Raw genomic sequence first — 72089 nt, forward strand, 5'->3', positions numbered from 1 at the left:
AGAGCATTTTCCTTCCTTTTCTTCTTTACGCAATCGATTTTATAATTGGGCTGACCATGTGATCTTCCTCTACACAATTGGCCTAAAATCGGCTTGAGTCGAAGCAGTTTTAACCATGGTCCTTCAATGAAACAAGGTGGGGGTGTACCTGCAAGACACTTCGACGCTCAAGTCAGATTTGGTTCAAACAGGTTTTATCATGTAAAAGAAGTAGTCACTTGGCTTCATGCATGTAAAGGAGATAGCCACCATGTTCAAAGCCTAAAAAAATAAAGTCAGCGAGGAGCGCACTCAACTTACATGAGGAAATCATCTTACAACCAAATATGTAAATCAGATTGCAGGCGAGACACAGGAACCTCGTTTAACCTGCCAACAATATCTAAAGCTCTTAAGCTTAGGCCTGAAGACAAAAAAGAAGGTAAAACCTTAATTGGTTAAAACTTTCCGTGCACGAAGAAGAAAAGGAAGGTAAAATCTTGACTGATTAAACCTTCCAATGCGCAAAGAAGAAAAGGAAGGTAAAACCTTGACTAGTTAAAACTTTCAATGCGCAAAGAAGAAAAGGAAGGAAAATGCTCTTGTCATGTGACATGACAAAAATCAAACCAAAAACTGCCACAACACGAAGGAAGTGTGAAAGCAAAAGTGACATCAAAACTCATAACAAGTGACATCAAAACAGAGAGCATGCAAAATAGAAAGGTACGCAAAAATATTAATTATGAACTGTATAGAATGCAGGATACAACTATGAAGCTCTCAAACACCCATGGAAAGTACAGACCACAGTGCCAAATAAAAGAACAGTGAAATGCATCTCCCGGGTTGATAAATGGATAAGTCATCTCGCGAGCTTATACATCTCGCTAGCTACTCATGCTCTCAGCATAAGCAGCGAGCTGGGGAGCTTCTGATCTGGATTTATATTATAATAACACAAGGACCAATTTGAAAGCCTTCATCCTTAAGCAAATATTTCAGTCAACAAAGGCTGCTATAGTTAAATACTCATCTTAGTAAGCTTCTCAACATTAAAGGCTACATGACATCAAGTTGCCCCTTCTACAAACTTCTGCAAACATTATATCCAAGCTTCCCACAAGAACCAATGAAGACAATTTACCGCCTCACAAGAGCTACCAACTTGGGAAGCATCTCCCCACCAAGCTGCTCATTCCCCTGCTATAAATACCAATGTGCCAAATCAAGATACGTATCTTCTTTTACATGCACGAAGCCAAGTGGCTTTGTCGTGGAAATCGCATAAGCACATGAGTTATACCAAGATATCATAATAGCAACGTGTTTGCAGAAGCTAGATGCCAAAATTTCTAATGAAGATTCATTGGTCCAAAAATTCATTTCCATGTAACGCCTCATTGTACACCTAGAAACGTTAACATTACTTATGATATCAAGCGCAATTACAATCACATTGATTAATTAAGACCACAGATAAAACTTTTTCCTAAAAACATTGTTCATTTACTTTTTAAAACAAAATCGTACTTAATATAACCAAAATCGTAATTGTAACCATGTAACATTCTCTAAACTGAGACCACTACACTTAACCATTAACTCTCACCTTTTAGTTATTATAAACTAGACATCTAGGGCTTTCCGGAAAGATATTACAATAACCATTTGGTTAAGTATATCCGGAGTTATTAAACTCGCAATGTGGCTGACATAACTGAACCTTCGAAATTGGAGTATCAACTTCAATCCTACACTGACATTGATATACTCATCCAATGGCTCTAATATTTTACAATTTTATAGCTATATGTGTTAGCTTCACATAGGTTCAAACTTCACTCAATTTGAAGCTTTGTAGCTCAAGTTATGCCAATTTTATAGCTCAAGTTAAGCGCTCTTCGAACATTTTTTTTCACCCGGAAGAGCGCTTAAGCGCGCTCTGACAGAGAAAAACAGGTTCAATCTACATAATGGCACCTAACTTGATGGAGCATTTGGTGAATTAGATACCTAATAAACTAGACATGGCCAACAATGATTCCACACATATTGTGGCACTCACATCCCACCATATTCATCAATTTATCATTCAAATCAAAATGAGAAAACATGTTTCACATTCAATCAATGTTACAATAAATCATTTACAACAATATTCTTCAAGATAACTACATGCCAAAGGACTTAGCTACAAAAGAGACATGATCAAAGCTATTAGCCATATACAACAAGACATTCACCACCACAATGATCATGCACTAAGTCCTCCAAAATATATCATGTGGCCTCGAAATATACATATACATGTGACAATATAACTGACTACTCATCTACAATCCTAAATAGCATGCAATCCAAAACATCAGGCTATCAACATATGACATCTAGTTCAAAAACGGCCACTTGTCACCAGATGCTCCTGCAACATCTGTATCTGAAAAGGGGTCCCCACAACACGGGATGAGATATACGAATATATCACAGTAAACTAGGGGTCCTTAGAGCATCTCTCCACCCTATAGTTCACTTATAGTGTAATAGAAATAACCATAAATAATGTAATAAATACATATCCATGCAGTGTGTAACAAACATCTCCATGAGACATCCCTCGAGCTCTCATGTTGTCCTAAGGATACTCAGATGCAAATAGTCCTACTGACCAGCTAAATTACAAAGTATGAATTACGCATCGTCATGCAACATACAAAACATAGAGAAACACATCCTATGTCACACCAAATGCATACACATACGTATAACAAAGCATTAAACTATTTTATTGCATTATATACGTTATCAACAACCACTACCCATTCCGGTCTTAGTGGAACAATAAAGGAATCAATTTTCAAGGTCCAAAGGCTTACCTCAATTTGCTTCTAACTCAACCTTTTTTCACCACCAATGTGCACAATCAAGCTTTACAATTATTAATACAATCCCACAAACAATCACCAATCCAAATGGGCTAATCAAGCTCCATAGCTTCCTCCGATGGTTGGTCTTTTAATGTTGGTCCACAAGGCTCAATCCTAGCACCACAATGGACACAATCAATCATCAAATTCTCTAGTTGCTCAAAATGCTAGAAATTCACAAACTCAATCATGAATTTCCCAATTTATTGAGCAATAACCAAATGACTACCTAAGTTCATTTTCACCGTTTAATTAACATTTCTAACAACTTTTACAAAGGAATTAAGCCTCAAAAAACCTCTAGGCTACCCCACCATACATGCACATTCATGAAATGGAACTCTAACATACTCAACATCATAAAACTCAAGGAAAATGATATTTCTTACCATGGTTAACCTTAGAATCACTTAGGGAGTATATTCCAAGCTTTATCCATGTCCACCAACCTCAAGTTAGGGCACCACCTCCCTCACCATTTTTCTCTCAATACAAGGCTCTTTGGTAGATTATGGACTAGGGGTTGTGTTTGCCTCTCAATTCTAAGCAAGATTGATCCAAGAATCAAGATATTTGGTTGAGAAATAGATGGGTTGGGTTTTGGAGTTCAATGGCTATGGCTTCTCTCCCTCTCTCTCGGTGGTGGCTGCACAAAGAAGAAGAAAGGAAATGAAGGAGGTATTGAGTTTTTTTACACTTACATAGTTTGAGTTATTTCCACCGGGTAAAAGCTTATCTATCTAGTTAGCTTCGTTCACTTCCAAACTTTACCCAATATACTAGAATATTTTTCTAGTAATATTTTTAGCCTTACTTTTACATTTTGGGTACTTTTGTCTACACACATTTTTACCCCATAATTTTCACTAACTGCATTTTTTACCTCAAAAGTGACCCTAATTCATTTAATTAGATATTTTACTCCTTTCAACCCACTAATACACACTTAATTACTTAATTACATGTAATTTACTAATTAATTAGGTTATGGCTATTATATTCCATAACATGCAAAAATTCATATGCATCTCGCATGTCCAAAAAGAAGTCATATATAAAGCTTACGATCTCAAATAATAGCAAGATATAAAAGTAAGAAAATGAGTGCTTCCCTGTTATTCTTCAGCGTTGGATTTGCACATGGTGGTGGGAGTAAAAATTTATATTGATTCCCACAGACGACGCCAATGATCAAAACCGATTTTACAATTGGACTGACCATGTGATCTTCCTCTACACAATTGGCCTGGAACCGGCTTACGTCGGAGCAGCTTTAACCCATGGGTCTTCAATGAAATAAGGTGGGGGGTACCTGCAAGACAGTCCGACGCTGAAGTCAGGTTTGGTTCAAACAGATTTTATCATGTAAAAGAAGATATGTACCTTGATTTGGCACATTGGTATTTATAGCAGGGGAATGAGCAGCTTGGTGAGGATATGCTACCCAAGTTGGTGGCTCTTGTAAGGCAGTAAATTGTCTTCATTGGTTCTTGTGGGAGGCTTGGAGATAATGTTTGCAGAAGTTTGTAGAAGGGGCAGCTTGATGTCATGTAGCCTTTAACGTTGAGAAGCTTACTGAGATGAGTATTTAACTATAGCAGCATTTGTTGACTGTAATATTTTCTTAAGGATGAAGGCTTTCAAAATGGACCTTGTGTTATTATAATATAAATCCAGATCATATACTAAAACCAGTTTCATCATAATTGATTTAATTAATTATGAAATATTTTTTAATAACTAATCCAAAGGAGAAATGAGGTTTATCATGTAGCAACTACGCTAGCAAGAGATGTTAGGGAAACTCTTATTCGAAATCTGGTCAAGGAGGTGAAAGATGCTGATAGTAATTTTCTCGGGAAGGCCTCGAAAAGAAGGACTATGTTTTCTGAGATTTCTTGGCAGTTATGGTTAAGGTGAACACGGATAGGGCTTCTCGGGAAAATCTTGGCCTTGCTGTGTGTGGGGGTGTAATACGGGATGATCAAGGTAGATGGTTGGGTGGTTTTGCTTTAAGGCTGGGGATCTGCTTCTCTTTTAAGTCTGAGTTATAGGGAGTTCTTAAAGGATTAGAGCTGGCTTGGAACGCAGGTTATAGGAACGTGATTACTGAAAGTGATTCCTCTAGTGTTATCATTATGCTCACCAAGCAAGGTGTAGCAGTCTGCGAATGTCAGATGATATCTTGTATATAGACATGGACTCAAAAAAATTGCCCGGTGTCCTTTATCCACACTTGTAGGGAGGCGAATACTTGTATAGATTGGAAGGCAAATTTTATATTAAATGATGTTGAGCACACGGATCAGAACTTTTGGTGGGAGCCTCCTCGGGTATAAATTCGTTACTTCTTGCGGACATGGAGGGTGGATAGGCTACGGGTTGTGGCTTGTAATAATTAGTCTTTTTCTGTTGCCTTTTTTTTCGGCGGGCTTAGGCCCTCTTGTCTACCCTAAAAAAATAATGTATGTTTGTTTATGCTTAATTATTTTGGAAAACAATTTTTTACTTAAATTAAACTTTTTTTCTTGAAAAGCAAACCTGTTCAGCTAGATGCATAAAAAGCTGTTAATTATTTTTTTTATGTTAAAAACCGCATTTTTCTAGAAGCTATAAGCATCGCGATTGCTTGATTTCTGATTAATTCAAAAGCTTTAGAAGACAAATACTGTCTTCAACCAAATAATTTCTTCAATCATTCAACGTCTTTTTTAGTTCAATATCAAAGTATTATTTGTATACATATACCAATTGATCATATCATAAGGATTTCGGCTTAAACTAACACGATGAGTCTAGTTTAGATAAGTATTTTGATGGGATGAGTGAGAGCAACATGATCTCAGCTTTGTTGTGCGGGTTGGGGTCTTCAATGTCGCAGCTATGCATTTTGGCTAAAATAGGAGGGGGTGAGTACCTACAAGGCATTCCCTCAAATCCGTGTTTGATTAATGAGTTTAAGTATAGTGAGGAAAGATAATTGTTCTTAGGTCTTTATCTCTCTATTTATAGTATAAGGCATGACATGTTTGTTAGCTCCACATTTCACCTTAGTATAGCAGTATAGTTGATATGTCTTTTTATTGGCTGGTTTAAGTGGTTTTTCTTGCTTATCATTCACGCGAGATGTCTTTTGCTGGGTTAAGTTTATCTTTATCATTTAGTCATTGTTGATCAGGAGGTTTATCAGTCATATGTCTTTGTGGGATTGTCTGTACAAATCAGTGTTATAAAAACTGGACCAGACCGGCCGGGTCGAATCGGAAACCGGTAAACCGGTCACGTGACCGGTCCGGGTAGAATAATAGATCGGACATGCAAACAAACCGGTGTGACCCGATGTGAACCGGAATAAACCGGCCGGTTTTACTAAAATCGGCAACTCGCCGAGTCAAAAAACAAACAACATAAGGGAAGAAAAAACGTTGGAAAAAATGGAACGGTTGCCGCCGGGAGATGACTTGGCCAACAATGGGGTCCACCAGGGCAGACCACACGGTGGTACATATGTCTAGCCAGAGATCTGGTCGGTGCAGAGGCGGCGGAGGCGATAAACACACGAAGAAGAAGAAGAAGTAGCACGTAAAGAGACGATAACTATTTTCAAAAAATAAAGAAAGAGAGACGATAATGGCGAAGAAGAAGTAGAAAATAAAGAGATGATAGCTATTTTCAAAAATTAAAGAAAGGGAGACGAAGAAGTAGCACATAAAGAGATGATAACTATTTTCAAAAAATAAAGAAAGAGAGACGATAATGGCAGTAGCAAATAAAGAGATGATAGCTATTTTCAAAAATTAAAGAAAGGGAGACGATAGCTGTTTTCAAAAAAGAGAAATGCTTTTGTACTTTGCATTTATTTAATTGTATTGGAAAATGAAATCTACAGAATTGCATTTATTGCATTGATAAAGTGAAAGGGATAGTTTCGGTGGAAGGACTATATACAGAGCCCCTAGCTATTATCCACCCTCAACCTAATCTAGTGAAAGGAGTAGTTAATCACTTAATTCAAATGGAACGACATTTTGCAAAGCTACGACCTTTTGAAAAGTTTATTATATTAAATTATATTTGAAATATGATATTTTTTCTTTTGGAATACAAAATGTAATATTCATTATTAATAAAGTTAGAATATTTATTTATCAAAAAAAGGAGAATATTTGAAATTGAAATTATTTTTATAAGTATTTAAATATATTTAAACTTTTTAATATAAATTATAAATTTATATATATTTACCGGGTCATGCAGTTGAACCAGTGACCCACTAGTTGAACTAGTGACCTACTAACTCAGTACATCGACCAGTTCAATAACCGAGTTGAGTTTAACAACATTGGTACAAATACTAACATGTTTCCTTATTGATTAAATCTTTAATTTGTTTTACACTTGTATTTCAATTAACATATCAAGTACGTCATGTTATGTATGTGTTTTAATTTGTTTTACACTTGTATTTCAATTAACATCTCCAAGTGCGTTGTGTGTTTTAATTTGTCTTATACTTGTATTTCAATTAGCATCTCCAAGTATGCCACATTGTGTGTTTTTTTTTAAATTAGCCACATTAGAAATGTGGATAAATAATCGTGGCTAAATTTTTGGATAAAATTTAATATTAAACTCCATCTAATTTTTTGTTGACTCTAGCTCTATGAATGAGCTGGCTCCACCACTCCAAGTACAATATTTTATTTTTTATAACAATATTTTTCATATCTAATCCACTTAAATTTTATTTTTTTTAAAAATCTTTAAGTAAAGTATTGATTACTGTAATCATATTCTTATAACTAAAATATCCTAAATAAATCAAATGAATGAATGTAGTCAGTTTTTGTTTTTTTTTACCAAGAAAAAAAAAAACAGTTTGTCAGGGGACCATAGTTTTTTGTAATGATGATAATTTATATAGTCCATAATTAGCCACACAAGAAACTTTCAGTGAAATATAAAAGCACTATTAAATTAAGGGATTGTCTTTTCTCATGTTGCATAGGAGAAGAGCTATCTCCTACACACACATAGAGAAGAGAGAGGAGAGAGAATAAGGAAGAAAAAAAAAATTTAAAATGGATTCCACGTTTACTTTGTGTCTTATGCATAAGATAACAATCTTATGTAACATAAGATTATTATTTCCCTTAAATTAAATGTTTCACAGTATAGCGACAAAGATTTTCATTTGGTTTTGTACTCGTAATTAAAATCCTGATCCACAGGTTGCCTGAAATCATGCAAAGATGGGTTTTACTGTCACTTGACTGTCTCCACTAGAGCAAGGTAAGCATGCACTTGCAGGCAAGAATTATGCTAATCTGGAACCTGCCTTGACCCACCACCCTTTTGTAATTAATAACTACATTGTTTTCTGATTTGATTGTAACCCTTGTAACCAATGAGTTCTGGCCTTACGTGGTAAGATATTACAAAAAGTACTACCCATATGATATGATTTCTATTATATATCTGAAATTACTTGGTTCTATTCAAAATTATTACTATCACTTTTACATAATAAGGTCTGTAGTTGTGCATTATTGTTGTCGTTACAATTCTGTGTCTGAATGTTGTCGGTTCTGTTTAAATTTTTATCATCAACTTTGTACAAAAAATGTGTGGAGTTGTGCATAGTTGAGAATTAATTATATAAGAGGCATTAATCACTGTATAAGGCAAAAATCTCCTATTGTTTTCGTCCTTTTAATTTCTTCATAATTTAAGTATGCAATATTTTTTCTGTTTAATTGATTTATATATCCATGTCCTGATAGCCCTTTTTCTCTGTTCAATAACTTTATATCTTTATCCATCTATCTAAGAAAAGGAACCGGTGATTAGGTAGGGAATCAACTATCAAATTACTTATGAGTTATGATGGCCTAATTCTAAGCTTCATCATTGTTTCAGGTGGAGTATCTCACACTCATCTCCTTTACGTGTTTCCATTCTCTCACACATTTACCTTCACTAAAACATGGATTAGATGGTTTTCTATGGTGTAAAGCTACGAAACACCGATACTCCTAAAAAAAAATTTCAACGTATTGGATACACGTATCGGAAACGTATCGGACATGTATTGTTTGATAATCGGCATCCTGTATTATCGAGAATGTATCGAAAACGCCGTATCGGTGCTTCATACTGTAAAGTATCAAAGATTAATTTTCTTGTTAGCTTGGAGTATTTACTTTTTACCCAAACATGGGTAGATGGGTGACTTTTTGGAAAGTTTTCTTTCCCATTGATTCTCAAATGGTACACATGTACTACCATATTTTTTTTGTCTTGGAAAAATGTTGATATTGCCTTCGTCGACATTTTGATCAAGAAGAATAATTGAGTTTTAAATTTTGGTGCAGGGTGTCAAAACAACTAAACAAGGTGGCGTTAATATTATAATTCGCATAGTAATATTGAAATTACTTTTTAGTTTAAATTTTTTTGGGTTAATGCTGATAGTAACAAGTCCTGTTATCTTATTAACTCAGGTGCAACAAATGAGAATAAGAGATATCTTGTTGCGTTTGATCTTCAAATGTCACTAAATGGTGTAAAATATTATAAAATGATATTAGATTATCATCGCAGTTTTATATGTACGAGGTATTTAAAAACGAAAAAAGCTTATGACTTGATGCAGTGAGAAATATAAACAACGAAGATTCAACCCAATATCAAACAAATCAATAAAATTCGGTGACCTAGTCATGTACAAGATATATATATATTTTTTTTTAAATAGAAGTTTAAGTGGGGTTAGACACCGGTATCCCACTAGGGTCAGGGAAGACCTCCCAACCTCTTTGAGGATTTCTGGGAGGGATTACATATCACCCACCAACAAAGTCCTCACATCGGTCAGCAGGGTTTGAACCCACGCCCTTGAGGAGTATGGACCAAACCCTTAGCCAACTGTGCCCACTTTTGTTGGCATGTACAAGATATTTTGTCTATAAGAAGATTCGCTACAGATATTCTAATTCCTTCCTACCATAATTACTTGAATTATGCCAGTGGCTATTTACATTTGACATACTGTTACGCAAAAAGTAAAAGCATTACTGTTTGTTTGTTTTAATGAAATTTAGCGTTTGTTTTGTTTGTTTTGATGAAACAAACAATTACAGTAACATAAAAAGTAAAAGAGAGAGAGAAAGGAATTAAGAAGCTGGGAGTAGGTTGACTGCTCCAATATCAGATTCAGTGAAAAATAGTGTTTGATTTAACTTGGGACTATGGAGTCGGACTCGGAGTCCTAGTTTTTTTTTTTAATGAAGTGGTAGTGGTAGTATAAAACCAAACCTGCTTCTATAGCCTCATGACATTGGAGAACATTGTTTAGGTGCTGCAGCCTCTCCCTCTTGGGTCATTGACCACGGTGACACGGTTTTAAAATTTTTTTACCGATGTGTCACGAGGTTCAAAAATTTTGCCAAAATATCACGGTGGCAAATTCACTATCAATGGTAGCAAGTTTCAATTGCCATGTGTTACGAATTGATAGGCCAGCAAATTCATTGCCATTGACAGTGAGTTTCTGACAACTTGACAAGTGTACCTTGTGGCTGGTGTAGAAAGTAGGTTGACCAATATGACCGCTCAAACTTGCTGTCACTGACAGCAGGTTTGGTGGCTTATCATTTCGTGCCACATGACAGTCCAAACCGACTGCCACCGACAACGGATTTGTCACCCTGACATTTTGGCTTTTTATTCGTTGTTCAGTGTCGGAACATTGATTGTATTGTCACACTTCTAAAAACTAATTTTCAGTATGCCACAATGGTTTATCTTTTTGCCAAAATACCACAGTGGCAAGCCCGCTATTAGTGGCAGCGAGTTTCAAGTGATCAAAACGATCAATATTCTAGTGCATGTGGGACATGTGGTAGGCTTACAAAAACTTGTTGTTAATTGCAGCGGGTTTCTCACATAGGTTTTTTTTTACCGTTCCAACCACATGTTCAATATGCAGGCTTTTTTTTACCGTTCCAACCACTCAAAACTTGTTGCCACTGACAACGGGTCTCGTGGCATCAGATTTCACGCCACGTGACAATTGAAATCTACTACCATTGACAACGGGTTACCATCGTGGTATTTTGGCAAAAAGTTAGACCACCATGGCAAACTAGAAATTAGTTTTTAAAAACGTGAACAATAATCAATGTCCAATACCCTGCATGAAAGAAAATGGGAAAGAGAGCATTTTTAATGCTCCAATACCATCATTTTTTGAGTGATCCCTTTATATAAATGAAAGGATGAAAATGGGAAATTGAAAAAATAATAAGGATAAAAAGAAAAAGAAAAAATTAGTGTTGTGAATAAAAAAGTTATTGGATTGGTTCAGGAACATAAAAATATTTCCCTGATCGCATGCTAATTAGACAGGAAAATGCCAATTCTTACTGATTTGACTCCTTTTCATTATGGTTAAATAAACTGATGATTAATCCCCCCTTCCCTTCTTTAGTCTCTTCTTTTTCCGGGGCCTCCTCCTTTATTTATTTTAGAAACTTACATTCTTATAGCATGCTCCAAAACACCAGAGTACAAACTTTAGCTTTCCGTATAACAGAGGAATTTGTTTTTGAATAATAAGCATATTTCATGTTCTGACAAATTCTACTCTCTCTCTCTCTCTCTCTCTCTCTTCCTCTCTCTCTTAGTAGATTTTGTATACTTTCTTTTTAGTATTATTAATAATTAAAATCTAGAAAATGAGTCTTGAGTTATTTAATAGAGTCTAACATGATATTTCACGAGTATTGAATGCAAAAGATATGTTAATAACATTCTTCTTCACGCCTTAGCTGTTGCTATGCTTCAGTTAATTGACGCCTTAGAAGTTTAAAGTTCTAGGTTTAAACTTCAGCAATTGGGTTCCCGGTCTTTGAAATATCCACTAGACTTTCTAAGGCTCGGTAGCTTTTGCAATCGTATACTAACCAATCAATTCTCATATTTCACACAAGGAATTTCCCAAGAATGCAGATATTTCAGTTTCAGTGGCCAATATGACGTAATTTCCCCTCAAGAACTGTAAATCCGTCAACAAAATAACTAGGAAGCTGATGAAAGCCCTCACGACGTGCGTAGTCAAGGGATTGCAAGACTAAATATAATTAAGTATAAGCATTACATTTAGAAGGGTGAAATATGCTGGGATAACAAAAAATGAGAAGAGAACTTCGTTTAAGTTATGAAAAAAGGTGTACATATATACACATAGAAAATGGATCTTTTAACTCCAATACATAATTAAGAAATCTTCCTCCCCATCTTAATCATTAATTTATGTTTATCTAATGGCTATTATTTATTAAATTATATTAATTAATTAATTATTAATTTCAAACAAATTACAGCCATTAAATAAATAAAAATCAACGGTTGCAATGGAAAACAACACTTCTTAATCTTATACTGAAAATATATATTACATATATATATATATATATAAGGTAATATATTCTTATTATCAATTTCTTCTACTATAATTCCATTACCACTCTAATCACCATTGAATTAGAGAAAAAATTGAATGTAAAGATAGAAAAAAAAAACAATTTTTGAATCCAATACTGATTAGAGTGATAAGAGAAAAAAAATTAATAATAAAAATATCCTACCTTATATAGTAATGCATAAACCGGATAAGTATAGCAAAAACGCACGTTTTCAAAAGCAGTAGCAAAACTGAAATCCGAGCTCTCTATATCTTTTCATCTTAGTAATCTTAGTACGGAATAAGAACTAGGCTGTGTGTCACACAAATACGCAGACATATAATAAGAATCATCGCACAAATGCCATAAATAAGAATCATCACACAAACGCCAAAAATAACAGCATAATAGAGATGAGGCTGGATAGTATGCGGTCTTACCATTTCTCCAAGATTCGCCCTCACAAAGGCCATAAATCAAGAAAGAAAAACAATACTAAGAAGATAGTAAGAAAAGACCAAATGAAGATTTCTACTGAAGCTTATTTGAGATATTATCATAATAATAATATAAACAGATGAGGTGAGCATAAAAGAGAATGACCTAGCATAGGCAATAGGCATTAGGCTCTAAACAGGATTGGATGATGAATTCTCAACATTGAAAAAGAAACTTTGAACAGTTGCCATTAAATAGTGAGGACTATAGACAGAAGCAATAGAGGCTTGTGAAGTCACATACAATAGACAATGTATCAAGTTATGCACTAGCCTGATCAGCGTATCTCAGCACTTTGTCTGGTGCTTCTGCTACTGCTTAGAGGGGCAGAAGTCTGACTTGAGAGTTGCACATCAGAGAGCGAGACAGACCCACCTTGTGAGAAGATTAAACCAACAGAAGTACCAGAAGAAGAAGGCATTCTAGCTGAAAAGGATTCCGTTTTGGACCCCGACATCAGTTCAGGCCGAAGCTCTGAAGATGTTGTTGGAGGAGCTAGGTTAGACAGCAAAGACCCAACAGGGTATGGAGTAACTGGCATCTCAATGAGAGAAGACGCTGATGGACTGTACCTCATAGTCCCCAGAGGATGGTCAAATTTGCACGTGGAGCCAAACTTGCAATGCCCATTTTGCAAATAAAATGCACAAGGTTGTACCCCCTGTTTTCTAGAAAACGAATTAATTAAGAAAAATTCCCAAAAGAGAACACATAAATTGCAATGCTACAACACAATATGAGAATGTGATCAAGAACAATTAACTATTTCATAGCTCATAAAATTAATACTTCAAACGAGTAATATAAGTCCTTTAATCAGTCACTTAACTCTGAACACTAGTATAAATGAGAGGAAAAACAAATATATGAATTGATAAGTTAAGCTATAATTAGGGTGGCTAACTCCATCATGAATAATGCCGCTTGCACAAAATTTGCAGTCACAACTCACAAGTGCGCACACTGCATCTAAAGTCTACGCAGGCCCCCTGAATTCAAACGGAGCAACTTGTGCTGTTGTGTATCCAAGTGCTGTTTAAATAGCATCTTTCCTCAATAAGAGGGACAAAAAAAGTTGACCACAACCAAAATTTACTCATAATGTAACGATGAATCCACATCCTTTATGCTGTAGTCCCCATCTCAGATCTTATATTTCCATATCATATCCCCCCAACCATGATGACACAAAACATGCAAGCAACTTGAGATAGAACGGAAACTACCATGCCACAACTTTTAACATTTAGTACATCACTTTATTGACGTCCTGAGTTGGAAAATGGAAAGCCTTAACCATCCATTCTGAACTAAGTTTCTCAACACCTTGGGTTTCCATATGCTGAAGAACCATTCAAAAATGATATCCATATAAAACAGTCACGAGCTAGTAAATTTATTGTTCAAACTTCAAATAATATTAAATGTCAGACACTTAGCATGCAACAAGCCACAGTAGTATGAAAAGCAGGTTTTACATTAGGACTTATATATATATATAAAAAATCATTTACGTGTTTTCACCCAATAACTTAAGGTTTTAGCGGAGTTGGTCCTTGACATGATATCAAGGCTTGAATGACAAAGTGATCATGATTTTAATCCTTGCCACCTCCATTCTTCTAATAGAAAGTCGAATTCCAGTTCTCAAGTCCAAAAAGGCTTTTGCTGAGGAGACATGTTAGATATACAAAACCAACCATGTGCCATCAAGGACCAACTCTGCAATTGTGCAAAACAAATGTTGAAAATTATCCTTGACTTCAGATCCACTGTTATCCGCTTTGACCTTAGCGCAACTGAAAGAGCAGTTTGTCTAAATTGCCTACAGATTTTGGTTTCTAATAAATAGGAAGTACTGGCGGTGTGCCCTGAGCAGAATAAATGTGTTATTTACACATTTGTATATGTACATTTACATGGATAATATCCAAAAATATAGCTTTAAAGTACCATACAACTTAATATTTAGCTAAATCTAAGAAAGTTAAACTGTCAATATAATTTATCAAATCCAACGAGTAACCATACTTACCGTACGTAAAGGAAGACCAATGGAGCTAAGAAGTGGCCGTGTCACGACCTGGTCCCGAGGATGATGATATCGACAAGCTAATCCAAATTTACAGTCCCCTGTTCTCAGATAGTATTGGCATTCAGGTTCACCAGGTCTTTCAGGAAATACTTGTTCCTTCTGGTTGCTTCCTGAAGGGCCAATAGAAGAGGCAAGAGGAGTATATGGTCCAGCAAAAGCTGATGTTGATGACGATAACTGGGTCACTCCATATAGAGAAGTAGCCCCAACAGAAGGTTGAGCGCCAGGAGATAACACTGGACTTACAGGTGCCTGCCCCAATTTAAAAAACATCACAATAGAGTAACTACTTAATCAAAGAAAAGATTCGACTTTTCACCAAGTTTTAGAGCATATATGTACATATACATATGTCTCTCTTACCGAATAAGGACTCCATCCAGTAAATGGAACAACCCCTGGGGAAAGAAGTACAGGACCATAAGCCCCTTGTACATATGAACCAGGCAATATAGGAGGCCTAGCCACTCTCAAGCTCGTGGAAGCTCCTCCATACTGTTCAGGCAGAGGAACCGTAGGAGACTGCACCTGTTGATAAAATTGAGGTGCAGATGCTGGCAATGATGTGCCGGAAGGTTGAGGATGATGGAATTTACAAGTTATACCAAATTTGCACTGCCCCGTTTTCAAATAGTAGGAGCATTCTTTCTCACCCTGTTTAAACAAAAGGCATGACTTAATCATTGCATAAATTGCTGTCAATTACATGAGGGAGAAGAAGAGCACAGAGAAGAGTCAAACCGGCCGTAACGGGCATCCATAAATATTTAGTGGAGCTTGGCTTAAATATCCACCTCCATGTCTGGGATGGTGGAATTTACAGGATGCACCAAATTTACAGGTTCCAGTTTTTAAATAATACTGCTCATCAGAAGAGATCCAGAATTAGTATAACCATTTTAAGTTGGAATTGGAAAGATAAGAAGAAATTTCAGGATTTTACATTGAGAAGATCATTTAAAAAATAAAGAAAAAAGAACCTATACCTGACACGCAGGTTCCCCCACCCGTTCTGGGTAATCGCCTGTAGCTCTTACTGCCGCAGCAACCTGAGCAATATATTCATACCCTTCAGCAATCATATGTTGCTTAATAAGATGGAATATAAAGTAAGTCACCTACATCCTTCTTACCCTTTTTTCCTAACTAACTTGGGTTTATGCAAAACACAACCAATTTACCCTCTAAAATGAATTTGCAATTGACAAGGTCAAAATTCAATTCCCTCTTTCTAGCTTAAAAAAAAAGAAAAAAAGAAAAAAGGATAAGTGAACAACCGAAGAAGATAACATTAACCATTTAGGAATGACACTAACACCACGAGCAAAAAGCAAGAATGATGTCTAGTACTAAAACCAAGAGCAACGAGACACTTCCATCGAATTCTAACCTAATGCAGATATCTGAAAATGATGGAAAGGGTTACCGCAGCACGATCACGGGGGTGATTGTAACGACACCTGCCACCATATCCACAGAACCCGGTTCGCATGTAATACACACAATTGGGTACACCGGGTCGCTCCGGGTAAGATTCGCCGCCACCCAGCGTTAAATGCCACATCGATTCTACATCACCACCCAAAATCGAGAGAGAGAAAAAACCCTAATTAGAAGCCAGAAACCAAACCCCTAACCTAACTTCCACTTTAAGGAAACCCTAAACAGAATGAGAACAAAAGCGAACACCTTCGAGACCAGTGTCGGCGCCCGGTGAGCGCCATTCGGGTTGATTTACCGGGTTAGATCCATTCCTCGCGGAGCTCCGACCGTAAAAGTCCATGAAAACGGGTTAGTCTTAGGTTGTTTGAGGTTCCTGTACAACAAGTTACAGAGTTTACAAGACAAAGGTAAGATCGGAGAGGTCGTGTTCCTTCCTTCCCCGTCGCGAAACCCAGAGACAGAGATAATAGGTTTTGTTCACACTTCTACTGTAACAAAAGCGTGTGTTCGTGTTCTTGTTCGTGTGTGTTGTCTCTCTCTCTCTCTCTCTCTCTCTCTCTAGGACTGTACGGTCTGCGGTGTGGTGTGTTGGCCTTACTGTGTTTTCTGTATTATTTTCGTTTTTCTTTTGTTTGGGGTTTGGTAACGAGTGCGTACCCGCCAAATAGCGCAAAATGTTATGTTTCGCGGAATATCATGGTTTAAAACGAAAAAGGTTGTTTTTCAAAAATAAAAAAAATAAAAATGAATAAGGTTGTGCTAATGAGTAACCGACACTCGTCCTTTATAAAATGACGCAAATGTCCTTCGCCTTCCAACATCTTGTGTTTGGTTGGTAGTTGTTGACTGGCATGGAGTCTGATCTTACACAATGATAAAATATATTGTATTGGAGGGATATTTTTTAAGGGATTTGCATCTATTATGTCGTTGCATGACATAATTTTTTTTTTTACACACATAATATTTTGTGGGGTTTGTACTTTTTAAAACAGAAAAAAAAAATAAGGCACGCAAAATAAATCTCTATAATATTACTTAATCACTTTTCCTACAACATAACTCTTATAAAACTTATTTTTTAATGTGAAAATTATTTGTCATTTTAAATGATATAAAGCTATGTCATTTTAGGAGAGAGATAGATACAAAAGAATTTTTTTATTTTAAATTTATATTTTAAAAAAACCACCCAATTTCTCTTCATGATTTTTATTTCTTGTGTCTATCTCTCTTCTAAAATGACATAATTTATGTTATTTAAAATGACAAACATCAAACATTTATTAATTTATAACAAATTAAAATACATTTAAAAGTATAAAATGTTTGTGAGTAAAATTAAGAAAAATTTTAAAAATGTGATTTGAAAATTAAAATATATAATTAGTTTAAAATAATTTGAATTCAAAATAAAAAATGATTTGACAAATTTAATTACTCTGAAAATAGTTTTCAATTTACTATAAAAGATAAATTAATTGGACAGATTTGTCATTCTAAGTTAGGGTCGTGGATATTTTGATCTGCTTAAATTCCAACTTGATTATTTTTCGACCTGGTTTTGTGTGTTCTGGGCTAAGGAAAAATTGGTGGAGCAGAGAGGTAAGAGAAAGAGAGAAAAGATCAAGGAGAGAAAAAAGAGAAAGACAAAAAAAATAGTCTACCTATTAATATTTTAAGGTTTTATAATTCTTAAGTTACATGAAAATCAAAATTTTATGTTGTAGAGACAAATAGATTAATATATTAAAAAAAATTATGTGTAAAACTCACATCAACACAGAAATCGAAAGGTGAGTAGGAAAGTTTCAATTCTCAGTTGAATCTCTAATTATAAAATCCAATTTTTTAATGGATGAATCACGATAATGCTGAGCCATATTAAAAAATTTCTTATTTTTTCTTTTCTTATGTGGGGATGAGGAAGGTTTTCAAACACTCAATAGATTATGTATTAATGTCACGTCATTCTCATTTTTATTTTTTACTTTTAGTAAAATATAATATTACATGACTTATACTTATTTTTATTTTTAGTAAAGAGTATCTACAGTAGAAAAATAGTGAAGATTTACTCCATTTGGAATTGTTTCCTGTGCTATTTTAAAAATGTGGTATAATTATGGAAGGAGACCTACCCTTTCAGACTTTCAATGCTGCTCTCTCGTGTATGAATGACATTTTTAATTTATTTTTTTAAAAAAAACTAAAATAATTTCATTTTTAAATATAATACCACCCGCATTTTATTAATGCGAAATTAATCTCGCACATCTCTCGTATGCGAAAGTTACATTTAAAAAAAAAAAAGTTCAAATACCCTCCGGTGATTTATCTTTGAATCATTTATTTTTCTATGTATTTTTTTATTATTTATTACCTATGTTTTTTTCCATTCAAATCATTTCTTAATAGCGTTTCTAATTAATTTGATTATTTTACCGATTTTATAAAAATATATTTCAACTACCTTTTGTCATATTCTTCCCCAAACTTTGTAAGGATTTTTTTACCATACAAAATTTCTCCAATTTTATACAAAATTTATAAAATCCGTTTACATTCTCTATTTCATGAAGTACCAAATTGTAGCCTCTAAATAAAAAATCCTACTTATTTTACACCACTTTGTTACCTTCCCATTTAGCAACGAAGCAATAAGCGAATGTCATAAGAACACGTATTTTTTAAGAGAGAGGATATTCTTACTACTAAAATTTTCTACTACCAATTTACTATTTATCTAATCACCATTTCGTGTCACGTGACCACATTACGTATCAAATTTGCTACTACAACTAGCGAATTTCGCCCAATCAACTTTTTTTCTGCAAAAAATATGCCATGTGTCACAAAATCATGGTGAATGTAATTTGCTACCAGTCGTAGTAAATTTCGTTTATTCGCGTGATATTTGAATAAAAAATGTATCAAAAAGTTACACTTTGATCGATGTTTGAGGTAGTTTATAGGAAAAGTAAAGCGGGGGGAAATTGAGAGAGGTAAGATTTATCCGAAGAGGAATTGGGGGATATGATTAATGTTGTCAAAATCAAATTTCTACTTAGAAATTGAAGGGAATGATAGAAATCTATATCGTAGAAACGAAACGAAACATAAAGTTTCTACTAACTAAGGTCAAGACACAAAATTATATATATATATATATATATATATCACGTAGGTTACTACTCAAAATTCAATGAACTATATTATATTTAAAAGATATAAATCACATTATTATATATGACATAAGTCCAAAAACACAAAAAAAAAAAATTAACAACTCTTAAATGAAAATACAGCAACCTCTAGTGAGAGTTTTTTTTTCCAGATAGCTAGAAGAAGATACTGTGCATTTGATTTGAGGAAATGAAAATAGGATTTTTTTTTTAATTTTATTTTACTAAAAAATAAAAATAAAATCAAGTCATGGGTTAAAAGTTGATCCCTTCAATTTTTTATTTGAGTAAAAACGTAAAAATTTATGTTTGTATCGATTTTACGCGTAGTTTTTACCAATTTTTATTATTTTTTGGGTTGATGTTATTTAAATTATTTATTTTGTTACATATATAAATATTAGGAAAAAGTTCATCAATACCTTTGTGATTTACTTTAGAATCACCTATGCCCATGTGATTTTTTGTTTATCACATATGCCTCTGTAGTTTGTAAAAAGTAAAAAACTATTTGCAAACAACAGCGGCATATGTGATATAAAAAAAATTACAGGGACATAAATGATTATGGAGTGAATCACAGGGACATTGGTGAATTTTTTCCTAAATATTAACAATCAATTTTAAATTTATTTTAAATTTTTTAACTCGAACAGTTAATTTATAATTTATCCAAATATGGTTCTAAGTATACTTTGATATGATTATTTGTTATTTCTACTACTAAATAAATTAAGGGTTTTATAAGTATAATGTTATAGGATATAAGAAAATTTTCTTACCCTCACAATAAAGAAGAGAGAGAAAGTGAAATGATGTAAGAGAAAAAAGAATATGTAGATCCCACCTCTTAATTGTGTGTGTAGAGAAATTTTATTGGGTCATGTAACATGATATTAATAAAATCCATAAATTAACTGAAGATATAATCTAATTGAATTATTATTTTGTATTGTGAAATATAAAATTTTTCGGGTTAATATTATTTAAAAATATATATCAAAACGAGCCCTTTGGGAATGTCGATGACACGTGTTTACTGCGCATGGTTGAGTTGGATTGAAATTGAATTGGAGTTCAAGTTGTACAGCATAGATACGATTCTTTCTGGGTGCAGTGCAGCTATGCTATCATCAACAATTACGCAGAAAAATTAAAAGTCAAGGGAGTGGAAGCCCTAGTTTATTACTATTGGAAGAAAAAAGAGAATGAGATTTAGATTAAGCAATCTGAATCCCATATACAAAACATGCATCACAACCCTTTCCTCTTCAAAATTTCTTCCCCCTGTTTTGGAATCACTGAATTTGTATTGTTTTGTTCCTTCTCAAAACTCCGCTTTCAAAATCCCAAGGAGATGGCATTTTGGTCATTCCCACCATGATCATGATCATGATCATGATCGTGATCACCACCTCCCTCACTCTCAGTTTGAGGGAGAGAACATTTTCCGGCTGGGTCTCGCCGCCGACATTGGTTTAGCCGCCGGAAAAGCCTTCACCGGCTATCTTACCGGTAGCACTGCCATTATCGCCGATGCTGCCCATTCCGTATCCGATGTGGTAAAACTCACTCACCGCTTCTTCTTCGATGGTTCATAAGTGGAACTTAACTTGTCTTTTCCTCATGTATCGTTTTGTGTCTTTTGTGTTGCAGGTTCTTAGTGGCATAGCTTTGTTGTCTTTTAAAGTTGCCAAGGCGCCTAGAGATAAAGAACACCCATATGGTCACTTCATTTGTATCTACACGCTACTCCATTTTTCTCTTATGCATCAAGTTACTGTTTATTATATATTATGTAGATGTAGTCTAGGGGTTATTTGGATATGATTGGGTTGCTTATCTGTTAGGTTACATGAAATATTGATCACATTATGCTCTTTTTCTCCCTTGTTATTTTGTTGTGATTACTGATTAGTCCGGTGCTTGCCATTCATATGTTATTTACTATGTTTTATGAGGACTTCTTCTTCCCCCTAAAAGGTTTCTATGTCTGGTATGGTCACATTTCTCTGTCATTGTATATCTCAGGACACGGTAAATTTGAGACTCTAGGAGCTCTTGGGATCTCTTGTATGCTTTTGGCAACTGGGGGTGGCATTGCATGGCACGCAGTGGACATTTTGATGGTATGGCTTGAATATTGAAATTCAAACTTCAATCTCGTTGTTGCTTGACTTATTCCCTTGAACAACACCATTTAAAGAAATATATCCCTAGGCGGCTGTTTGATACTTGGAAGTCATTGTTATGCACGTGCAGGGATTGTTCTCATCTGGTCCTGAAGTGGTTAGCCAGGCATTGGCGCACGGGCATGTGCGTAGCCACCAAGATGGTGGACATCACCATGGAATTGACATGGATCATCCTATCCTTGCTTTGAATATGGCTATTGTGTCAATATGTGTTAAAGAAGGGTACTGCTACTACTTAATACTAATATCTACCAGGGTGAGGAGGTTCTAGTACTCCTTATGCCTACTCTAGTCACCGATGTCCTGTGTCAATTTGACTAGTCCGTCATTGGGTGGTATCTGATGCTTTTCCACCTTGAGTATAACATATGAATCAATACAGTTTGATGTGATCTCAAGTCAATAAGGGAGATAGGAAAGGAAAATCACTAAATAGGAAAACTGGTATGTACAAGGGCTTCCTTGTCCTTTTCTACCTATTTTGACAACTTAACCATGGAAATGGTATTTGGCTTGATTGAGGAAGCCTGGCCTCACAACATAATTGCTTAGGGGATGAAATTCGCTGATGCTTTCATTCAATAGAACAATGATTTAAATATCAACTACAGAACTCAAAGAAAACTGTCCACTACCAACATGCTAATAACTACCCATATGCTACTCCCCAATAGCCACTACCTACGGTTACTAAGTGCAGTAGAATAAGTCAAATACAATAACTACCAAGACGAAGTCAGATTAACAGACAGAGAATACTATATCAGAGAATATAACAGCTGGTTTCCTGACAAAACCTTTGAGAATAACGTTTAATTGAATAAACCCCTGAAAAAATTAACTAAGCTATTGTTTTAGTTATGTTGGCCCAGCACTTACTTTCTTAGGGAATACATCATTGTGGCCTTTTTAACTCCTTGACCTTTCCTCATTTGATGAGGTCTAAATTGAATCTCTTAAATTTTGTTGGGCTTCCAACAACAGAGCCTAGTAATTTGAGCTCCTTTTCCTTTGTTCCTGTCCTTTATTGATGGCCTCTATGCTTTGATTAACATGTCCACTACTAGGTTTGTGTTTTATATTATTTTTGGGGAGGGAGCATATTATTTCTGCTCCAAGACTTCAGTATCTATAGTTGCTTTTGTAAATATGTAGGCTTTACTGGATAACAAAACGAGCTGGTGAGAAGCAAGGTAGTGGACTGATGAAAGCAAATGCATGGCATCATCGTGCAGATGCAATTTCATCAGTAGTTGCTCTCATTGGAGTTGGTAAGGAACTTGGCTCTTTGAAAATGTTACTCAGCTCAGTTATTTGGTATAATGTGCTATGATACTGGCTTCTAGTACAAGTTATGTCACCAGTCAAGTTTACTTGCTTACAATGCATCCATAGGTGTTTTGTTGGATTAATATTAATGATCAATTGTAAATCACGTATGCTATTAAAATAAATTGCTTTAAGTTTTTTATGGACTTCTTTCTAAAAGAAAAAGTGGTTATTTGTATATCTAACGTTAATGGTATAATTGATATTTGACATTTTTTTATGTGTTGAGATTTATGAAATCATGCACTGCTTTTGTTCATTTATTTATTGGTACCCTACCAGTGGATTTTCTGATATTTTTATTTTTATTGTTATTATTGTTACCTAAATTGACATAACTAAAAGAATGGTCACCCATCTTCCCGTGGCTCTGAGCTCAACTTTTTTTATTTAGGCACCTAAAAGGGGAAAACCCTGGTGAACAACGCTCCTCGACTTGTGAGGGTAGGGGTGAGGGACGAATGTACGCTGTCTTACGGTCTTACCCTTACATTTTTGTAAAGAGATTGTCTCTCTGATTTGAACCCATGACCTTCTAGTCTCAAGGAGCAACCTTACCGTTGCTCCAAGGCTCGCCCTCTTATTTAGTCAACTCATTTGATTTAATTGAAGTGATCAGATGCTGCAGTTTTGTTTAACGTTATAGCATATTAAAACAACATATAACAAGTACTGTGTTTACTGTCTACAATCCATCATTGATGTTTCTATTATTTAATTGCTCATTTTGAGTCTTTTTTGTCTACAATACATTATCATAGTATCTTCATCATTGACAACTATCTGATATTGCATCACATTTTACCATCCAATGTCTTATTGGGCTTTTTTTTTTGTTTTTGTTTTTGTTTGAGTAGAATGCATTTTTAGTCCTTAAAAGATATCCATTATCAATTTAGTCCTTTAAGAATTTATTTTATAAATTTGATCTCTCAAACTTCAAATCCCCTATAATTTAGTTCCTCGATCCATTTGAGTTTAACAATGTTAACATAAAATGCTGACATGTTACAGAAATGCTCGCATGGCTTCATAATACTTGAATATTGAGGGATAATATTCAAATATTTAAGTGAAAACTTCAAAATCTGTTAACGGTGTTAGATTGAAATGGATGGAGGGACTAAATTATTAGGGATTTGAAATTTTAGAGATCAAATTGATTAAAATTAATTCCTATGCAAATAAATTGATAATGGATGTTCTTTTAAGGGACTAAAAACGGGTTTACTCTTTTTTTTAGTCTTTTGTAAAGACTGCAGACTGTAAGATGCTATGCCTTTACATAAGTATACTCTGCATTGCACAGGATTTGTTTCAGGATACTTGATCCATTCATGTTTTGCATTTTTTCCATACATTCACAGATTCACTAACCATAGATTTTTATCTCCATGTTAGGAGGGTCTATTCTTGGAATGAAGTTTCTTGATCCACTTGCTGGACTTTTAGTCTCAGGCATGATTTTCAAAGCTGGAGCTGAAAGTGGTTACCAAAGGTACCTTATTCATTGTTTTCTGTTCCTCCTCAATTTATCACTGCTGGCAAGTTTAACTGGTTGTTTTATACGTTACTGAAACTGTTTTCTTTACCCTGGTACGTGTATCCATGTCAAACCCATTTTTGAACCGAAGTTAAACATATGGACACTTGGTGTAACCCTCATTCAAGGATAGAACAAAATATTTAACAAACCTATTGTGGACATAGATGTGTACTGGATACCTTTAAATTATATTATATTTATCTTGGAATTGAAAGGTTACATACATCAATATATTGAATATGGCATCTAAATGTAGTAAGTCTACTTGTTTTTCCTTATTGACGTGGAAAACATTCTCGTTTGATGAAAGCTTTGTCATTTTGGCCTGATCCCTTAATAACACACACATGACATGTGTAAATTGATGGGTTGTTTCTTTACTACTCACTGATGAGCCCAATTAAATATGATGCCTAATGTAATTATTTGATAATTTCAGACGTAGAGTTTACTACCTCTTTCTCAATGCTTAATAAAAATTGCAACTTGGGAAATTATTAGGATAATAGAGAATACAAATGGTTGAAAAGTAACCTAAAACGTCTAACCACTGGGGTTAAACTAATTCTGCCTAAAGCAAGGGGGATGGGAAAAAGTTTCTCCAGGCAATTTTGACCACGTCTAAACTTCTAGCACTAATTAGCTTGTTGCTTTTGATCAATCATCAGTATCTTGGAATTGGTGGATGCAGCAATTCCAGCACAACATTTGGATCCTATTAAACAAACAATTTTGCAAGTTGATGGCGTCAAGGTATTTTTTTGTGTGGCAATATTCTTTTTTAAATATAATTTTGGTATCCTTGGACTTTGCATATAGTTTCTTTTCTAATGCCATCCTATTACTTGAATAAATGTATCAATTTCTGCTTCAATTTTTCCCATGCACTTTAACCAGGTTTTCATTAATGCTGTTTTGCTTATGAACATATGTACTTAGATGATATTCTTTTCAGTTCAATGTTTGAAATGTTTTTTGAACTTTTATACAGGGTTGCCATCGCTTAAGGGGTAGGAGAGCTGGTTCATATCTGTATCTTGATGTAAATATTGAGGTTGGTTTTCCTGAAATTTATATCGTTCGTGTCACATGCACTATGTATCACGAGGATTTACTTGTTAGTTTTACCTTGCAGGTTAATCCTTTTTCTAGTGTTAGTGCTGCACATGACATTGGTGAAAATGTTAGACATCAAATTCACAAGTCTCATCCTACTGTGGCTGAAATTTTCATACACATAGGTCTGTTTTGTAGTTTTACAAATTTCTTACATTGGCCAAGGCAGAATCTTAGTTATTTGATATCACAGTTTTTTTTATATTGATATTATCAACATAATTTGCTTTGTACTTTTTTCGTTCAGCACATTTCTCCTTTATGTCCACATTCAGGTCCAAATAATGTGCTCACTTCTTAGTATCATATGTGTACATAGATTAATATACAGATATATTACTTTTGTATCTGCATGAGTAATACTAAGAACTCCACCACAGTATTAAATTGCGTAAGAGTTGTAGTTGTTTTGGTTTTACTACTACTATTCACTTTGCTGGCAGGTTAGTTTTGTTGCCTATTGAACATTAAATACAAGTTTTGAATGATGCAATTAAAAGCTGATATATGATGGACATTCCTGACAACTTCTGTGTTCTACTACATAACTGAGTCATCTGAAATTTATTCTGTCCGTACCAATAACCTTTATCATAATCACTGTTGAAATATTGCTTATGTAGAGTTAATGCTTAAGCTTGTTATGAGTGTCAAAAAGCAGAGTTAAATCTGTTTCCATCTAGGTCCGTCTCTGTCTCTATCTTTTTTCACAGACTATAGGTCTGTGCATTGCAAGATTGTGCCTTTTTTTAATAATCATGCTGCCTTTAGCTTCAAGTTGCAGCCTTATGACATCTATAATTCACTTATTGCCAATGATCATATTGTAATGAGGTTTTCTGAAACCTAAATCACTTTTTGTAGTGGATGTCATATGTTATACTATCTTGTATCTTTTATTCTAAATTTTTCCTATTCTTAATTCTCTTATAGATCCTGCAATGGCTCATGTTTCTCCCTGCACAACAAATGAGCAAGATAGTTGGGATGGAGACATGGACCAGAACAGTATTGTTCCTGCTGGGGATAGTAACGTTGAAGGAATTGTTTCTGATATCATCTCATCAAACTTTCCACAGGTAAATATCTTTATGTAAAAACCAGAAGACAGTCAAAATAAACATCAGTTTGGAATTTGATGTGGATGGATAGGTGGACTGCTGGCACATGACATAATTAGTTTGAATAAAATCAATTAGATTATATTTTTTAAATTTTTGTCTTTGGGGATTCTTTGGTTTTATTGGTTAGAACTTAGAAGTCAATGAATTATTTTGCGATTATACAAGTTCTCTTAGCCGTAAAATTTGGGAATTAAATGGTTGCTACTCTCTTACTGGTATCAGTGTCACGTCTGAGTTTTTCTGTTCCAATATTAATTGAAGGTGGCTGAAAGCTAGAGGATCAGGATTCCATTGTCAATGGAATTTGAGTTGATTTTTGAAGTTAGGTTAGAATAACTTGTATTTTCAATGTTTAATTGTCTGAAGCTGGTTTTCAGATATCAGTTGAGCACATAACACGCCACATGTTTCAAGGCAAGATTGTTCTTCAAATTGAGGTTTCCATGCCATCTGATATCCTAATTCGGTAAATTTTATTATCTAACCTTATTGAGTTTGATTTTGGATTTGGGTGAGTCTCTCATGGCAACATATGCTTATTCACGCACAGAGATGCAATTGAAATGGCAAAGCAAGCAGAAAAAGAGGTTTTGAAGGCTATATCAAATATAAGTCATGTTGGCATTCAGCTACGTCTGGGGCAACTATTTCCACAGATGAGTCATACATAGAACCATCCAAGAAGTTGGAAAGCAGATTTTTTGCAACTCCATGCATCCTCTGAGTATGACTGTAGTTAAATTGATTAATAACAATATTGCAGAGACTCATACCTAGTCTGATACAATTATATAGCCAATGGCTTTGAGGGTTCAACCGTGGCGGAAGGTTAAGGAGACCAGTTTTAAAACTTAATAATTAATTTGAGCCCATTGGAGGGGTTTTTTTTTTTTTTTTTTTAAATTTAAAATGAAAATAATTTACTTTACCAGACTGCTGAAAACACTGCTGAGTTCCCTCGGAACCTGTAAAATTAGTGAATATGGTTTAAGTAATGAACTCGCTGGAATTAACGGGTTTTTAACTGCAGATTTATGTCTTTGTTGGCACCTTGTAAGTTCAATGTTTCATCAAACCTAAAACATATTTCCCCTGCTGCATTGATTAGCGTTAGATGTTTTTGCTTACCCGCTCTACCCCAATGTTAGCATTAAAATTTTTTGCTACCTAACATGTGAATTAAGTAACTTAATCTATGTTTACCAAAAAAAAAAGGTAACTTAATCTATTCTATGATATTTTTGTAGTTGGTTAAAAGCATACTTGGAAAGAAATTATTTTGAAAAAAATATCTTTTTTTTTTTAAATAAAAAGTTTTGGTATATGTTATATTTATTATCATTTTTTCTTATTACCTTTTGTTATCAATTTTATTATCGTTTGATTAAAATCAAATATTATAAAATAACATCAAGTGAAAATCATTAATTTGATTTTAATCCAATGATAAGAGGATTTATAATAAGAAGTAAGGGAAAAAAAAAACATGGGAAGTATGACCTTCCCAAAAGTTTTTATAATTATTTTTATTGCAAAATAAGTTAATCCAAATACGTTATATGTACTTGATAGCATTGGAACATTGCTTTTTATGAGATATGCATAATGTGAAAAATATTGTCTTTCAAATAATGAGATGGCTTAAAAATTAGGGAAAACCTAAGAAACATGTCATTCACATTTCATTTAACCAAAATGATTTAGTCAATTAGTCACATTATTCATTGTAAATTTAATTACTTAATCATTTAGTTTAACTAAGTACAAATAATAATGTAATTAATTATTTTATCAGTTTTAATCACTATTTTATATCACTTTGTTTAGACTTTAGGCTTTAGGAATAACTCAGAATCCTCCTTTGTCAAACGAGGAGTAGGTAATAACTCATAAATAAGTCTTCTGAACTGATTCAACTATTAGTGCTTGATTTTTAAGATTTAGGTTTTAATTCTAAAAAAATAAATGCTGGTGCCTGGTAGAGTACTACAATAACATACTTCAGTCATTCGAGTTTAACCGTAGGTCAAAATTTAATAAATTAAAATAGCTTTTGAACTGAATTCGCTGTTTTAAAATAATATCTTCCATTCGCAATATTTTTTTATTTTGTTTGTTTGTTTGTTTACAAATCGAGTAAATTGTTCAATTTTTAATTTTTTTTATAGCTTATATAAAATTCGTAAGAGTATCTTCTTATGGCCGAACCAATGCAAACTTTACTAAATAAAAACCGGAAATTAAACTGTAACAAAGAAATTGAAAAAAATATTAAAATATCATACAGCGTGTTAAAAAACCATTTTTAAAAAAATATTAATAACGTTATCGAATAACTTAAAATTCGTTGCAAAATTATTATTAAAAAAACCTGATAAACAGAGAGAGAAATATAAAATCAAGTAATTCCTGTGAGAAATAAATAATGGATATATGAGAGATGAGAGCCATTGATCAGATAATTGTAGTCTGAATATATTAAGTCGACATTTAAAAAATTCAGAATAGGATATCATCACTTCAATGGCATTTTATTCATTCAATTCGCTCATCCATCGTAACAGACACAACCGATAATTAAAAAAGAAAAAACAAAAGAAGAAAAAAAGAAAGAGTTGAAGGCTCAGAAGGATCCATTGGTAGTTTTGTAATCATAAGGGAGAATTCTCTACTCCCTCATAAAATAGGTAGTTCTTACCATCATTGCCTCCAAAAACACTAACACAAATTTGATAGACAAAAAAGTTGTAAAAAAATGAACATCGAGAAAACGAAGAAAAAAAACGAAGGTGAAGTTTACACAAAATTATATTCTGAAGTTAAAATGGTGGATTCTGTTGTATAAATAGAAAGAAGCGATCTACTTAGGGTTAGGGTTAGGGACTTCGGGTTTTCGGCCTGTTGCTGAACTGTCCTTCGGGCTTCGTACACATGGGCCTTTCTTCAACATGCTGATCTGGGCCTCCTTTTTATAACTTAGACCCATCAAACATTATGCTGCATTTTTTACTTTTCAAGGATTATGGATTACATCAATGATAGGACTGGTCGGGTTTTGAAGAAAAATAAATAAATATATTCGAGCCAATTAACTATTCTTAGGTTTAGTTGGAATTATGTTCCACCGACACCAACATAGAATACGGGATATAATAACCTTCACTAGTAATTGTGGATTTAATATTGAAGAATGATTAGAAATAAAAGAAATAAAGTCTCCTTTGGTGAAAAATGAGTTAAAATGACAGTTAAGGGGTAAAAATGCGGGGGTAAAAATGCGGGTAAACAAAGTTACCCAAAAAGTGAAAGTAAAGTTAGAAATATAAATAGAAAAATATTATAGTCCATTGGGTAAAGTTTGGTAATAAATGGAGGTGTGTAGATAGATAAGCTTATAGCCAGTTAAAGTAACTTAACATTTTATAAAGTGTGACTCCTTATTTCTTCCAATTCCTGCGCGCGCCTTTGTCTCCTTCTTCTTCATTGTTTGTGAATAGTAAGCTCCAAAGGAAAAGCTTGATTCATCCAATTTTAGCCACCTAAACCCTTCATGCCTTACATGAAAATTTATGTAAACAACTCAAGGAATCCATTGGTGTTAGTATTTTGGAGTGGGGTTCACTATAGAGAGAGAGATTTCTCCTCCTCTTTCATACGGGTACTGTTCATTGTCCAAAAAAATAAGGTTTTTGGATGATCCAATGCTTGGAGGTTGATCCTTTGGTTGCCTAAGAGTGGTTTAAGGTAAGAAACTCTATTAGTATTGGTTGAATATTTGATTTCTAAGTCTAGGGTTCATGAACATATTTGTGAAAAATGTGAAATTTGAAATTTGAATTAGTCATGGATTATTGATGTTTAGATATGATAATGTGAGATGAATATGTACATGTATGGAAATTTGAAAAAAAAAGAAAAAAAGAAAGAAAAGAAATCCTCTTGAATCTCTCCTTAGGTTTCGGCCATGATGCTCCAAAGGGGGTGTGATGTGCAAAAATGTAATGGTACATTTAGTGAAGGAATATATGTATGTATGTATAAGAGAATGTAGGAGTTCTATGGTTAAAGAATTCCTAGGTTGTGAAAATGCCACTTTGAGGCTTATGTGCTTAAATTGTGGAACCTTGAAAAATCATGAATATGTTAATGAATCTTGGATTAGAGGTGTGTGATAAGCTTGAATTTGATGGACTAAAGTATTGGAATCATGAAGTTGACATGATTTCCTTTATGTGACTCTTAGCCATTTACAAAGGAAGTATGTTTTTAGAGTGCTTGTTTGTGCTAATGAGCACTTATACGGTCTAAGGACTATATGATTAGATGTTTAAATCTTTGGTTGGGTTAGATAAAAAACAAAATGAATAAGTTCATTATTTGGGCCTTATATGTGTTTATGGGCATTTTCAAAGCAAGTATCTGCTAGGAGTTACTGTTTTACAAAGCGAGCATACTTTTATGCGTGGAATAATATTCTAAAGTGTATGGACTTTCGCTTTGGTGAAATAAAAAAGAAAATAAGGTAGTTCCTTTGTATAGCCTTAAAATGAGTTTCAACCATTTTCAAAGGAGGTATATGTTCGGAGATATTGTTTCGCAAAGTGAGAACATTTATATGCGTAAAATAATTTATATAGGTGGCTAAGCTTGGGTTTAGGCACTAGACAAAGAAAAATCTTATAGCTCCTTTGTAATGGGCATTCTGCCTTAAATTAGGAAAAATAGGCTTTTAGGTGCTAAGAGGAGTAATGAGTGTTCTAAAGGCCTTTTGAGACTATCCTAAGACTAAGTGAATATGTGAAATTTTGTGGGATTTGTTGAACAAAGAACCACCCACTCATGGCTTAACATGATTAAGTAAAAAGAAAATAAACAATGAAGTGTGTGTCTTGTATATTTACATGGCAATATATTATTCTATTGAGTTTTGTGTTGAATTCCTTCTCTAGGTGTGCCTAGGGACTATGAACGTGTGGACTCTCGGGGAGCAAGATAAGTAGCTTGTGCTACAAGTAAGCAAATTGGTAAAGCTTCAAAAGATAAGCTCTATGTTTATGGGGTTCGCTCCTACTTTGTGTTCCGCCATAGTGTACGGATTGTGGTCAGGTGGTATGATATGTATGAGATATATGATATAGATGCATTCATATAGAGCTATATGATGATGTGATATGATATATTTTGATGTGTTTACTCTGATATGATTTGATGTGTTTACTTTAATATGATTTGATGTATTTACTTTGATATGTTTTGATGTGATTTCTGTAATGACCTCTGGCTATTGATTTGTTTATGCACTGATGTCCGCTTGGGGTCCTCCCTTGGGAATGACTGTGTATATATATGTTATATGTTGAGTTCCACTTGGGGTCTTCCTTTGGAAACATGTGCACTGATTTTTGCTTGGGGTCCTCCCTTGGGATTGATTGTGTACACCTCTGTTATATGATTATCTTTGGCCATTGATCCTATGTGCACTGATGTCTGCTTGGGGTTATCCCTCGGGACTGACTGTGTACATATCTGATATGTTTTTGGTTCCGCTTGGGGTACTCCCTTGGGAACACTTACGTTGACTTCCGCTTGGGGTCATCCCTTAGGAATGACTACGTACGTCTTTGATATGATATGTTTTGTCCGAAGTGATTATGGTAATGTTTTAGTTATGATATTTGTTACGTGCGTTGATTTTCGCTTGGGATCCTCCGTTGGGAGATACTGCGTGCATCTTTGATAAGATATGTGTATATGCTTGTTCAGTTATGATAATTGCTTATATGATATTTTGTATATTATGTATCTAACTGTCATGTAGGAAGTGAGCCAAGGTATGGAGAGTTTTCCATAAACCTGGAGTTTACTAGAGATTCGTCTCTAACCCCGTTTGGGGATATGATTTCAGGAACACAGTTAATTGAAGAGCCCTCACGGGACAAGGACACTACCCGTGGCTAGAGGTACTAGTATGAGGATATGGAGTTCTGGGTAGCCGGAGGCTACTATTTATTTTAGAAGTATTTTTGGAGAATATATATTGTTGTATAGTGTTTTATTCATTTTGTGATCATGATGTTTAATCCATTATACAATATATGGTCCGTATATGTTTTGTACATGTGTTCATATTTGATGCATGTACATTTGTATATTCAGATATGTGCATGTGCTGAAATATGTATGCTGTTAGACATAGTGGCACAGAGACAAGTTATGCATGCGCCCATGGATGGGTATATTGTCCTGTATAGATATCTGGTATTTCTGAAATCATATATGGTATAAACTGTTTACCAGGAACCCTTGAGAGTGGGATTGGAAAATCCCACTTGTCCAATTTACAGAGGTTGCTCTGCCCGATTTTCGTCTTTGTCAAATAAGAACTAAATAAGGAGAAGTATGCAATGTGAGATATCATGTGAAAAAAGATTAAAGTAAAAGAAAAAGTTAGCTCGCATTTTCGTAAGTTAAGTCTTCCGCTGTTTCTGTTTGTATCATATGTATGTTAATTGAACCGGCTCGAGATGGGGATGTTACACGGGACACGATACGATACAATATTTTAACATGTTAATTCTAAAAAATATTATATTTCGATACATTAGGATACGTTTTGATATTAAATAATATTTTTAATTTATGTAGTGCATATTATATTTAATATTCCATAGTTTAAAAAAAATGAATCTAAACTTATAGGAAAATAATTTTATTATATTGTAGGAAAATAATTATCTCATGTAGTAGAAATAAAATTATAAGTGAGATCCACAGATGAGAAGAGAGAAAAAATAAGAGTGCGACCCACCCTGCTTTTGTATATGTAGGAAATTTAATTTTTTTATGTAACATAAGAGAAATATAACCCAAACTCATAATACCCATCAATTTTACAAAAAAAAATATAAGATATCAAAATATTTATATTAAACTCAATAAAATAAAAATTCTAATCCAATGAATATAAATATGTGCATCATAGAGTTGGATTAAAGACTTTGAATTATGGTTTGCTTGGTTCCAATTAGTTGAATTTGTGGTTGAACTTAGGGGTGTAAATGGGCTGGGCTGGGCTTTGGCCATCCTGGCCCAAGCCTACGTCAAAAAAAATTCAGCCTATCTGGCCTACTGGCCTATTAAAGGCTTTATTTGTAGGCCAAGCTCGGCCCATTTTCAAAAATAAGAAAGCCCGACATGGCCTACAGGCCTTGTAGGCCTCCCACTATATATACTAAGCAAAAAAAATAATTGTATAGAGCAAAGAAAGCTCCATTCATGCATGCACTAATACAAGGCATCATCTAGCGTGAACAAAAAGCTGAGATTGAAGGAGAATGCGACACCTCAGCTAATTTTCGAAAGTCTTTTTTACTCATAAGAAAAAAATGACAAACAAGAAAGAGTCAACATACTACCTCAGCTCTAGAATGTATATCATAGAGGAATAGAGTCAAAGAAATGGGAAAAATATGAAAAATACAATTACTGGATGCTGAAATAAAGTCTACAAGAGAATGTCATTCATTTAAAAATCTTTAAATCACCATCAAGACAAGGGAAAGAAGAGTATTATTGAAAGATTTTCATCAGCAACATCATAATCCAGCAAGGTACCCATTGCTCTATGGTATTAAGCTGCAACAGCATGTAAAATTTGGAGACATTAGACAAGTTTTCCTTTCATAGAATAAAATAGCACAAAAAGTAAGAGATATTAGTATTTGGTACTTTGTGTCTTTGCCACATAAAATAAATATTATTTTATTTTAATAAATTAAATAGGCCAGCCTACAAGGCTGTAGGCCGGACTTGACAAAATTGGCCTATGGCCTATTTATTAAAAAAGCTTTTTTATAAGCCTAAGCCTACTCTATTTTTCTGAAAGGCCGGGCCTGAGCTGGGCTCAATGTAGGCCGGGCCGAAGGCTGGGCTGGGCCAGCCTGGCCCATTTACACCCTACTTGAACTAATGTTAAATTGTGGCTCAGTTCAATGTAATAATGTTTGAAGTTTAAAACATTCTTTCACGTTAAAATCAATCCACACTCTGTTTGGTGTACAATTACAGACAATATGCTTAAAAGTTTCACAAACTCATTTAAACAGAACATTTTTTTTCTTTTTCAGTCTAAACTGAACATTCTCTAGTGTCCCAAATGGGTTTCTCCATAGCTCAATCTCCATGTGGAAGGTGGTTGTGAAAGTGATTCATGACTTGCAAACTCTGGTGGGTGAATGCTTCTAACTCCAATCTTTGTTGTTGTTGTTTCTGGGGTTCAAGCAAATTTGGTGCCCTTGAAGTTGAAGCCCCAACCCCCAAGAAGTCATGAACCTTGGAGCTAGTACCAAACTCTTGTTCCACATTCTTCATCAATCCTATGTTGCTGTCACTTCCCGTGAACATTGGACTGAACATTCCCATATCATTCATTGTTGAAACGGTAGTGTTAGAATCAAACATTAGTGATATGTCTTGTTGTCCTTTCTGAAATAATTGGTTATTGGTGAAGGCTCCAACACCACTAACCCCAGCCATGTGAGATTGGTCAGGGTGTGGATTAAAGTGGTCATAGGAAGAAGAATTAAGCTGTTGTATAGCAACAGAATATGGTGGTCTAGGGGAAGAGACATGGTTAGGAGAAGCAATGCTATTAACAAAGCTTTTATGCATCATGGGAGAGTTAATGCTATTGCTTGCAGTGGCACCCATTTGTGCTGCTTTCTGTAATAAAGCTGTTGCTGACATGTGAGCTGAGCCAGAAATTAGGCCACCGTTTTTGCTGTCTTGGAAGTAATTGAAACCAATGGAGTTGTTGGAACTGAGTTGAAGGTTGGAAGAAGATGGAGACATGTTTTTTGGACCACCAAAAAGTGTGCCTGAAGTGGTAGAGAACATGCCCCCACCCATGCTTATGGACTTGAATGGACTTGGGACAAGTTCTTGGGTGAGGTTTCTGAGTGTGTTCTTTGGGTCGTAGTTGCTGAATTCTGATACAGTGTTGGAACTTGTGCTTAGAGGCATTGTTGACATAACATCCGGCATTTCATTTTGTAGCAAGTTTGGTGTCATGCCACTCGTTAATCCCTGGTTCACTCGGTTGTTTACTTCAGTTAATGCGTCACAAAATGCTCTGTGTGTGATGAAACTATCTCTCCTGCACCATTCAGATAAATGTGTTGTGACCTTAAATTTAATAGCTCTTGTACTCGCAATTATAGCTCCACCTAAATTTTAACACCAAAAAGTGGATCCCCCTCAACTCAAATGTTGTCATGTCAGCAATTATTCTCTATTGTTTAAAATTTCACCGTAAAAAATTGTTTATCTTTTTTAAATTTTAATAGGAGAGTACTTATTTAATGTTCATATTACAATATCATGAAATTTTAACACAAGAAAATTCATTCCATTGTTGTAATATATATTTTGTAGAATTGCAAATGTAACAGCATGATGTTCCTCGAAGTTCAACTTTTATTAAGAGCTATATAAAGAAGCGAGGTTTATAGGAAATTAAGAATGAAACCACACCACATGAATAGTGTTATGGAATATTTCCATATCCTAACCACCTATCCAAGGATCTTTTAAAGGATAACTACCTAATTATCCTAACAATATAAAACAGTAAGACTGCTAAGGATAGAGTCCCTTTCCCAACAGAAAGGAAGTTAAATCCTACTATAACTGAGAGATCTACACAAGCCCAAGAGGTAACCCTTATAAATAAGAGGTTAAAAACCCCATGTACATACTCTGAACTCATTTACTACTTCTGCCCACACTGTGCACACACCCACGTCTCGGCTATAAGCCTATTGCTTGTGCGCAGTGATGGGGATATTGGCTATAAGCCAACCAAGATACCTATCCATAAGATATCTTTGAGCGCATACCTTGAGGTATCATTATACGGTTCAATACAACCGAACAAATAGTATATGGAAATAATTAGTAAACGTTAGTATATATAATTTTTATGAGCACAAACTGCTATGAAGCATATTCTAATTAAAAATACGGGACGTGATTAAATTTCTTCCGGTTTCTCTGCAACAAGCAATGTCAATATATATATATATATATATATATATATATATATATATATATGAGGCATGATCCTTTGACACCGGTGTCAAAGGAAAAGTTTGACACCTCATCTGAGAACCGTTAGATTAAAAAAAATCAATGGTGTCACATGCTTACAAATCAGAATCGTTGATTTTTTTTAATCTAACAGCTCTCAGATGAGGTGTCAAACTTTTTTTTTGATACCGGTGTCAAAGGATCCTGTCTTTTATATATATATATATATATATATATATATATATATGAACCAAATAAATGAGCATAATTAATATCCAACTCTCTGAAACTGAGCCCTCATGCAATTGACTTTTGACCCCAAATCATGCAAACGTTTGTAATTAAACTTACATCAGGTTGATTTTTTTTAAAATTTTACCTTGAAAATATGGTTCCACAATCACATTTGTATTCCCTGGTACCACAGGTTTTCTGGTGGGCCTTCCAATCAGATTGGACTGCATATCTTTTAGAGCACTTGTCACATTTCCACTTCTTCTCACCATGTTTTCTGCTGTAATGTTTTTTAATCCCAGTGAGGTCTCCTAATGCACGAGCTGGGTTATGATGCACGCATGATGGCTCAGGACACACATAGACCCGTTTCACCACCTCAGTGGTTGCTCTTTGCTTCAGTTTCCATGGAAGATTGTGACCTCTACGGTGCAACTGAAGGTTTTGGTCCCTCTGAAACCCTTTGTTGCAGATCTCACACACGAATCTATTTGTTGCCATTAATGTGGTTGGTGATAAAGCAATAACTTCAGCATTCGGATCTGTTACATAAAATTCATCCATTAACTGGACTTTGCCAAAAAAAATATATTAATAATGATTATGTATTAATTATTATATATTTTACTATCTATAGGATTAATCCAGCTTTTTGAAAATAAGGGAAAAGACTCAGCAGATTAACCATTATGGAAGAGTAAGAGGATGCATATAATTCGAATGATCAGGAAATTTACTGTTATTATTTCATGTTGCTTTCTTTGTAACTTGTATAGGTCCCAACAGTTATAGAAACAAAGTCAGTAATAGTAAGTTTGATAAAGCAACAGTTGTTCACTATTTTAATATTATCACTAATTGAAACAGCTACCAAACTTTCTACCGAACTATAATTCAAACCTTTTAGCTTGCAAAAGAACTACCTAGAGTTTGACCAAGGTCTAGCTAGTATATACACACCATTATCATTTGAAAGCAAAATTGAACTAACTTGGAAAAAGCACTTGGACACTTCTTTAGTTTCTAGTTTCCTTAATTAATCACACCATCAGTTATTGAAACTGAATATATATAAAACATAATTAAAATCCCAACTTTTTGGGCTTTAATTATGTTTTATAGAGGAAAAACTGAAGCTCATGGATGGGATATTTGCCTGGGGTTCCTGGAAGGTTTCTTTTCTTCTTTGTTCCCTGTTGTTGTTGTTGATTAGTGGAGTTAGTGCTGTTGCAAGCACCAGAAGGTCCTGAACTTGAGCCATGTGGTAGATTTTGTAGTTGTTGCTGCTCGTTTTCTTCATAAACTTCTTCCCCAGTGTTTGCTGAGGAGAAACTTCCTTCATCACCTGAAATATTTGACATTTGAAATAAAAAAGACTGTAAAAAAGTTAATAGAAGCTTCTCTGTGTCTTTCTTTTCTTCTTGTTGGTGATGGACCTCACTAAAATCCGGGGCTTGGTTTGGTAAACTCTGAGCAAAGAAACTTCTCTTGCACTAAAGAAAGACAAAAACCGAGGGAGTTTTTCTTGGTTTCTGTTGAGGAATTAGAAAGCTATTGTTGCTATGATAGTAACATTGGGAGCTGTTCTTCTTTGGCCTTATATATAAATATATATAATACCCATATGAAGACAACTACTAGGCGATTGCACCTAGCTTCTTGGTATAATGGTAATATCCTAAGCAACAATCAATTTCTCTTTTCTACATTTCTCTCTGCTTCTACCTGTAATTCTTAGTTTCTTAGATCAAGTAATTTTACACCTGAAATACTATTTACTTTAGTTATACCAACAAGTTAATTATTTGATTAATATGTCTAATGTGTTTTTTTTTTAACAAAAAAAAAATGACATTAACTAATAATTAACTCATCTGTGTACGTAACCAAGTATAAATAAGGTGTATGATTTAAAGTTTGTAGAAATATCATAATTGTTCTTACATATATGCACTTACTGTACGAGCCATTTTTATTCTAAATGTGTGACTGATGACTGAGTACTATTTGTGCCTTGAAACACAGCTTCAGCATAAGATATTATTTTCCTACTCCAAATATTTAGTGCTGTTTTCTTCAAACAAATTATGCTACTTTGAACAGATAGTATTTGGTTTCTTTTTAAAGAAAATTAAATTTCAGATTCCTGGCATAATGGACTTTTAAATAATTTCTGAACTTTAGGGGAAAATTAAAAATACCTTGTACCGAAAATTAAAAATTTAGAAAAATTAATTCAGTTTTTTAAGAATCCTACAAAATACCTTGTATCAAATGTTCCCTTAGTTAATTTCTGAACGTAAACTGAAAACCAAAGGTAGGCGCGCAGGTATATAAATTAAATAATTGTGTTGGACAGTTTATTAAATCTGTAATTTGTGCACTCAATTCTTTTTAAAAAGTCAATTAACATATAATAAAAGAAAGAATAAAGAAAAAAAAATTCTATTCTTCGGTGTAATTTACCGGGTATAGAGGTCAGACTTTAATTTCTTGCATTTTCGGAAATGCTTAACTACTCTTTTTCCCCCTTTTATGAGGTACATAAATAAACTATCAATTCTTAGCTTTGAGAATTGTGTCAGGATGTTTATTTTATTTTCATTTTTCCCTTTTCCTTTTCCTTTCAAATTAAAACAGATCCTTAATTTGGTCACTAGCTTTCACATCTTTTGTACATCACAATACCATACATATATACCATTGTGTTGGAGCTTCCTAAAATATGGTTAACTGCAGCCTACATGTTAAGAGTTAATTAATGTTAAAGATTTATTTGTATAAAATTAAGAGAAAGTGACTTGTCATAGCCGACTCTTTGCGTCTCATTTGATCCAAACATCGAAGAAAACAAGCCAAATAAATATCTTCATACAAAAAACGGATAAAGTAGAGGGTTGCTACCGAGTTAACCTAGATCATGTTTACTTTTATGGCCACAGCGAAATTTACTAAGAGCATCCTATGACCTCCTTAATATTCCATAGTTTCAATGTGATGGGTACATGGAAAACTGGTAGAAAGGCATAATATGAGCTTCTTTTTTTCTAACTTTTAAATGCGTATGCACACACAGACTAGACTATGCATATATATCCAAATATTAGAAGAGTTGTGATAACTACTAGAACTCACAGATTATAAAGGGTTAGTACACTATGGGCTTTAATTAAAATTAAAAATTATTAATGATCTTCTCGAGAGCTAAATGTTTTTTTTTTCTATTTTTTTCTTTTCTAAACCTTGTTGGAAACTGACAAAAGTTACCATGTTAATTACGCGATTAAAGAGAGAATATTAAGATTGCGTGGAAAGTCTCAAGTCAATTCGTTCACATTTTTGTTGCGGGGTTTCACAGATTTTTTTTTTTGAAGTTAATAAAGGGGTTATTGAGAATTGATGGAAGAAGTCGTAATCGATCCCATAGAAAAGTTATCTTATGTCCTTTGTTTATGTTTAGTTTTGCTGCTAACATAAACTTAATGTAATGTAAAAATAAATAAATAAATGAACTAGGAGACATCAACTAGAATGTCAAACATGAGCTAAGCTTCAATTTATCATTTTTCCATCTCAAACTAGTAATAAAATCGACGAAAAGGACCTCGTAGAATTTATCGATACAGACATCGATATATTTGATGAAGCATGCATACTTACATCAATGTAAGGACAGAAGCTTGCCAACTCTTTATCAGTTATATCCCACATATTTCTTTATTAAATTAATCTAAACCCTACTCACATTATGACATTCCACAGAATTTTGGTTTTCTAATTATTAATTGATCTGATTGCTAATTGACACAGACAAAGGAGCTCTATAGATGAAACCAACGCAGGGGACAACCATGGATTATTCTTTCCCATGAGCATATCTTACGGTTCTTCGACTAGTTGTGTTTTGTTTTATCCAAGGACAAGATTAATATATATATATATATATATATATATATATATATTGATATGAAAATGTTTCGACTAGGTGAATAATGTACTTGAAAGAAAAAAATTATTTGGTCGCTTATCAAGCCTGCATGGAGTTTTCCGAGTTGAAAAAATTAATAACGATTATTTTCATTCATAAACCAATATGTGTCGGTGTAGCAACAATTTAAGATCTCCAGGGAAGAATAGGTAGACGAGGAGAAGAAATGGAACGTGAGGAGAGAGAGAGAAGGTGAATCAACTTCTGCTTACTATTACCCTAAATCAAAGTCATCATATAGTGCCCTATTACTAATGGGCCACCAATCCAAAATAAGACTACCGTAACTCAAAAGTTATAAAATGACATAATAAAGCTGATAGTTACTAGAACCCCATATCCTCAACTAGTCTCATAGTCTTCTAAATAGGTGGGTTGCTTGCGGGCCCGTTTAGCCTTCTCCTCTAAAGCTTGAATTGGGCTTACCTCCAAACATGCATCCGTTACAATCCCCTGTTCTTTAAAATTATCCTCGTCCTCGAGGATGTGAGCTGCTTGCGGTTCAATAGGAAGCGAGTGATGGTGAAGCGGTCCAATGATATTGTGGGAACGGATGGGTAAGTCATTTAAAGTGGTGATGGGATGTATCTGGCACGGCTGTGGTGGGGACACGCAAAAGTTGTCTTGGGAAGAAGGATTAGGCAGAGGGGCATTTATTGGGGGATTGGTAGCTGAGGGGGTGGTGAGAGCGTTGGGTTTAATCAGGCTTTGGTCTGCAGTTTGGATGTGTGTCTGTATAGTCTGTGGTGCTAGAGAGGGAGTAGGATTCTGAAGTGTGATGAAATCCCTCACCATACCCGAAACTTCCTTCAAGCCACTTGAGTCATTGTTTTCCAAGTGTGCTGGGTTAGCTTGAGTGCCTGCTGTAAAAATCCAGTCCTCATCTTCCCACGTGCTGTCTGTCGGTGGTAACCCTTGCCACTGAACGAGGACTTGGTTGACCCTTGTTCCTTTCCGCCATATTTCCCGGTTACCTACAACTGCTGCTGGGGTATGAGCCAATGGCATATCCCGGGAGGACTCAGGCAAGGCATGGATCTGATACTTCCGGTCAGATTTGAAGGGTCTCAAAAGCGAGACATGGAAAACAGGGTGAATCCGAGCCAAAGGTGGTAACTTTAGACGGTAAGCCACCGGACCCAGACGTTCAGCTACCTCAAATGGTCCATAAAACCGTAAGGCGAGTTTTTGGGAGGAACGGCGGTGCACGGATAGCTGACGATAAGGCTGGAGTCGGAGTAAGACTTGTTCCCCAACGGTAAAAATTCTGTCTTTTCTCTTCTTATCGGCTTGAGTTTTCATATGCGTTTGGGCTCTGAGCAAATTTTCTTTGACTGTTGCGAGGATGGACGCTCGTGAAGACAAGACGTCATCTACCGCCTCGTTGGAAGAAGAGCCCAAAGTGTAGGATAAGAGGTTTGGTGGTGGTCGTCCAAACGTTATCTCATATGGAGTCATGCCCGTTGAACTATTGAAAGCTGTATTGTGGTGATACTCTGCCCAAGCCAGATATCGTGACCAAGAAGAGGGATGGTCAAAGGTAAATGCTCTTAAAAACTGTTCTACACATCTATTCACTCTTTCAGTTTGACCATCCGATTGAGGATGATAGGCTGAACTGAAACACAATGTGGTTCCTTGCAGGGTGAAGAGTGTAGTCCAGAATTTACTGAGAAACAGAGGATCACGATCCGAAATAATAGACCGTGGCAGACCATGTATTTTCCCCACTGTGTCCCAAAACACCTGAGCGATTTTCGTAGCTGTGTATCGGAGGGGCAAAGCTGCAAAGTGTGCTCCTTTGGACAACCTATCCACAATGACCAAAATTGCTGTAAAGCCGTGTGAGGGTGGTAGGTGAGTAATAAAATCCATACTCAAATCAGTCCAGGTCTCTTCTGGTGGTTTGATGGGTGTTAGCAAACCGTATGGAGAGTAGTTGGGAGGTTTGATTTTTTTAACAGATTTCATAGTCGGCCACATACTGACGTATTGTTTTTCTCATTCCCTTCCAGGTGAAATTTTGGGCAATCCTCTGCAGAGTACCAGTGAGGCCAGAATGACCCCCTTGTACTGAAGTATGGAGATCATGTAATAAATGAGGGATGATGGACGACGCAGCTGGCAACACAATTCTATTGCGAAAGAACAACAACCCCTCTTTATTTTTCCAATGATTCCATTTTGCTGGCTCTGTTTGTAATTCTGTTAATATTGTAGCACAATATGGGTCTTGTTGTAATTCTTGTAGGAGTAGGGATTTGTAATCACTAGTTGGACCACTCAAAGCAGCCAGATGAGGAGTGGTTGAATCAGAAACCCCTTCTGGATGTCTGGATAAAGCATCGGCCACAATATTGGCTTTACCAGATTTGTATGTAATAGTGTAATCAAAGCCCAGTAGCTTTGACAGGAACGATTGTTGTTCCGGGGTTTGGATAACTTGATTCATAAGGTTATGCAAGCTTTTGTGATCTGTGCGGATGGTGAACGGTACTCCCAACAGGTACTGTCTCCATTTGGCTACTACAGATGTGATTGCAAACATCTCACGTATGTATGTGGATTTTGTGCGCATAGAGGGTGCCAATTTCTTGCTATAGAACGCAATTGGGTGATTGTTTTGTAACAAAACTGCACCAACTCCAATTCCTGAGGCGTCTGTCTCCACAATAAAGGGTTCCTTAAAATTGGGCAATGTTAATATTGGCGTGTCTGTCATCGAAGATTTGAGCTTGACAAAGGCATCTGATGCCGCTGATGACCAGCGGAACCCATCTTTTGTTAGGAGGTCTGTTAATGGTGCTGCAATGGAAGCATAATGTCGGATAAACCGACGATAATACCCGGAAAGGCCTAAGAAGGCTCTAACTTGAGTTGCAGATTGGGGAATAGGCCACTTCTGAATCGCTTGAGTTTTGCTGGGATCAGGTGCTACGCCTTCACCAGAAATAATATGTCCTAAAAATTGAAGTGATGGTTGGGCAAACAGACATTTGGACAACTTTGCGAACAAAGAATTTTCCCTTAAAATTAGTAAGACCTGCTGTAAATGGTTAATGTGCTCCTGGAGACAGGAACTATAAACCAAAATATCATAAAAAAAAATTACTACAAATCTGCGTAGAAATTCAGAGAAGACCTGATTCATGGTAGCCTGAAAAGTCGATGGTGCATTTGACAATCCAAAGGGCATGACCAAAAATTCGTAGTGGCCGTGATGGGTGCAAAATGCCGTTTTATGTATGTCTGTAGGATGCATCTTAATTTGGTGATATCCTGAGCGTAGATCCAGCTTTGAGAAAATTGTGGCACCATGTAATTCATCCATCAATTCATCAATTGTGGGAATTGGAAATTTATCACTCACAGTTACAGCATTTAGAGCACGATAATCAACACAGAAGCGCCAAGTCCCATCTTTTTTCTTGACCAATAGAACCGGGGAACTAAAAGCTGAGTGACTAGGACGAATTAACCCATTGTGCAACATCTCGGAAACCAATTTTTCTATTTCATTTTTCTGGAAGTGAGGATATCTGTATGGTCTAACTTGGACAGGCTTTGCATCAGAGATTAATTGAATTTTGTGATTGTTGGGCCGATCAGGGGGTAAGGAAGATGGAGTTGCAAAGACATCCCTATATTGGTCCAATAATTGCTGAACATCTGGATTCTGATCCACACTTGTAAGAGGTGGTAAGGTCGCTGTCGTAGGTGTAGTCACAACAGATAAGCACATGAGACATGAATCCAGGGACTTTTGTGTTAACAATTTTTGCAATTGTGAGGAAGTAATTAAACTGGCAGCAATGCGTTGGTCACCATGTAGGCTGACATGTTTCCCTTGGTGCGTAAAGCCCATTGTCATGTTGTGGTAATCTGTCAGAATAGGTCCTAATGTAGCCAACCATTGAACACCTAACACAATATCAGCTCCTTGTAATTCCAAAACAAACAAATCCAATGGAAATTTGTTACATTGAATATTTAAAGGAACAGATTGGCACATAGCTGAACAGGTTAAGGAATCGCCATTCCCCACTTGTACCTTAAATTGTGGAACAGCTAACAGAGTTAAATGCAAATGAGTAGCTACTCTCGGTGTAATGAAATTATGTGTGCTCCCTCCATCAATTAAAATTTGGATGGATTGGCCAAAGATAGAACCAGTTAAACGGAATGATTTCGAAGAATAAGTACCAACTAAGGCATTGAAACTTATCTTCGGGGTATCATTGTGTTCTTCCAATTGTAGTTCAGGTTCCGTGGGATCTGGGACTATGGGATCTGGGGGCTCATCCTCTTCTGGGCCTTCCAAAAACAATAGGGAAGCCCGTGCTTTGCATTTATGTCCATAAACGAATTTTTCATCACAATTGAAACAAAGATTTTTTTCTCTCCTTACTTGCATCTCAGCTGGAGATAAACGGCGAATAGGGATAGCGGGTATTGGTTTAGGTTGAATGGTGGATGTGAGGCCCAATGGAGTAGTGATTTTGGGTGGTGACAAAAACTGGTGTTGGGAAGTGGGAGTAGTGGTTGTGGGCTGTCGAGCAAGCCAAGGCCGCATGGGTTTCTCGTCAAATTGCTGGTCCTCAAAAACTTTGGCTAAGGCTAATGCTTCATGCCAATCCGTAGGGCGTTGAGTGAGCACTGAACGACGGATGCGAGGTTTGAGTCCTGAAATAAAAAGACCACGTTTCATAGTGGCTGATAAACCAGGAACCTTACTGGCAGCAGCTTCAAATGTAGATTGGTAATCAATAACCAAACCCTGTTGTTGTAACTTAGCTAGGGCACCAATGGGTTCATCAAATTCAGAAGGGCCAAACCGTCTGTGTAACGCTGTGATAAATGAAGCCCAAGTTGGGAGTAAACCCTCATCACTAAGACCCCTAAACCAGCAAGCCGCGGGATCGTCCAAATGGAACGACACAATTAGTAATCGTTCTTCATCACCAATTTGATAATACTGACAATATTTGTCCACAGAAAAAAGCCAAGAGGTTGGGTCACCCGAAGAAAATCTGGGAAAAATGAGTTTAAATGGACGTTGTTTGCCCAGATCTGAACTGCTAGCGTTAGACTTTGACCCCGGGCCAGAACCAAGTAGACCAGAATGAGCGTAACCACCAGAATGTTGCCCATCAAGTATACGCTGTAATGCTAGCTTGATTTGAGTCTGAGACTCCTGTAACTGAGTGTTGGACTCTTGTAGGTCCAAATGTTGTTGTTCACGTACTAATTCAGCTGAACGCAATTGCTGTTCCAGCATGTCTAAGCGGTGAGTTTGTTGTTCCAATGTCTCCAGTCGTTGAGTTACATCCCGCATCCGAGTGTTTTCAGCCATGGTATGGGAGGTTGAATCAGCAACGAGAGCACCAAATGTAGCAACAATTTAAGATCTCCAGGGAAGAATAGGTAGACGAGGAGAAGAAAGGGAATGTGAGGAGAGAGAGAATAAGGAGAGAGAAGGTGAATCAACTTCTGCTTACTATTACCCTAAATCAAAGTCATCATATAGTGCCCTATTACTAATGGGCCACCAATCCAAAATAAGACTACCGTAACTCAAAAGTTATAAAATGACATAATAAAGCTGATAGTTACTAGAACCCCATATCCTCAACTAGTCTCATAGTCTTTTAAATAGGTGGGCTGCTTGCGGGTCCGTTTAGCCTTATCCTCTAAAGCTTGAATTGGGCTTACCTCCAAACATGCATCTGTTACAGTTGAGCTTCCTCCTTGAATGCTAAGCCTAAGTCTATTGAGGGATTTTCTAAAAATCTTGAACCCTATATTACATTTCCTCTATATATTCATTAATTGTGGATGGAGGCTAGGTAAGATAATTTGAGAGACTCTTGAGTGACACTTGAGAGATTTGTGTTTGAGAACATCTCTAGAGAGAGATTGAGTGAAACATCTCTAGGGTATCATCATTGTTGGAGAGGTTGAGTGAACCACCACTTTGGTGAAGGTTGATTCTTTGTATCCATTATTATCATAGTGGACGTTAGAATTGTACTAGGTCCCGTAAGTTTTTACTTCTTTATTGAAGAAAGTTTTCGCATGTTAAAATCTGCTTGTGTTCTCTTTCTTTTTCTCCTCTGTATTTTTTGTTTTTTTCGCTGTGCTACACAATCTGGTGATTAAGACCACTACTAGAAAAGTCTAAATTTTCGACGGAAATTTTCAACGGAAAGTATTCCGTCAAAATTAAACATGGAAATTTCAACAAAAAATGTATTTCGTCGACAATTTTCGACGAAAATTATATTCCGTCGAATATTTTGTAGAGAGAAATTTTTTTAAAAAAATCTAAAATATTTTGACGGAATTTATTTTCCGTCGAAAATCATTACGACAATTTTCGACGGAATTCCATTGATTTTCCGTCGAAAATTTTCGACGAAATCAATTTTTCGTCGAAAATCATTACAACAATTTTCGACGGAATTCCATTGATTTTCCGTCGAAAATTTTCGACGGAATCCGTTTTTCGTCGAAAACCATTACAACAATTTTTGACGGAATTCCATAGATTTTCCGTCGAAAATTTTCAACGGAATCTTTTTTCCGTCGAAAACGAATACAACAATTTTCGACAGAATTCCATTGTTTTTCCGTCGAAAATTTCCGTCAAATTTTTCAACGGAATTTTTAATTCCGTTGAAAAATGTTATCAACGAAGAGAAATTCGACGACTTGAATCCGTCAAAAATTCTGTCGAAAAATCCATTTTCGACGAAATTTTCACCATTTTTGACGGAAAAATTCTTTCGAAAAAATTGACTTTTCTAATAGTGGACCAAGTTCATATTGCCGAGATTCGAGATCTAGATCTTGTTAATTGACTTCCACAAGAAGACTATAGAAATCGAGTTGATGGAACCTCAACAATAAGAAGTGTCTTATCTGGTTGTCCTGCACACGATAAACACATGATTTGGATTTGAATTTAAGATTTTTCGTTATAAATGTTAGGGTCTGTCCTAATCTAAGATAGAGTATGCAAATAAAGTTAAATGTGTACATGAAGACCCTGTAATTATAATCGAAATGTGGGAATAATCCTTAGCCCAACATCATGAGACCATGGAGTATTAGCAAGGAGGTTTGTTATTTTTATTATTTTATTATTTTCTGAATTGTGGAGCTATTTAAGTAGTGAATAGTTATTTGAGTTTTAATTTTCCTAAAAAATAAGTCATATCTATTAGTGAGGTAAACCTTTGGAACTTGGGTTTTAATCCCCTGTGTGCTCCACCATACCTAGTGGAAGGTTGTGGTTGGATTTTGTGCCTTTTGACATGGTGTGAATATGTATGTTCATGCATTATTGCTTGATTGTGTGACATGCTTGGAGTATGTTGTGTGTGAAATTTTGTGATCTTTGGCCAGTAGATGTGTGTGATTTGGACTTCCGCTGGAGATATCCTTTGGGGATTCCGGTCGGGTTTTGCCGTGGGGCCGACTTTGGGAGCGGCACCAGGATGATCCAAACGTGGGACTTTCGCTGGATAGGGCTCATGAGGAGTTCCAGTTGGGTTTTGCCATAGGGTCGTCTCATCCATGGGAGAGGCACCAGGAAGCTTCCCGGGAGTTATATGATGGGGTCCTTGAACGGAATCCTTATGTGGATGTTCTTGGATTTGTGCCCAGTTGTTTGTGATTTTGGATGTTATGCATTTTACATTATGTTATTGTTCCACATTGAGTGAGCCATGGGGTGGAGTGATCCTCTAGTACCCTTGGTTTACTGAGATATATTTGTATATCTCACCCCGCGTTTGGAGACATCATTTCAGGTCATGTTGAGCATGGTGGATCTTCGGGCAAAAGGCCCGCTGTAACACCCCCTATATATCCGGTATGTTATCATATCATCGTATTAAGCTGCGCTTAATTAAAAATGTGAAATATCTTTTTCTTTTCAATTATGATGTCATTAATCATTACGAACTTGCTTACTTAATCATTTAATAAAACATTGCCTGTATGTAAATTGCAAAAGACAGCTAACTGAAATACCTCATTACTTAAATAGCAGATATAAGTCTCTAGTCACGGACCTACAACACGTAGACCAGACAACCCTGATAGTTTATACAACTCAGCTAAACTTAAACATAACAGAAATCAAAGTGGCATGGACAAACCACATGCTCACCCAAATAAGGCACAAGCCCAACAACAGTTTCAACAACAACAACATACTAAAAGCAAGCTAAAAACATAACATCAGCAGATATATCCAGCATCCAAACATGTCAGCATATAAACAACAATAATCATCAACTAAGCTCCGGCCTCCTGCCACTAGAGGCATCAGCCCCCAAGTTACCTGAACCTGAAATAAGCGTCCACAAACGTGGGGTGAGATCTCTAAACAAGAAATCTCAGTAAGACAAGGGGTCCTCACAGATCTTCCACCCCAAGCTCACTTACATGTGCAATATAAGTTCAAAAGCAGTTTATCAACATTATTTCCAAAATAGTGCAAAATGGCAGATAATCATGTCATGTGTGTCAATGCTATAATCTACTGTCCAGAGAAATACAGGAATACGTCTATTACCCACACAGTACGCGCCCTGACGTACCTACCCTTAGGATCATATCCCATCGGGTGAACACCACATACATATCATAAGCATTTGCACTTAACAGCTCAAAAGCATTTCAAATATCAAAGCATGTAACACAGCATGCATATAACCATACCCCCATGGGACATAGTGGAACCAACAATGGCTAAACCGAGGACACGAAAGCTTACTTTGCAGGCTAACAATCCAAGCCAAGAGTCCAACCAATGCTCAAAGTCCAAACACAACAGAATCACAATATGATTTGGACCGGCAATCATATCAATAAACATAGCTCTTAAGCATAAACATAAAGACAACGCTTCTCTTTTACGTTTCATGTATTTAGGCTCCTCATAAAGCCTCAAGCCCTTAATCACTTAGATTCTGACTTAGTTAATTATTATAGAAGTTCAACTTCCTCAAACTAGGGTCCACAAACCCCCAATAGCCTTTTGTATGAACAGTGCAACTATTGTTCTTCGAAAACCCAGAATATCCGGATATATGTCAGGGGCATATTCGGATATCAATATCCAGATACCATATCCGGATATTTCGCGACAGAATGCAGTTCTGCATTTCGCGAGATATCCCTCGCAAAGGTGGTTCATTTCATGCATACAGAAGCTCATACATGCGATTTAAGGTGTGTTTAACATTACCCAATGTTAAGTTATCAACTTTAATCCATTACATGCATCAAGGTTCCATTTTAAACCATCAAAACTCATGATCAAGGTAGGTGACACTTACCCAAGCTCAAAACAGAGCAACAATGGCTTTTGGAGCTCAGCACTCAGCCTCTACAGTTCTGACTTCACAAAGGCACGAAAATACCAAGCAAGCAAGGTTTTTTCTTCACAAAGATTGCTTCTTGGAGTACCAACCACCAAGAAAAGGCTTCCACAACCCAAGCAAAAGAAATCAGCCCCAAAACCCTCCCAAGATAGTGCTCACAACTCAGAAAAGGAGCACTTTTCACACTAACAAGACCAAAGCTCACTCAACAATGGTGTTTCGGTGAAGGTTTCATGAAGAAAGGTGGCTCCTTGGCTCACAAAGATGGAGAGGAAGGTGGCAAGGGTGGCTGACTTCAAAGGCTCCAGAAAATGCTACGTAAAGGTGCACAAAATGACCTAGGATCATGTGCCACTAGGTATATATAATCACTTAAGTCTTAGTCGCACTGTATTAGCGCTAATTGTTACGCTTAGCAATTTAATCCCAAACTTAGGATTCTGAACCTACTCATTTTTCTAAGATTTATCATATTTTTATTTTATTTTTCGCAGCACCTTTCGGGTACGCACTTTTCCATAGCCAGTATCAGTTCTGGCACCAGTTCTCATTATTTTAACTTGAAACTTGAAATCACAGTCCTACATATTATTCTAGGAATATTCATGCACTTATCATAATTTTCTAGGATACTTCATCGGTACGCATTTATACCGACTAGCAGAACCGGTATCTGCACTTTTCGTCAGAAAAGCGACTTTCAACATTATTACTCACTTACTATAATTATTTAAGTCTCATAATAATTATTAGGGTCAACTATGGAATTATTTCCTAATTTCACATAATTAATTAATTAACTTCCTTAATTAACGGTGCAGGTTCTTACACCCGCTTAGTGGAGGAGTTAAGCATGAGGTGCATTTGGAGGGCATAACATATTGGAGGATTCCATTTGATGCACATTGCATAGTGTTTAATATTTTGGACTTTTTTTTTTTTTGGACATTACAGGAAATCGAACCGCACTAATATTTTGGACTATAAATATGCCCCTTGTTATATTGTCATCTTGTGAGCATGAGACTTGTCCATGGCCACACATTTTGTGTTTAGAGGCATTGGGAGAATTATGATGTAAATTGGTCATATAATGTTTAAATGGCTTTGGAATTAGGAGTTATTGTAATTGAGACATTGTGTAATGAATATGCATGATGGAAGGGCCTAGAGTCTATATTAACACTTGAACATGTGTTATATTAAGTAGTAAGGTGTCAAGGGTAGATCACCTCACCCATTTTGTGAGTTAAAAGCTGATATCTGTCATTTTTACAGTAGGGTAATCGATTACCTTCCTTTGGTAATCGATTACTTGAAACAGGGGACGCAAATTTGAGCTACTGTGTTCAAAGTAATCGATTACCTTGACATAGGTAATCGATTACCTAGTTCAATAATCGATTATCTATGTCTAGGTAATCGATTACCAAAAATAGGGGAGCCTAAAATTGGCTATTGTCTCATTCTGGAGCCTTTGGTAATCGATTACCATTGTTGGGTAATCGATTACCATTGTGTAAAATTTTGAAAATGTGTTTTCTGAAATCTAAAATCAATGTTATTGCTTAGAGAGATGATAATTAGTATATTTTATGCTTCCGCGAGTTTTGCATTTACAATTACGGCGTTGTTTTAATTAGTTACGAAAATGGTTAATGGTTTAACAATGAGGGTTCAATGAAAGAAAAAGTTTACCCGTAATTTAATTAACTCAATTACTGTGATTGTAACTGCGCTTAATACCATATGCAATGATAATATTTCCGGTACATAACGGGCTGTTACAAAACTCAACCCCCAGCAGGTCTTTTACAACCCATTCCAATACCAAAAAAAAATCTAGAAAGACTTGTCAATGGATTTTATTACAGGTTTGCCTTTATCTCATGGCCAAACTACTATTCTAGTTATGGTAGATCGCATATCCAAACAAGCCCATTTTGACTCCCTGCCCCAAAAATATATTGTTGCCAAGGTGGCAGATCTCTTCACACACATGGTCTGCAAATTAAATAGTCTTCCTAGATCAATTACTTCAGATAGAGACTATGTGTTTCTCAGTCGATTTTGGACAGAGCTATTTGAACGCAGTGGAACTCAATTACAAAGAACAACAACATATCACCCACAATCAGATGGCCAATCTAAGGTGGTGAATCGAGTTCTTCAACAATACCTTAGATGTTTTGTGGCTGATTACCCCAAAAGGTGGTCTAAAATTTTACATTGGGCAGAATTTTGTTACAACACCACTTTTCACAGTTCAGCAGCTATGTCACCCTTCAAGGCTGTTTTTGGGCGTGATCCTCCCACTATCTTAGATTATGTTCCATCAAACACAACCTCCATAGATGTGGAACAGATCTTAATAGATAGACAAATCATTTTGCAGCAGCTAAAGGCTAATTTGCAGAAAGCACAGGCGCTTATGAAGTAGAGAATGGATCAACATCAGAGAGATGTGCAATATAAAGTAGGTGACCTGGTTTGGGTACAGTTACAGCCATATCGCCACTCATCATTTGCCCACAGGTCCTCTAATAAGCTGTCTAGAAGATATTTTGGCCCTTTTGAAATTCGGAAGAGGGTTGAGGCAGTAGCATATATGCTGAAGTTGCCACCACAAGCCAAAATTGTGTCCTTACTGAAACCATAATGTGGGGACAGTAACATACAACCTTTTCCATTGCCTGCCATAGTTAACAGGGGATTACTAGTGATGTAGCCAAAGCAAATATTGGATATTCGTTGGGAGCAGCTTGCAGACAAAAAAGTTCAGATGGTACAAATTATGTGGGAAGGCATGCCTATTGACTTCACAACATGGGAACCTTGGGAGGAATTCCAAGAACAATATCCCTCCTTCAACCTTGAGGACAAGGTTATTCTTAATGGGGGAGGTGTTAATATGGGCCCAAGCCCAACAATAGAGCTCTCACACCCAATAGACAACTCAAACCCACCTTCAGCTGAACCAAACACGTGCCTCAACCAAATAGTGAATCGAGAGATACAGACCATAAAAGAAATACAAGATGAGGAAGCTAAGGTTGAAGAGATGCAAGCTCAGCAGAGCATGATAGAGGAAGAGGAAGGAAGCCCAAAGAGAACAATGGATGAAGACAGACCGAGAAGAACTAGAAGAAGGCCTACAAGATTCGATGATAAAAACTATGTTTTGTAGGAGTCATGATGATGTAGTTTGTTACCCATGTAATTGTTGTATTCTGTTTGATGTTATGATTTTGTATACCAATAGAGTAGTGTGGGTTAGTTGTCAAGAAGGATCTACGAGCTTCTATTGAAAAGCTATAAATAGAAAAAGGGGAACTCTTAAAGGGAACTTTTCTGATTTGTAATCTCAGTTTACTAAATAAAATTTTTCTTTCTCATCTCTTTTCCTCTCGTTTTGTTTTGTATCGATAGGTTGGTCTTATCACTTTATTCGTGGGAAATTATTAAATATATTAAACTTGATTCAATGTATATGTTTAATAAAATATGAATATCATGATATAAGAAGTACTTTTGCAATTGACTGACTATCACAATGTTCGTCAAAATTTTTTTAAATAGACCCATGGATTCGAAATATATAGCCAGATAAAACCAACTCTGACAACTAAACTTTATTCATTTATAAAAAATTAAAAAAAAATCATAATCATATTATGTAACTGAACAAATAAACTAATTTACCTTTAAGATAGAAGAAATTATAATATATAAAATTCAAAATTGTCAATCAAATTAGACATCATAGAAACCACAAGAACGCGATCGGATCTGACTACAAAATAAACAACATTTTCCAAAAGAACATCACATCAAAAAGTACATCATGAACTTTTTGGATGAACTTTAATTTTTTTCCAACTGCTAATGTGCAATGGCCCGAGACGGAAAAAAGCACAATTTTTATTTATTTATTTATTTTTAATTTTTTTTGCCAACTAGACCCGTCACAATTGCAAAATTGCATAAATCCAATCTAAACGAATTACAAAATTCAAACAACAAAACACGAATTAGGAAACTTAAATCGCTAAAATCATCAATCTCGAAAAACAAAAAGCATAACACAAAATCAAATTTTGATAACCATAAAGCCATGCAACCGATCGAAGTTTCATAAAACACAAAACAGGAGGAGCATAAAACTTAATTCCCAAAATTATAACCATGTTTCATAATAAATAATTGGGTCCTAAATCATATAATCTAGGCTCTGATACCAAATGTAAGAAATCTCAAAATATGATTATATGATTTAGAACACCAAAAGATTTAGGCTTATTTGTTGAATACATGATTCTTGATTTCTTGTAGGCTTCTTGTTTCCTTTATGCTCTTGCAACGGAAAGACCAGGATCTTCCTCTGCAATTCACACCACTCCCTGATCACAACCTTCGATGGGGCGAGTTGTAAAATGACGATTTTCCATCACGTTGTGAATACAGAGGGGACTTAGCCAAACTTATTAACCCTAGTTCCCTTCCCATTATGGGCCTATGGGTTAGACCTACACTGTTACTCACACTAATCAGTTTACAGATATCCAAGCCCAAACAAAAGGATCACTAATTAACTGGGCTTTATATTGCACCCCTATATGGATCATGACTTAGCCCGTTTTTATTAAAAAAAGAAAAACTACAATTGATTGAAGCCCACAATTATTATAAAAATTTCTAACACACCAAACTCTCCAATCAACTACATGCTCTTGTACCAACCGCCAAACTCTCATTTCCATTGTTCTTGTTTCATTTCTGATACTTCCACACCCAAACAATTCTCTTTTTTTATCTCCACCAAACGAGCAACCCCCTTTAACACTACCCTTGCTATTAAAAATTTGAATGCGGTCAAAGTGTCACAATCAGACAAGAACCCTCGACCAAGACCCCAAAATTTTGGTTTAGACATGACATATCCAATGAGAAATTCACTTCTAAAATTCTTTGAGAAGAGTAAAGAAAGAGTTGTGCTAGAGGATATTTTCCAATCAATAGCAATGGAGAGACGAAAATGGATATTGAAGATATTCAATTAATTGATATTGATCTTACTCATGAGGACAAGATTAATTTGTAGGAGGAGGAAATGTTACAGATTTGTTATTTTTATTATTAGATTATTTTTTGAATTGTTGGGCTGTTTAAGTAGTGAATAGTTATTTGAATTTCAACTTTTCTAAAGAATAAGCCATAACTATTAGTGGAGCCTATTTAATGTTAGTGAGTAGTTATTTTGAAGGTTGTTTTGTAATATCTATTTAAACCTTGAAATATTTGAATAAAGATAATCAGTAAAGAGAAAAATTATTTAAATGCACTTGTTTGTGTAATTGAGGTAGGATTTCCTCGGTTGTACTCAAACCCCTAATTTTTCCCCAAAATAAGTGTACATAACAATAACCGTAGACAATAAGTCCTGAAAGAAGTATGAGAATGTAGGATTATGGATATTGAACCAGGTGATGGGTTCAATGTACAGATCCAAAACAGTTCGTATTTCACTTTATTTTTAATTGTAAATTAATCATTCAAATAGTCACATATTATATTAACATTTATAAAATGTTGCGACTACTGTTGCGAAATCGGCAAGTATACCGTTCATTTCAAGTAATAAAGTGATGAGTAGAGTATCGTTCCCACGAGGATTAATGCACCAAGTACTAGTTTAACTATTTCCCTTAAGTTGGAAAATAAAATTGGTTTGAGTTGAGAAAGTAATTGAATTTGGAATTTCAAAACAGAATTTAAAAAGAATTAAATTTAAAACATAAATTTAATAACAATTAATTTTGAACACATGCAAGAAAATATCAAGAACGCGAGAAAATATTGATGAAAAATTTGTAAAAAGGATGTAGACAAGATGCACTTCACCTTTGATCCTCCCTTATATTCTTATATTGTATTTTATAATCAATTACTTCATTTGTTCAGACAATTCATTATTTCCCTCTAAAATAGTTGAACCCTAATGTCTTAGTGATTTCAACACTTTAATCCAATTAGAACCTTAATGTCTTAGTAATCCCTCTTGAATTAAGCATTAAGCAAATGAATTATGAGTATGCAATTTATGTAAGCCTATGTCTAGATCATACACAAATTGTTATTCTACCATTGTCCAGACTAAAACCCCAATATGTCTATTGTGAGTCCTAACCCTCAAAGCCCTATAATTTAGAGTGATCAGTTCTAAACAGGATATGAAAAATTAAACCAGGTAGAATAAAACAAACGAACTAATTAACTTATAAAATATCAATACAGAAAATATAAAGGATTCACATCGGGTCAGTGATCCCAACTACAAAAAGAAACTAGCTAAACATAGCTGGCTTAAACAAATTAAAATAATAAAAAGAATTCATAAAGCAATAAAGAAGAATAATGATCAATGATCTTCGTCCTTCAACTCCGTCGAAATCCTGATCTCCAGCGTGAGCCTCCAAGAATTCTCTCCAGCAAAAGATGATTTTTCTTGGGGTCTGAGTCTCTATTTATAGACTTTTTTCCCTTGTGTAGAAATCTTGATTAAATCTTCATCGTGAATCTTCGGTCAATCTCTTTCTGATACAAAATAGGATTTATTGCTGATTGTCCGCACCTCCCACGCTGTGAGCGTGGGAATTTTATTCACGTTACTGGAAGTTCACGTAACTACTGTGGTTCCCACGCTGTGAGCATGGATTGCAAGAAAGTCTGGCGCAACTAGCATGAGTTTCACGCTGTGAGCGTGTATGTCTCTGGATAAGATTTAATTCTGGCGCTGTGAGTTCCACGCTAGTAGCGTGGGGCTTCAGCTTGAAAACTTCCACTTGGGCTTCTTTTTGTCCTATTTTGAGATTTAAAAGGAAATCAGTTGCGTGATCTCTAATTGAGATTTATCAAATTATCAGTTATTCTAGCCCTTTTTATCCAGAATTGATCAAGATTCTTTCTCTTTTTGGCTTAGATTTATACATATGCTGGAGGCATATCTAACAATTCCCAGATTTGAATGTTGTTGTCCTCAGCAATGTAATAGATTAAAGTTAGAAGCAAAGATTAACTCTGTGAAGAAAAACATGGATCATGAACATCTTAAGAAATTAGACTGCTATGCATGTATAACTCCCTATTAAAAACTTCAAACAATGTTTTTCAGTTGTATCAAGAAATCAGATCCTATGTTGAATACTCCTCACCAGATAAATATACTCTCATCACTCTAGTGTTTGAGGGTTCATACTTATTCCATCAGTGTAGCAGTAATTCCATAAGCGTGAACATATTTTCAATTTCTAAGATTGAGGAACCTATTTGACATGCATAGACTGATCAAAAGGTCTTTGATAGGTTATAACTTGGCCTGGTTTGGGGGTAAGAATCTTTTGGTCAGAGGCTGATTAATTTGAGAGGCTAAAATTCTGAGATATTTGACATTATTTCCTTCCCAGTCTTTATCAATTTGGGATTCTTTTCCCTTTTTCACTACCTTTTTCTTTTCTTTCCTTGTTTGCAGATGTTTTCTTTCTTTTCTCTTTTGAGCTGCATTTCTTTTTCAAAAAATTTGCAGTATTTTGGCAGACCATTTTTCTATTTCCTTTTTCAACTTACTTAACTTTTCTTTTGAGAAGTACCTTAACTTTTTCCTTTGATCAGCATTTCAATCTCTTTCAAGGTGTGTCAATGGAGAAATGGTTAGTAATTTTCATCAGGTTTTTGAATAAATTGGTCTAAGGCTCAAAAGGGCTAACAATGGGAAATTCTTTTAGGTAGGCTGTTTGGCTTTAAGTTAACAAGAATAAATATGCCTTTATCATGTCAGTAATGCATGCAAGCCAGAGAAATAGTTCAAGTTCTAGAAAACTACTACAGTGAGGCCTCTCTGAAAAAATATATTTCTGTTTAGGCTCAAATCCTCACAGTTGTGATTCAAATTAGAATTTAACATCAAGCATTATCTAAGAATTTTCACTAAAACTGTTATACAAACGAGCATTCATCATTCTCACATTATAAAAACAATTGAATGCTCCACAGATATCATGCTTCTTATAATTCAATCTAATTACTTCCTGAGTAAGCTTTGGAAAATCTAGGAACGCTTGTTCAGGAATTCACTATTTTTGAATTTTTTTTTATTTTTCTAATTTTTTTTTGAAAAATTGAATAAAACTAATTGAATTAAAATAGCAAAAATTAAAGTAAACTAAAAAAAATTGAAGGTTAAATTATCTCCCATTTTTCAGAAAAATTTCTGTTAGATGTCCTCTCTGTTGTGTAGTTCCGCAGTTAGCAGGTATCGCATAATGTATGCGATCAATTTCCAGATTTAGAACGTTTCTGTCCTCAGCAACAACTATACTAGTCGAATGAAAGTAATTCTGCGCAGGTGGAACACTCACACACTTGTTAAACATCAAACAAAATAATCATAACTCAACATGTAAAAGGGAATATAATCAAACCATAATCTAAAAACAGCAAAAAGAAAATATTAAAGTCAAGGTAAATGGTGAGAACACTGGCGCTGACAGCATGGATTTCACGCTGTGAGCGCGGATCTCACTGGAAAACTTGTTGCGAAATCGGCAAGTATACCGTTCATTTCAAGTAATAAAGTGATGAGTAGAGTATTGATGCTCACCGGCAAGTGTACTGATCGTACAAGTAATATAATGATAAGAAAGTATCGTCTCCACAGGGATTGTGATCGAATATCAAATAATCGTTCTTTTTAAGATGGAAGGAATTCAAATAGATATGAAAAATGTTGTTGATTTGGGTAAAAATAAGAACTAAAACAAAAACGTATTTTTGGAATTTTTGTTATAAAAAAATTAGAACAGAGATTAATTTTATAAAATATGAGAAGACATTGTAGCTAGAGTGCACTCACCATATGATCCCACATTTTACTTTGGATTGATTTAAAATACTCATTTAAATAAATACTCAGATAATTTATCATCTAAAAATTATTAAATAGTTAACCCTCGATTCCTTGCAAGATTAACCCTTTAACCCCAATTCCTTGCAATGTTCCTCATGGAATTAAGCAATGAACACAATAAATTAAGCATCTGCAATCAAATATACGTATATTCCTAGCACGCCCATACAAATTGTTTTCATACTCCCTTTCAAGGTCAAAAACCCCAATATTCCTATCTAGGGTTCTAACCCTCAAACTATCATCAACTATCAGATTGATCAGTTCTAACAAAAAGGATAAAAATTACGCACAGAGTAGAGATAAAGATAAATATATAAACGAGTAAAAGTAAATTAATCCGTTGTAACAAGGGTTCACATAGGGTTTGTGACCCTAACTACAATAAAAAGTACCTAGCCAACCATGATCATGGCTGAAAATCAATATTCAACATCAACTTAAAGAAATATAAAAATGGAAGAATACAGATGAACAAGGTCTCTCCAGAACTCTCTTCTCTGAGCACGACGATTTTCTTCTGAAAAAAGGTCCCCTGAATTCTGTGAAGAACACCCTTTAAATAGCCATCTTTTCTTCTCCCAAAACTACCCTTTTTTTAAATAACACGGTGCTTTAAGTTCGCAAACTGGCGCGGGACCGCGCCACTGTGGCGCTGGTCCGCGCCAGATCCCTGGTCATTGGCCTATGCAAGGTGGCGTTGACTCGCGCCAGTGTGGCGCTAAGTTGCGCCATTTTTCTGGAATTTGGCCCAACAAGCTTGATGCAGCACTGAACTTCCACCGTTGTGGATTCACGCCACCAAGCTTTTTACATTTTCATATTTTCCACCTCTTCTACCTATATAAACATAACAAATAGGTGACAAATATCATTGAAATGGAAAAGTCAATATAATAAGCAAATATGTATATAAACTGCTCTTTTATGACTTAATCCTTATCATTTTCAGCTTAGAAAACTACGTCTGCCAGAGGCACATCAAGTATCGTTCCCACGAAGATTAATGCACCAAGTACTAGTTTAACTATTCCCCATAAGTTGGAAAATAAAATTGGTTTGAGTTGAGAAAGTAATTGAATTTGGAATTTCAAAACAAAATATAAAAAGAATTAAATTTAAAACAGAAATTTAATAACAATTAATTTTAAACACATGCAAGAAAATATCAAGAACACGAGAAAATATTAATGAAATTTTTTATAAAAAGGATGTAGCCAAGATGCACTTCACCTCCGATCCTCCCTTATATTCCTATATTGTATTTTATAATCAATTACTTCGTTTGTTCAGACAATTCATTATTTCCCTATAAAATAGTTGAACCCTAATGTCTTAGTGATTTCAACCCTTTAATCCAATTAGAATCCTAATGTCTTAGTAATCCCTCTTGAACTAAGCATTAAGCAAATGAATTATGAGTCTGCAATTTATGTAAGCCTATATCTAGATCATACACAAATTGTTATTCTACCATTGTCCAGACTAAAACCCTAATATGTCTATTGTGAGTCCTAACCCTCAAAGCCCTATAATTTAGAGTGATCAGTTCTAAACAGGATATGAAAAATTAAACCAGGTAGAATAAAACAAACAAACTAATTAACTTATAAAATATCAATACAGAAAATATAAAGGATTCACATCGGGTCCGTGATCCCAACTACAAAAAGAAACTAGCTAGACATAGCTGGCTTAAACAAATTAAAATAATAAAAAGAATTCATAAAGCAATAAAGAAGAAGAATGATCAATGATCTTCGGTCTTCAACTCCGTCGAAATCCTGATCTCCAGCGTGAGCCTCCAAGAATTCTCTCCAGCAAAAGATGATTTTTCTTGGGGTCTGAGTCTCTATTTATAGACTTTTTTCCCTTGTGTAGAAATCTTGATTAAATCTTCATCGTGAATCTCCGGTCAATCTCTTTCTGATAGAAAATAGGATTTACTGTTGATTGTCAGCACCTCCCACCCTACTGGCGTGGTTCCCACGCTCTGAGCATGGGAGTTTTATTCACGTTACTGGAAGTTCACGCAACTAGCGTGGTTCCCACGCTGTGAGCGTGGGTTGCAAGAAAGTCTGGCGCAACTAGCGTGAGTTTCACGCTATGAGCGTTGATGTCTCTGGATGAAATTTAATTCTGGCGCTACTAGCTTGAGTTCCACGCTAGTAGCGTGGGGCTTCAGCTTGAAAACTTTCCCTTGGGCTTCTTTTTGTCCTTTTTTCCTACAAAATCAAAAGGAAATCAGTTGCGTGATCTCTAATTGAGATTTATCAAATTATCAGTTATTCTAGCCCTTTTTATCTAGGATTGATCAAGATTCTTTCTCTTTTTGGCTTAGATTTATACATATGCTGGAGGCATATCATTTACCGTATGACAGTTGAAGTCATTTGAAAAATAACTTCCTAAAAGAAGTTTTCCTCTCCTAACATATGTCTAAATCTTTATTAAACAAATCATAGCGCGCAATCTTTAGAAATCAATAATTGGAAGGACAGAAGTGAAAGGATAGGCGTAGGACAAGAACTCCCCTTTCCAACCGAACATTTTAATCTATGAAGCACCGATACTTCAAAGATTTTGACATGTCATATCCGACACTTTTCGACATTTCTCGATACTCCGACACTCTCTGACAGTACTCCAACACATATTTCAGAGACTCAAAAAAGAATTCAAATGTTACGTTGCATTTCACTTTTAGTACCAACTATTAGATTCGTTGGATTGTGATTACCATTTTATTGAGTTTAGTATAAATATTTAGGATATCTTTTGTTTTTTTGCAAAATTGATTGGTATTACAAGTCTAGCTTCACTTTTTTGTTAAATTATTGAATATTAAATATAATATACATTACATAAATTAAAAATGTTATTCAATAACAAAACTTGTCCTAACGTGTCAAAATCTAACATTTTTTAGAATTAACGTGTCAGAGTGTCATATCCCGTATCCCGTGTCGGTGTAACATATATTCCAACTATGCATAGCTAGTCAGATACCTTTGTTAGTACTTTCAATTTAAATTAAAGATAGAGAAATTTATATGTTTCCTGTAAAAAAGAAAAGAAAAGAAATTTATATGTTTCATTCTTATAATATGTAGATTTTCTAGTCTTGTTTTATTTATATAATTTTGTCCAAAAAAAGAAAAGAAAAGAATAAATGCTTATGATAGACGGAGTCAATTCAAAAGGACTACATGACCCACTTACCTTTAAGTCCACTTTCAAAGGGAACAAAATACGGTTTATACAGTCATAGGCCCTGAAGGTTTGGGCTATAGACAATTTAGCATAGACCCATTTGTCTGTACCATCAAGGAATTCTGAACTTCGACCCAAACAAAGAAAAGCCCAGGGAACTTGTGCTGAAAATTTCTTTTATTTGAAAAAATATGGATGATTGAACTTTTGAACATTTATCATAAGAATTATGACACCATGTTATAAACACTATCATAAAAGATTTGACTTTTGGATGAAAGCTAAAAAATAAAAATAAAAATAAAAAATTAATTTCTCACATTCAGTGGCGAGGGTTAACCCGTTGTGGCAGAATAAAAAAGAACTTACTTAGATCAGGTCAGCAAAGATGCCCACTATAAAAGAGTGGGAACTAGTTAGAGATCAAGGGCCGAGAATCCTAACCAAAGTGGGAAGGAAAGTGAGCTTGAAAAAGAGAAAAGATTTGGAATGTATGAATTTCTTTAGGTCCATCATAGAGAGCTTTAATATCCCTTTTGGGTTTGTCAATTTCTCTTTTCTAGTTCTGTACCCAAAACAAAAGTCTCTTTCCTGGTCATATATGCCTACCCCCACTTCCATGTTTATATTTGTTTATTGTCTCAAGTTGTGACAAAGAATCCCTGAACAAATCAAAGTCCAATTCATTCATTACAAGTTTGTCATTTATTTCTTTATTAATTAATTACAACATTCAACAATTATTTAGTTGTAAGCCACGGGCTTGTGTTTAAATGACAGTACTTGAGTACTTTACTGAATATAGCAAATTCTAATGTTTATGAAGTATATCAAAGTAATTGTTAATTTATGCACAAGACAACGGAAGGAAACATGTACGGACACATATTTGAACCAACTTTGGCCTTGAACACTTTGAATCCTTAAAGATAAAAGGTAGATATATACTCTTTTTAAACAAAAGTTTTGAGACGTTAAAGAAAGAAGAGTCTCTCTTAAGACTTTACTTAGCTTTTAAATCCGAACAATAATTGTTACATCCTCTGATCCACACAAGTGAGGACCATAAGTATGTTTTTTCTTTTGTCTGCTTCTCAATATTATAAACGTTCTTCCCTGCATATAAGCGGTAACTTTTCTTTTGTTAATTTAAAGATATAACAAGGACCAGTAACAGGACCACACACGTTCCCCTAACAGTGATTTCACGCCGAGAGGTACAGTTAGATGGAAGTTTTTAATCTTTGCCCTAAGTAAAATAGTCTTCCTCTGCCCCTAACTAGGTGGAATATATTCCACAGCAATATATAAAACTTCTTTGTGACGGAATTTTCATCAGAATAAGTACAAAGGCATCAATAATCAAACTTCACATACATTACTTTCTATAAAAATTTGTTGCTCAAAGTCCATGTTAATTATGTTAGAAAAATGATTAATATACACTTTTTTTATTCTTGTACAACTTATTATTACACTCCTTTTCTAAATAAAATTAAAATTCCATCCCTACCCAAGTCCTACATATATATCCCCGCACACCCACTCAATGTCTCGGACACAAAAAATTAAATCAATACATTGTTATGCAATAACTGAAATGAATTGAAATTTTTACATTATTTATAAAGTGTTAAATAACACTATTTCTTGTTTGAGTAAAATTTATTTTGGGTCCCTAACAAAAATTACGATTCCCACTTTCGTCCCTTACAAAAAAATATCCATATTATTAGTCATTTTTAGAGACTAAATTGAGTCTTAATTCAATTTTCGAGGGACTATATTTTTAAAGAATCGAAATTGTAGAGAGACCAAAAGTTGACTTTTTTTTATAAGGGACAAAAGTGAGGACCGTATTTTTTGTTAAGGACCCAAAAAGAGCTTTATTCTTCTTATTTTCTCAACACACAAAAAAAGAAAAAGAAAAAAAAGGAAGGGATCATGTGTAAAGGAAGATATAAATATATATATATATATATATATATATATATATATATATATGGTAAGGATCATTTTATACCGATGTAAGTTACACCTTTAATCTTGACTGTTGAGTCCATTTATATCTAAGAGCTCTAATTCTTTTTTGTAATATGAGCCATTGGATACAAGTGGATCAATAATCAAGATTGAGTGTAACACTTCTAACTCTTACACAATGTAAGAATATCCTACCCTATATATATATATATGTGTGTGTGTGTGTGTGTGTGTAAATATTTCTACAGCAACTTTAGATAAGCTTATCTACAGCTGTCATTTTTAACTATATTCTCACGGGAGAATATAGTTATAACGTTAAAGTTGCTCTTTTCTCTCTCTCCACGTCAGCAAAAAAGTTCTGAAAAGTAAATGAGGAGAGAGAAAAAAGAGCAACTTTAACGTTATAATTGTATTCTCCCGGGAGAATATAGTTAAAAATGTCAGCGGTAGATAAGTTTATCTAAAGTTGCTCTAGAAATACTTTTGCCATATATATATGAGGTGTGATCCTTTAACACCAGTGTCAAATTTTAAATTTGACACCTCATCTGATAGTCTTTAGATAAAAAAAAATCAATAGTGTCACATGCTTACAAATCAGAGTCGTTGTTTTTTTGATCTAACGGCTCTCAGATGATGTGTCAAAGGATCCTATATATATATATAATTTCATTATTTTATTTATCTTTAATCTCTTTGAACCTAACTAAACAATGAGGAGGTCTTTCCTAAACAACTTATTGATACCCCAATTTAGAATATTATTGTTAGTTTGACCTCCTTAGCCATATTAATAAATAATGCTTGTTTTGTGTGTAAACCTATACAAATTCCCAATGAAAATAATGAGCTTTCTGTATGGTAAATTAGAATGCATGCATGCCAAATATTTTATGACATGTTAGGTTAAAATTAAACTTAAACATAATAATCATTTCAGAGGAAATGTTTTAAAGCATGCAACAATTTCTTCCCCGCTTCTTGTTTCGCTTCTGATATCATTTCTACGAGTATCGAATCTGAGATTTAAGATGCTTCATACTTGACATGAAATTCAAGCATCTAGGCAATAGGTATCATAGTTGGAACACATAAGTGATCACTCATGTCCTTTAATATATATATATGGTAATCTAGGAGCGACCGAATGATTTAGGAACATGCTTTCTCTTTAATGGAAGTCAGAATTTGTGTCATTTTCATGTATTTAGAATGTGTAAAGGGTTTTTGAAGAATCGTGATTGAGACGATGACTCGTCAATTAATATACACCCCATGAAATAATTTTATTATTTGATTTCCAAAGGATCAATCAAACATTGCGACCCCATTTTCGGGGGTAAGGGGATAAGTGAGGAAAGTGGCAAAGTAATTTTTTATTTGTTATCGAGAAAGTAAATTTTATTTCAACTTGCTGACGCTTGGTTGCATTAATGTTAGGCCATCTCTTAGCCTCTTAGGTGATAACTGATATCTAACATCGTTAAGCATGTGGGAAGTTGATATATATATTAGTCATATCTTGGCGGAAGCCAATCAAGGTCTTGATTTCCCAACAAAATTTAAAGCAGTTCAGGATAAATAACTGGAGGTTTCTCCTAAACTCTCCTTTTTCTTATATATATTCCTTCCTCTCTCTTTTTTAAAAAAAATTCTGGAGTAGTGATTTAATTCTTTTTTTTTTTGGTCAGGTTGGACTTATTTACGTTCCATATATAAGGGCAATTCAAATCTCTGCACTTGAAATAAAATCGATATTCACATGAAGCTTAATTGTCGACTGAGCCACTATGAAGCACCAACACCTCAAAAATCCTGATGTGTCGTGTCGGACAGTCCCGGACACTCCAACGTGGGTTGTAGAAACTCAAAAAAAGATTCAAAAGTTGCGTTGTGTTGTGTTTTTAGTTCTAATTATTATATTCGTTGGATTACTATTACCATTTTATTGAATTTAATATAAATATTTGTGATATTTTATGTTTCTTTGCAAAATTAATGAGTATTATAAATTTATCTTTATTTTTTTGTTAAATTATTGAATATTAAATATAATATACGCAACGAAAATTAAAATATTATTTAATATCAAAATGTGTCCTAACGTATCAAAATCTAACATTTTTTAGAATTACCGTGTCAGAATATCGTGTCGTGTCGTGTCCCGTATCCCGTGTCGATATCGGTGCTACATAGTTGAGCCATACACCTCATCGTTAAGTAGTGATTTGACCCATAACTCTACTCTAGGCGGCTTGTGATGTTATGATAAATTGTACCTTACATTGGGAAAAGATGTATATATAAATTTTTACAAATTATATTACGTATTTTTGAAAGTAGGTAGTGCAATCTAGTATACTTTTTGAGAGTACATAATATAGTTAGTAAGAGTTTATAAACAAAAAATTTATAAATATAATCTTTCCTTCTTTTTATGGTGTTGAGAAATTTTCTCTGAGAAAGAAAATATACATATCTGTATAAAATCAAATCTAAATTATGTAAATCTTCTGAGCAGAAAATTAATTAAATGAATTGCTGATTATTGTCACATTTTTCTTTTAATGAAAAGTTTCTTAAACAATCAAAATAAATTATTTATAGATCTTAAGTCAATAGAATTTATTTATATTCATCAAACCATGTAACATGTGCATTTAATTTTAATTATTTTAAACTTTACTCAGAGGCACCGTTACCGTTAAGAAAAATAAAAAAATTGTCTATATATATAGGTCAATAGGTCATTATGAAAAAATTTAGTCATCAAATTCTAAACTTGGTCGCCTCAGATAAGTACTATACTTGGAAATTGTTATTATTATTGGCCGAACAAACGAGATATACTTATCTACTTATGTAGTAGCTAGGTACGTAATACTTATGTAGTAGGTACGTAATCCAACATCAGAGGTTTTAGTTTAAAATCAATGATCTGTTCTTTTTAGGTCTTAGTCTGGTGGTACGTGTAATCTCTACAACACAACAATAAAGCAACTTGCACTCATATTGTCCACAAGTTCTGATTAATACAACATTATTTACTGTACTTAGTAAAAATTATGGACAGCATTAGTTAAAGAAATTAATTAAATATATATTGATATAAAAGGAAAGGGAAAGGTAGGGGGGACCGCGTTCTCCATAATTGATAAGTTGAGTCATTTTCTTTAAACATCTCGGGAAGTCAATTGCTCCACGAACCCTATAAGATCCATAAATATGGTTATATCAAAAGACATAAACCTAACTCACAGCAATAAAGGGTATTGCCAGTCACTGTGTGCATTACGATGTGTTTGAGATTCGATATTAAAAGAAAAAGTAAAATAAGGAGGAGATTTTTTTTATATTTTTCTTTTGTTTTTTGAATATTTTTTTTTTTTGAATATTATATTTTTCTTTTGTATATGAATTTTAAAAAATAGGGAAAGATTAAGGGAATATGATTTTTTTTTTAAATTCTCCAATATTTTTTTTATCTTTAAATTTAGAGTTTTCCCAATTTACAAGGTTTGAGAGGAAAAATAAAATAAATTACTTCTGTGCTTTTATTAATAATTTTAAATTAGTTATAATGTGAAGTAGATAATTTTAGAAAAAAAAATACCTTTTGAAAATAATATTTTAGAGGAATAATTTTTTTTAAATGTGAATATTACATAAATAATTTTTTAATAATTTTTAAATTTAATTTAATTTGTAAAATATATTATATTAATTTTTTTAAAATAGATAAAATTATAAAAATATCTCATTAACTCTCCATTTTTCTCGGTTATCATATTTTTAACTTAAAAAAAAAATACCTTTTATTTTTCTTTCCTTCATTCTCTTCCTTTTTCTTGTATCATTTTCTTTTCCATCCAAACTCCCTAACACATAAAACTCACTTGCTCTTGTTCATAAGGTGCCATGTCATCAATACAGATAATTATATGGTGAAAAAAAATAAAATAAAAAATTATATGATGCACATACACATAGATATGCACATTTTGCATAAGCATAAGAGCTCGAATATATTTATATATAGAGAGAGGGGTACTTGATCACCGTTGTGAGCAACGTGTCTGTGTTTGACACGATTAAAATCGACCCTTGTTTTTTTCTTTTTTTTTGGATAACAAAATCGACCCTTCTTTATAGATACAAATGGGTGATAATAGAGGCAAAGTACTCTCAGACAGAGAAGACTTTAAGTACAATTTCACAGCTGCAACTGCAAGTGGAACCTCTTCTCAGGATGGGTTCATTAAAGAGCAAGATCGATTGCTTCCAATAGCTAATGTGGGGAGGATTATGAAGCAAATCTTGCCTCCTAACGCCAAAATCTCAAAGGAAGCTAAAGAAACCATGCAAGAATGTGTGTCAGAGTTTATTAGCTTTGTTACCGGGGAAGCTTCTGACAAGTGTCACAAGGAGAAGCGCAAGACCGTTAATGGAGATGATATTTGCTGGGCCTTGGCTACCCTAGGGTTTGATGACTACTCTGAGCCACTCAAAAGGTATTTGTATAAGTATAGGGAATTGGAGGGTGAGAAAGCTAATCAAAATAAGGCTAACAACACTGATGAAATCAATATTGAAACATATAATAATTATTGATGTAACTCACCAAAACCATGGAAAGCAACCACTGTTAAGTTTTAATCATTGTGATTCGTAGGAGTAGAGTGGCCTTCAGTCCCGGGGAATTTTCAAGCTGTTTAGTTGTTGTTGATGTTCTAGTTTTCTCCCAACTTTATAATTTTTACATATTCAAGGTGCTTGTATCTTTATATAATGTGACCAATATATGTATATGGGTGTGTTTTAGTGCTGATCTTATGTCCAGGGTTGAAATTATTGGGTTTTAGACACTAGATTAACATGTAGTGACTTGAGAATCATGTAATTTATAGCCAATCTTTGTATTTGTGGTCTGTCCAATGATAAGAATTATTTCCAGAAATCACAAGCAATTAAGAATACCATATGCATCATCTTGACTTGTAAATTGGGAATTTGAGTAACTTAATTTGAAGTTGTTGCATCCTGGTTCTCCGATGCTCCCAGCTGATCCATTGTTCCAAGTTCAGCCACGAGTAAACGGGTGAGTACTTGCAATAGGTACTCTGCATAAGTTAATCTCTATTAGAGATGGAGAAAATAGAAGAATCGAAAAGAAAACTTTGAAGTTACTAATCCCCTTACTTTGTGGCTGGACTTGGAGGAGTGGTAGTGGTGAAGTCAAAGATCACCTAGGAGCTAGGTGCCCCTCCTCAAATTCGTCAAACCTTTTTCTCAAATTATATTCAAATTTAAAATAAAGATAGTCTAATATTTTCACCAAAAAAGGGTAGTTTAATATAGGTTCATCTCCCTTTGTCCTTGTTAAGTTGTTAGGAGAAAACTTAACATTTCTTTAAATCCGACTACTTAAATTAGTGGGCTTTTGACCTAACAAATGTGTTATTCAGAATATTCCATTAGTTTAGTTCTTTGACCAAACATATTACTGGACTAATGCAGAAAGACGCGTATCAAGTGGTTACGCATTTAGTCGCGCACCTGACACGTGTTTTTCATGTGATAACATAAGTAAGACATGCACATATATGCCTCTAGGCACGTTAGTACCAGTGCGCATTTCAGTCCGTCCAGTCTGATCGTGTCAGTTCAGTCTAATCACGTAAGTATCAGATATATGTTTCAGTTTGTCTGCCACATAATACATGCATGTGTCAGGTGCGCGACTATAGGTGTAGTCACCTGATGCGCGTCTTCTTGCATTAGTCCCTGATAATACGTTTGGTCAAAAAACTAAACCGGTGAAATATTTCCAAAAACACATTGTTACGGTCAAAAAGACTAAATTAGTGTGAATTTTGAATTTCTCGGTCCCTCTCACAAGATTTTTGGACTCCAAATTGAATAGCGAAGAGCTAGAAGCATAAGAGAACCAAAATGGAATAGTTAATCATAGTAAACAAGGCTAACGGATTAAGCCTGTTTCCTGTTATTTGGATCTTACTAACCTGTCTGTAAATGTCAGCTAATCGAGATGCAATTCAAGATTTCTCACTTTGAAAAACTGATCGGTGGGGAACAATGGTAGTTTTGCTTTAAGTCCTATAGGTGATATATAGATTCTTTAGATGAAAATATGTTTGCCTCGTGCCTCTATATATATGAATATCAGATTTAACCGTCTTTGTTGATTTACTTGACGCACTTAGCAATTAGCATAACTATGATGCTTAGGGTTTTTGTTTTGTCGAATCGTTTTGCTTAATTCAATATGTTTTTTCGTGTTTTAACATATTTTTTCTAGTCATATAATTTGACATATTATATCTCGATATGAGCAATAAAATGGTAATTAGGGTTCACCAAACAAACTTGAAGTAATTTTGCTACAAATCTTTACAAGCTTGTTTCTGTTCTCATGAGAGAAAATTTTGAGGCAATTTTGGAGCAACAAAAGTTTTCATTTTATATTATTCGGTGGGTTTGTTGTGTAAGACGTAAGTCATTGTTGTTTCTTTAACAATATTTTTAATGTCATAGTTAAGGTGACACACATTACGGTATTGAAAATTCTTGTGAGAATGTTATCAAAAAAAAAAAAAAAAAAATTCTTGTGAGAATATATGCCTACAAATTTATTTCTTCTCAATTAGATTTTTTTACTTAATAAACGATGACACTGTTGATAATTAGCCAAATTTAAACAGTGAATGTGAAGGTAGTGAATTTGCATAAATCACAACCGATGCAAACACTATTGCATGTAGAAACTCACAAACCCTTTGGCGATTTATAATATTTTAAATTGAAATCACTCCTACGTCTTTGAATAATTTTTAATAGAATAATCTTATCTCTAATTAAAAGATGCTATCATAAACCACCCAAAAAAATAGTTGATATCATATATATATATCACAATTATAAAATATTATATTAACATAAAATTATTTAGTACTTCATTTATATATACTTTTAAAATATATCAAATTAAGAACCATTTGATTATATATTCTTGTTCAAAATTGACAAGATTTGATAAATAAATAAAAAACGGTAATGGATAGTTATGTTTTTACGGTTAAATCGACAAAAATCAAGAGTTATTAAATGCTATAAGAATTTTAAGCCTCACAACAGAACAAAACAATCCATACTCCTATATTCATATGTAGATATTAATTTATATCAGAAAAATATTTCTACACCATCAATGATTTTATATAAAATGTGATTTTTATCCATTAAATTATTAAATAAATTATTATACATAACCTTAATCAATTGTTTCGAAAATCTACTAATA

General features: G+C 34.7%; 4 protein-coding genes and 2 non-coding genes across 11 annotated transcripts; 2 read left to right on the plus strand and 4 right to left on the minus strand.

Moving 5' to 3' along the window:
* Positions 1-12908: 12908 nt before the first annotated feature.
* On the minus strand, positions 12909-17056 carry LOC133294991 (zinc finger CCCH domain-containing protein 32-like). Of its 4 annotated transcripts, none has more exons than XM_061493769.1 (7): positions 16656-17056; positions 16393-16535; positions 15953-16015; positions 15712-15827; positions 15330-15546; positions 14907-15218; positions 12909-13532 (listed from the first exon to the last, which is right to left on the minus strand). In XM_061493769.1, the coding sequence occupies exons 1-7, from the start codon at positions 16747-16749 to the stop codon at positions 13149-13151; spliced, it is 1329 nt and encodes a 442-aa protein (XP_061349753.1). In that variant the 5' UTR covers positions 16750-17056; the 3' UTR covers positions 12909-13148. The 4 variants fall into 4 exon arrangements, with proteins under 4 accessions (XP_061349753.1, XP_061349752.1, XP_061349754.1 ...); XM_061493768.1 differs by having other exon boundaries at positions 15330-15620; positions 15708-15827; XM_061493770.1 differs by having other exon boundaries at positions 13349-13539; positions 15330-15620; positions 15708-15827.
* Positions 17057-20734: 3678 nt separating this feature from the next.
* LOC133294992 (metal tolerance protein 2) lies at positions 20735-27866 on the plus strand. Of its 3 annotated transcripts, none has more exons than XM_061493772.1 (12): positions 20735-21156; positions 21251-21320; positions 21626-21723; positions 21857-22011; positions 22945-23060; positions 24520-24616; positions 25333-25417; positions 25656-25718; positions 25800-25905; positions 26714-26859; positions 27282-27370; positions 27455-27866. In XM_061493772.1, the coding sequence occupies exons 1-12, from the start codon at positions 20803-20805 to the stop codon at positions 27573-27575; spliced, it is 1500 nt and encodes a 499-aa protein (XP_061349756.1). In that variant the 5' UTR covers positions 20735-20802; the 3' UTR covers positions 27576-27866. The 3 variants fall into 3 exon arrangements, 2 of the variants coding, with proteins under 2 accessions (XP_061349756.1, XP_061349757.1); XM_061493773.1 differs by having other exon boundaries at positions 21103-21156; positions 21251-21332; XR_009749285.1 differs by lacking the exons at positions 26714-26859; positions 27282-27370; positions 27455-27866 and having other exon boundaries at positions 25356-25417; positions 25800-25875.
* A 1486-nt stretch (positions 27867-29352) lies between these two features.
* LOC133295000 (small nucleolar RNA Z155) lies at positions 29353-29430 on the minus strand. Its single transcript, XR_009749287.1, has one exon. It is a non-coding gene; the product is annotated as a small nucleolar RNA Z155 (small nucleolar RNA).
* A 90-nt stretch (positions 29431-29520) lies between these two features.
* LOC133294999 (small nucleolar RNA R41) lies at positions 29521-29617 on the minus strand. Its single transcript, XR_009749286.1, has one exon. It is a non-coding gene; the product is annotated as a small nucleolar RNA R41 (small nucleolar RNA).
* Positions 29618-35076: 5459 nt separating this feature from the next.
* LOC133294990 (zinc finger protein GAI-ASSOCIATED FACTOR 1-like) lies at positions 35077-38585 on the minus strand. The gene is made up of 3 exons (XM_061493767.1): positions 38381-38585; positions 37370-37766; positions 35077-36058 (listed from the first exon to the last, which is right to left on the minus strand). The coding sequence occupies exons 1-3, from the start codon at positions 38583-38585 to the stop codon at positions 35077-35079; spliced, it is 1584 nt and encodes a 527-aa protein (XP_061349751.1).
* A 30266-nt stretch (positions 38586-68851) lies between these two features.
* Positions 68852-69435, plus strand: LOC133294997 (nuclear transcription factor Y subunit B-5). Its single transcript, XM_061493776.1, has one exon. It carries the CDS (start codon positions 68927-68929, stop codon positions 69377-69379), a length of 453 nt encoding a protein of 150 aa, XP_061349760.1. The 5' UTR covers positions 68852-68926; the 3' UTR covers positions 69380-69435.
* The last annotated feature ends 2654 nt before the right edge of the window (positions 69436-72089 follow it).

Source organism: Gastrolobium bilobum, unplaced genomic scaffold (assembly GCF_033153095.1).
Source record: "Gastrolobium bilobum isolate Gb01-03AN ecotype WA unplaced genomic scaffold, APGP_CSIRO_Gbil_v1 utg42518, whole genome shotgun sequence".
Classification (NCBI taxonomy): domain Eukaryota; kingdom Viridiplantae; phylum Streptophyta; class Magnoliopsida; order Fabales; family Fabaceae; genus Gastrolobium; species Gastrolobium bilobum.

Coding starts and splice junctions, on each gene's coding strand:
- LOC133294990 (XM_061493767.1), bottom strand. CDS start 38,585: ATGTCAAATATTTCAGGTGATGAAGGAAGTTTCTCCTCAGCAAACACT. Junction 37,767..38,380: donor AAACCTTCCAGGAACCCCAG/GCAAATATCCCA, acceptor TTTATGTAACAG/ATCCGAATGCTGAAGTTATT. Junction 36,059..37,369: donor TGTGGAACCATATTTTCAAG/GTAAAATTTTAA, acceptor TGAATGGTGCAG/GAGAGATAGTTTCATCACAC.
- LOC133294992 (XM_061493772.1), top strand. CDS start 20,803: ATGAGATTTAGATTAAGCAATCTGAATCCCATATACAAAACATGCATC. Junction 23,061..24,519: donor AGTTGCTCTCATTGGAGTTG/GTAAGGAACTTG, acceptor TCTCCATGTTAG/GAGGGTCTATTCTTGGAATG. Junction 25,418..25,655: donor TGCAAGTTGATGGCGTCAAG/GTATTTTTTTGT, acceptor ACTTTTATACAG/GGTTGCCATCGCTTAAGGGG.
- LOC133294997 (XM_061493776.1), top strand. CDS start 68,927: ATGGGTGATAATAGAGGCAAAGTACTCTCAGACAGAGAAGACTTTAAG.
- LOC133294991 (XM_061493768.1), bottom strand. CDS start 16,749: ATGGACTTTTACGGTCGGAGCTCCGCGAGGAATGGATCTAACCCGGTA. Junction 16,536..16,655: donor CGCCGACACTGGTCTCGAAG/GTGTTCGCTTTT, acceptor GTGGTGATGTAG/AATCGATGTGGCATTTAACG. Junction 13,533..14,906: donor TTGGTCTTCCTTTACGTACG/GTAAGTATGGTT, acceptor TCTAGAAAACAG/GGGGTACAACCTTGTGCATT.